Source organism: Rhamphochromis sp. 'chilingali', assembly GCF_963969265.1.
Source record: "Rhamphochromis sp. 'chilingali' genome assembly, chromosome: 20".
Classification (NCBI taxonomy): domain Eukaryota; kingdom Metazoa; phylum Chordata; class Actinopteri; order Cichliformes; family Cichlidae; genus Rhamphochromis; species Rhamphochromis sp. 'chilingali'.
The window spans coordinates 14479833-14531759 of NC_137947.1; the positions used below are offsets into that span (position 1 = coordinate 14479833).

The 51927-nt window shown below is 41.9% G+C and overlaps 3 protein-coding genes across 8 annotated transcripts; 1 reads left to right on the forward strand and 2 right to left on the reverse strand.

Annotated features, from left to right (window-relative positions):
* Positions 1-13835: 13835 nt before the first annotated feature.
* Positions 13836-22877, reverse strand: fam83b (family with sequence similarity 83 member B). Of its 6 annotated transcripts, none has more exons than XM_080868857.1 (6): positions 22738-22861; positions 19634-19735; positions 18590-19063; positions 17271-17435; positions 16662-16786; positions 13836-16254 (listed from the first exon to the last, which is right to left on the reverse strand). In XM_080868857.1, the coding sequence occupies exons 3-6, from the start codon at positions 19055-19057 to the stop codon at positions 14358-14360; spliced, it is 2655 nt and encodes an 884-aa protein (XP_080724983.1). In that variant the 5' UTR covers positions 19058-19063; positions 19634-19735; positions 22738-22861; the 3' UTR covers positions 13836-14357. The 6 variants fall into 6 exon arrangements, with proteins under 6 accessions (XP_080724983.1, XP_080724980.1, XP_080724982.1 ...); XM_080868854.1 differs by lacking the exon at positions 19634-19735 and adding an exon at positions 20896-21004 and having other exon boundaries at positions 22738-22854; XM_080868856.1 differs by lacking the exon at positions 22738-22861 and adding an exon at positions 20896-22713.
* Positions 22878-27773: 4896 nt separating this feature from the next.
* LOC308388589 (uncharacterized protein) lies at positions 27774-30331 on the forward strand. The gene is made up of 3 exons (XM_080869395.1): positions 27774-28475; positions 28792-28927; positions 29210-30331. Exons 1-3 carry the CDS (start codon positions 27880-27882, stop codon positions 29633-29635), a joined length of 1158 nt encoding a protein of 385 aa, XP_080725521.1. The 5' UTR covers positions 27774-27879; the 3' UTR covers positions 29636-30331.
* A 180-nt stretch (positions 30332-30511) lies between these two features.
* LOC308388590 (uncharacterized protein) lies at positions 30512-33155 on the reverse strand. The gene is made up of 4 exons (XM_080869396.1): positions 32968-33155; positions 31969-32163; positions 31804-31880; positions 30512-31543 (listed from the first exon to the last, which is right to left on the reverse strand). Exons 1-4 carry the CDS (start codon positions 32995-32997, stop codon positions 30811-30813), a joined length of 1035 nt encoding a protein of 344 aa, XP_080725522.1. The 5' UTR covers positions 32998-33155; the 3' UTR covers positions 30512-30810.
* Between the last annotated feature and the right edge of the window lie 18772 nt (positions 33156-51927).

Consider the following 51927-nt stretch of genomic DNA (forward strand, 5'->3'; position numbering starts at 1 on the left):
AGGAGCAGGGAACCAATGAAGGGTGTGAACACTGCTTCAAGTGTGGCCAGCCAGGACACCTCTCCAGAGGCTGTAGAGGGCGAAGGGGGGCAACAGAAAGATCGGAGAGCACTCAAGTGGGAATCCAGACCATTGCCCCTCCCAAATCATTAATTCCCATCCATGCTGAAGCAGATGACAAGTTGCATGGACTGCTTTGGAATCGGAAAAGACGGCTGGAGGCAGAATTAGAGCAGAGTGGCAAGGCTAAAGAGACTGTGGGTGCCACGTATGCCAGTCATCTCTCACTACGCTGTCAGGCTAAGCTGAGAGCCCTGATCGGGAAGAAGTGTATGGTGGATTGTTTCTTTGAAGGTGTAGAAACACAAGCATTGTGGGATACAGGCTCACAGGTGACTATCATTAATGAGAACTGGAGGAAGTCCTGCTTTCCACATATCCAACTGAGAAGCACAAGTGAACTCCTAGGTGAGGATGAGGCTCTGGTGGGCAAAGCAGCGAACCAAACACCCATACCCTTCGCAGGTTGGGTTGAGCTAAAATTTAGACTGGGGTCAACTAGAGATCCACAGCCAGAGCTAGTTGTCCCCGTGCTTGTCTCAAAAGAACCAGGAGTAGCAGAGCCACCTATCATTGGCTATAATGTGATTGAGCATTTTGTAAAGGATGGAATGGAGCAGCATCCACCTGCGGTGGTAAGGGAAGCCTTCTCGATTGATTGTAAGAAAGCGGAAGTGCTAATTAACATCGTGCAGCGCTGCCACAAAAGCGACGAGGAGGGTGTGGTGAAAGTTGGGAGGCAAAAGATAGTGATTCCAGCGGGACAAAGCAGGGAGGTTAAGTGCAGTGTGAGGACAGGTCCCCTTCCCCTGAAACAGGAGGTTCTTTTCGAACCAAAGGACATTTCAAAACTACCAGAGGGGGTTAACCTGAATGAAACTGTCATTGGACTGCAGAGGAGAACCCGGTCCAGGGTGGTTATTCCAGTCACGAATGGCAGCAGCCATGACATCACCCTCCTCCCTCATGCAGTGTTGGGACGGCTACAGCAAGTGAAGGCTATTTACCCAGTAGACGTAAGACCAGTAAGTGCTGAAAACATGGGCAAGTTGACGTGTGCTAGTGAAAACACAGGGAGCACCATCAGCGCCCCAGAACAGCACAAAGGGGAGTATGAAGAGGTGGGCAGATGCAGCCAAGATTTATGGGACCCACCGGTGTCAGTTGATCACCTGACCCCAGACCAGCAGGAGCAAGTGAGAAAAGTCCTGCGTGATGAGTGTGCTGCATTTTCAAAAGATGAGAGCGATGTGGGATGCATCCCCTCCCTGCAGTTAAAGATCAGATTGAATGACACAACCCCAGTAAGACGCACATACACCTCAGTCCCCAAGCCACTCCACAAGGAGGTGAAGGAGTATTTGGAGGACCTGTTGAATAGAGGATGGATTCAGAAATCCCGTTCCCCCTACTCATCGCCCATCGTCTGTGTGCGCAAGAAGGATGGAAGTCTGCGTCTCTGCGTGGATTACCGTGAGTTAAACCGGAAATCCATTCCTGACCGTCACCCCATCCCTCGTGTTCAAGACATGCTAAACAGCCTGACTGGGAGTGCATGGTTCTCAGTGTTGGACCAGGGCAAGGCGTACCACCAGGGTTTCCTGGAGGAGAGTAGCAGACCCCTCACAGCCTTCATCACACCTTGGGGCTTATATGAGTGGGTAAGGATTCCCTTTGGTTTGTCCTCGGCTCCAGCAGAGTTCCAGCGCAGTATGGAAGAGTGCCTTGCAGGCTTGAGGGATGAAATATCTCAGCCATATTTGGATGACAATTTGGTCCACAGCAGATCATTTGAGGACCACCTGCGTGATCTGAGGGAGGTCCTGCGCCGCTACCAAGAGCACGGGGTGAAGCTAACCCCCAAAAAGTGTGAAGTGTTCAAGGACAAGGTGAAATTCTTGGGAAAAATTGTATCCAAAGATGGCTACTGCATGGACCCTGCTGAATTGGCACCAGTGCAAGCACTAAAAAACCGCAAACCTGAGACTGTGGGAGACCTAAGGAAAATGCTAGGTTTCCTGTCATACTACCGCCCCTACATTCCAAACTTCTCACGCACTGCCAAGCCACTATACCAGCTGCTATCGATCGGAAAGAGTCAAGTGATTACTGACAGAAGATCAACGGTAACAAAGCACAAAGGACAGCGGAAAAAAGCAGACCAACGCCACTCAAGCCAGCCAATCACATGGACAGAACAACACCAGGCAGTGCTATGCCAACTGATAGAACACCTGCTGAGTCCACCACTCCTGGCATACCCTGACTTCGAAAGGCCATTTGTGCTGCACTGTGATGCCTCTCAAGAAGGGCTTGGTGCAGTCCTGTACCAGAGACAGCAGGGCCAACTGGTTGTCATTGGGTATGGGTCGAGAACTCTAACAGCTCCAGAAACCAACTACCACCTCCACTCTGGAAAGCTAGAGTTTCTAGCAATGAAGTGGGCAATCTGTGAGAGGTTTCGGGAGTATCTGTACTACGCACCTTCGTTCACAGTGTATACAGATAACAATCCGTTGACCTATGTCCTGACTACAGCGAAGCTAAATGCTACAACACACCGGTGGGTTGCTGAGCTAGCCGATTTTAACTTCTCAATCAAGTATCGGCCGGGAAGGGCTAATGGCGATGCTGATGGTTTATCACGGATGCCACTAGACATGGAGGAGTACATGCGCACATGCTCGCAGGAAATGAAACCAGAGGTAATCACCCCTGCGACACAGGTGCTTCAGTTGAAAGCCCATGAAGATGAGCCATGGTTGTGTCCAGCTACCATAACCACAGCATGTGCTGATGTAGAGCTTGAACGAGTAATGGCCCCAGTGACACAGATCTCCAAAGAGACACTAAAGAAAGCACAGGAGGATGATCCAGTCATTGGCAGGGTGCGAGACTGGGTTATGACAGGACAATGGCCCCCTTGGAGAGGAAGAGACAGGGGGGAAGACTCTTCCGTTCTAAGCCGGGAAAAGAGTAAGCTGTACCTCGACAAAGATGACATCCTGTACAGGAAATCAGCTGCTCGAGCTCAGCTAGTGTTACCCACAAAATTCCATCAGCTGGTGTACAAGGAGCTCCATGAGGAAATGGGACATCTCGGAGTGGAGCGGACACTCGCCTTGGTCCGTGATCGATTCTATTGGCCACATATGCAAAGACATGTGGAACATTATGTGACTAAGGTGTGCAGTTGCTTGAAACGGAAACGTCCCGGCAAACCAGACAGAGCACCGCTGGTCAACATTGTCACCACATACCCTTTTGAGATGGTCTCAATAGACTTCCTGCATCTGGAGAGTTGTAAAGGAGGATATGAGTACATCCTAGTCGTGATGGATCATTTCACCCGGTTTGCACAGGCATATGCATGCACCAACAAGTCAGCAAGAACAGCGGCAGAAAAGATCTTTGGAGATTTTGTGCTCAAATTTGGATTCCCTGCCCAGTTACACCATGATCAGGGAAGGGAGTTTGAGAACCAGCTGTTTGCCACCCTGGAAAAGTACTGTGGAATCCAGGGGTCACGCACAACACCTTACCATGCAGCGGGGAACGGCCAGGTGGAGAGATTTAATCGAACACTCCTTTCCATGTTGAGGAGCCTGACAGAGGAAGCCAAGGCGGACTGGAAAAACTCCTTGAGCAAAGTGGTGCATGCGTATAACTGCACACGCAGTGAAGCAACAGGATATGCCCCATATTATCTTCTCTATGGCAGAAACCCCCGCCTACCAGTGGACATCATGTTTGGCATGGTTCCAGGTGACCAGAGTACTTCTCACAGTGATTACGTCCGTAAGTGGAGGATGCAAGAGGCATACAGATTGGCATCAGAAACAGCCCAGAAAGAGAGGAACAGAGCGAAAAAGCAGTACGATCGGAAGGCTCATGGAGTGGAACTGCAACCGGGATGTCGGGTGCTAGTACGGAACTTCAGAGATCGGGGTGGGCCCTTACTGGGAGGAGCGAGTACATGTCGTGTTAGAAAGAAAGCACAAAGATAGCCCTGTCTATGCCGTACAGCCAGAGAGAGGACCAGGGAAAGTGAGAGTTCTGCACAGGAACCTCCTACTGCCCTGTGACTTTCTCCCCGTCCAGGAGGAGAAGCTGGAGAAAAACAAGAATGGGAAGGAGGATGCCAAACAACAAAGAAAAGGAAAGACCCAAGAAAAGCAGCAGGAGAGTGACCACGACAGCGGTTCAGAGGATGAGGGTGACTGGGGAATTATCACCACACAAGCTGCGGAATCACCCACCCAGATCAGGAGTCAGCTGAGGGCAGAGGCAGAGGAGTTCCAGCCAGAAGAAGCTGACGGAGAACTGTCAAGTGGTGGTGTCAGCAGCGAGTGCCTAGACGAGGGTGGAAAAAGTGGACTGGAGTCAAGTGCAGAGGAGGAGGAGGCAGGGCGAAGTGAGCTGTCTGGGGAGGAGAACAGAAGAAGTCAAGGACAGGTGTCGTCATCTGATGAAGAAGACGAGGGAGAGCCCAACTCACAGCCAGTTCCCACAAGAAAGTATCCTTTCCGATGCAGAAATCCACCCAAGACACTCACGTATGACACCTTAGGTCAGCCATCAGTCATAAACAGACACAAGTGATGTCCACAGCTAAGAGGAAAAAACTAAGTTCATTGTCACATGTTGAGTTTACTGTGGTGACAGTTTAAACAGAAAGGGAAGTGTTCACAGTAGCAAATGTTAAAAAGAGCAAATTTGACAGAGCAACAACTGCATGTATTTGTTTAATAGTTCACATGAGTTAAACAGGGAATACCAGAACCAGACTAGCTACACATAGAGAGATACTGGCTTGTATGTGAGATATACAGCAGTAAATGTGTGTCTGTGTAAAAGGTTACATGGTAGAGTGATAGGTCTACACCTTCAGCCTGATACAGAGCACGCCTGTGTGGCGGAGAGACTTTACAGACATTGCCTGGCCAGTAGTGTCTGTTGCTGGTACATGACATGAAGGGGGAGATGTATGTCATGCCAAAGACTGTTACCGGACAGAACGTATCTTGAGAGGCTGACTCCCAGTGAAGCTACTGCTGTAACCTTCTGTTGAAGACATGCATTCTGGAAAAAATCTCTAATGTCGGGATGACATTCATTTTTGGAGGGGAGAGTGTGGGACTCATGTAATGGGTGGGCACAGATGGAAGTATTGTAATAGATATTGCCCCCCCTCCATAATCTCATGCATTCTTATCATTGTTATGTTATGCGTTCAGTTCTGTATTACTATTTCTGACACATACTGTGATAACTGGCAATATAGCTAGGATACTCTGATCAATGATGATTCCCACGGGTGGTGCCCACGCAGGCACTGAATCGGGCAGCTTTGGGCTCACGCAGGCACTGAATCGGGCAGCCTTGGGGTCCTGTGTGTTCTACTGCACAGATAGCCTGCAGAGCGCAGCTACGCTGAACTGAAGTGCTTGTGTTTTGTATTTGCAGGTGAGCACAAGTTATGTGTTGATAAACGGAATGATGTTGACGTATGAGAAATGTATTAGAGTAAGGTACTGTCATTAATGGAACACAACGCTAATGTCGGAGTTTGTGATTTACATGATGTACCTGAACTGGTGTTAAACGGGATGTCACATCGCAAATGATGTAATGAGGGGATCGAGAGGGTAGTCTCCATGCGCAACAATACTAGTTGGAGGAGCATATGAGTGTGCAGAATATTGTAATATGAACATTGGTGGGAAAATACTGAGTAAATGAGTACTTTGTTAACACGTGTTCAGTAGTTATATGTAAAATGGTCCTGTGTGTTCTACTGCACAGATAGCCTGCAGAGCGCAGTTACGCTGAACTGAAGTGCTTGTGTTTTGTATTTGCAGTTGCAAATGAGCAAGTAAAGAGAACGATTCTGAACTCATGCATGCCTGGAAGTGTCATTTGTCCAAGTGTGCAACACTTGAACACATTTTGCAAAACTTCGCTCATTGTGCCAAAACTCCAAACACAAGTAAACATGACACAACACTGGGAAATATACCATTCACATCTGTGCCAAATTGAAAACCTAACATTCCTTTGTCAAAATGTAACTCTGTTGACAAAGTGACACATACTTGCATCATATGCAAACACTTACAGATCAGGGGGAACACACTAGTCTACTTTATATAAAACACTGCAGTCTTTGATGTTCATTGTTTATTCAGAAGGCATATTTTCAGGAGACACATTTTCAAACAACCAAAAAAGCCAATAGGACTCAATATTGTACATTGCAGCACTGTACATTGCAGTACCATGAATTCAGATAAAGCAAAAAAACAAAACAAAACACAATACAGTAATAGAAAAAACACCATACTGTAAACACAAAAAATCATGACAATTGTGCATACGTGGGCTCATGGATCCCGCCGTCTTTTGGGGTCTGGCCACAGGACCTCATCGACATCGCAAGCAATGTCTTCTCCTGCTAGGCACCGGGGAAAATATCCTCTTGCATGTCGAAACCATCCATGGATTGCTGTCACCTGAATGTCGCCGCAGGCCTGTTCCATTGCCTGCAGAAGAGGCATGCGGGCATGTGGTTGGCGGTCATATACACGCCATCTCCAAGCCAAAAAAAATTCCTCTATAGGGTTTAAAAATGGTGAGTAAGGGGGCAAGTATACCACTTCAAGTTGGTTGTGGTTGGAGAACCAGGCCTGGACCAGAGCAGCCCGATGGAAACTGACATTATCCCATATCACTACAAACATGGGCTGATCTGCTCTGTTCTGTACAACTATATCATGGAGAGCATTTAGAAATGTGAGTATATGTTGGCTATTGTATGGACCTAGTTTTGTATGATGATGCAGAAGCCCTCGAAGGCTTATGGCGGCACACAATGTGATATTTCCCCCGCGCTACCCCAATTGCCCTTTGGCCAATTACATTACGACCCCGTCATCTTGTTTTGCACAGGTCAAATCCAGCTTCATCAATGAAAATGAATTCATGAGGCTGTGCAGCTCCATCCATGGCCAAGATTCTCTGTAAAAAAAAGAGAACATATTACTGTACTACAGTGCTACACATACAGAACCCTCACCCCATCACACAGGTACCTGTGTAGCTCTCAGAGTGGATCCATGTGGTACTGATATGGTACATATTCAGCTGCTACTGGATTTCAACAATACTGTATTGTACATTGAGAGGATTGAGAGAGTTTTTGTTCTTCTGGTGGCCGTGGAACTGTTACTTTTATCAAGGAACGGGACCGCGGCACATCTCCTACACGCACGGACTGTTTACTCCAGAGATCAGCTGATCGCCCTGATGCCGGCCGGCTCGCTGGCCAGGCCCGCAGAAGTACCAGCTGAAATTTGGAGGAAAACACATCGGGGATGCAGAGGTCAAGGACAGAAGAGAAGAAAAAAGGTGACGGTGAGACAGCGGAGGCTCGAAGCGAGGAGGAGGTTTAAACCGTGTCTGCCGTCTATCGTGATGGGAAATGTGCGATCGTTGGCAATTAAAATCGACGAGCTCTCAGCACTGGTACGGAGTCAGAGGGAATACCGAGAGTGTAGCCTGATGTGTTTCACCGAATCATGGCTGCACCAGGACATTCCCGATGAGAATGCTTCCGTGGAAGGCTTCCACACTGTTCGGGCGGACAGGGACAGCATCGCTAGCGGTAAGCGTAAAGGAGGTGGGCTTGCTGTTTTAGTTAACAACCGGTGGTGTAACCCTGCCAACATAACAATCAAAGAAAGGATTTGTTGCCCGGACACTGAACTGTGTGCTGTTGGACTCAGGCCGTATTATTTACCCAGGGAATTCTCTCACGTCATCTTGGTGGCTGTCTATGTTCCCCCCTCTGCTAACCCCACAGCTGCATGTGACACTATCCACTCTGCCATAGCTCGGCTACAGACTCAGCACCCGAGTGCCTTTATTGTGATCTCGGGTGACTTCAACCATGTATCACTGGACAATACACTACCAACATTCAAACAATATGTGGACTGTCCCACCAGGGGAGAGAAAACTTTAGACTTACTGCATGCTAACGTCAAGGATGCATACAGCTCCTCCTCCCTCCCCCCACTTGGTAGGTCAGATCATAACCTGATTCACCTCACCCCCCGCTATGTGCCAATTGTGAGGAGGGAACCTGTGACCACCAGGACTGTTAGGAGGTGGTCAGAGGAGGCAATAGCGGAACTACAGGGCTGTTTCGAGGTGACCGACTGGGAAACATTCTGTGAGCCTCACGCCGAGGACATCAATGGGCTTACTGAGTGTATCACAGGCTACATAACTTTCTGCACCGACTCCATTGTTCCAGCTCAGACTGTTCATTGTTACCCAAATAACAAGCTGTGGGTGACTAAGGACATCAAAGCCCTCCTCAACAACAAGAAGAGGGCTTTCAGAGGGGGCAACAAAGAGGAGGTGAGGAAGATCCAGGTGTTACTAAAGGACAAGATCAGAGAGGCTAAGGACAATTACAGGAGGAAGCTGGAGTGGAAACTCCAGCAGAACAGCATGAGAGAGGTGTGGAGGGGCATGAAGACCATCACTGGATTCAGGCCAACCAACAGCAAGGGAGCTGAGGGAGGTGAGAATAGAGCCGACGAGTTGAATCTGTTTTTCAATAGATTCGACACCACAGTGTCTGCTCCCACCCCCACAACCTCACCTGCAGTCAGCCTGGAATCCAGAGCCACACCACTGTGCCAGCCTCTCTCTTCACATGTTGCCTCCTGTGAGATTCCTGACACCCCTCCCCCACCCATCACCTTCACTCAATACCAGGTTGAGATGCAAATGAGGAGACTTCACTCAGGCAAGTCTGCTGGACCAGACGGAGTGAGTCCCCTTGTCCTCAAGACCTGTGCCCCCCAGCTGTGTGGAGTCTTTCATAAACTGTTTATGCTGAGTCTGAGTCTGCAGAGGGTCCCGGTGATGTGGAAGACATCATGCCTCGTCCCTGTACCAAAGACGCCTCGTCCCAGTGGCCCCCAGGATTACAGGCCCGTGGCACTGACCTCCCACATCATGAAGACCCTGGAAAGGCTCATCCTGGACCAGCTGCGACCCATAGTAAGACCACATCTGGATCCCCTTCAGTTCGCTTATCAGCCTCGTCTCGGAACAGAGGACGCCATCATCTACCTGCTCAATCGTGTCTACACCCATCTGGACCAGCCGGCGAGCACTGTGAGGGTCATGTTTTTTGACTTTTCCAGTGCTTTCAACACCATCAGGCCGACCCTCCTGGGTGATAAGTTAGCAGCGATGCAGGTGGATGCTTCTCTGGTGTCCTGGATTGTTGATTATCTGACAGGAAGACCACAATATGTACGTCTCCCACAGTGTGTGTCTGACAAGGTGATTAGCAACACAGGGGCACCACAGGGGACTGTCCTCTCCCCCTTCCTCTTCACCCTCTACACCACAGACTTCAGCCACTGCACAGAGACCTGCCATCTTCAGAAGTTTTCTGATGACTCTGCGGTGGTTGGATGCATCAGCAGGGATGATGAGACAGAGTACCGGGCTGTGGTCGACTCCTTTGTCACGTGGTGTGAGCAGAATCATCTGCAGCTCAACGTGGCAAAGACCAAGGAACTGATCGTGGACTTCAGGAAGACCAGGAAACACTTGACCCCTGTTTCAATCCAGGGGGTCAGTGTTGACATTGTGGAGGACTATAAATACCTTGGAGTACACATTGACAATAAACTGGACTGGGCTAAAAACACCACAGCACTTTACAGGAAGGGCCAGAGTCGTCTCTATTTTTTGAGGCGACTGAAATAGAGAAAATGCTGAGGATTTTCTATGAGTCTGTTGTGGCCAGTGCGATCCTCTATGCTGTTGCATGCTGGGGGAGCAGGCTGAGGGTCGCAGATGCCAACAGACTTAATAAACTGATCCGTAAGGCCAGCAATGTTGTGGGGATGGAGCTGGACTCCCTCAAGGTGGTGTCGGAGAGGCGGATGCTGTCCAAGATAAAGACAATGTTGGATAACACCTCCCACCCACTCCATGACATGTTGGTCAGTCACAGGAGCTCGTTCAGTGAGAGACTGAGATTACCGAAAAGCACCACTGAACGACACAGGAAATCATTCCTGCCTGTGGCCATCTCCCTGTACAACGCATCCACTTAACACACTGTTTGCTGCTACAGCTACACATGTTTCTTTTCCAACTATTTATTTATAAGTGACTTATGTATGTATGTATGTATATATATATGTATATATTGTACTATTCTTAGTTAGCGTATTGTCTGTCTTGTCTTAATGTTGGTTTAAAATGGAGCACTGTAACAAAAAATAATTTCCCCCAGGGATCAATAAAGTATTCTGATTCTGATTCTGATTCTGATACATGTAAAGGACAGTTACACTTACCCGTACATATTCAGCTCGAAGTCCTTTGACCCTGTCACTGTTCCTCTCAAATGGGACTCTGTAGAGCTGCTTCATGGTGATGCTGTGTTTTCTCAAGATGCGTGTGATAGAATAGAATAGAATTCAACTTTACTGTCATTGCACATGCACAGGTACAGGGCAACGAAATGCAGTGGTGGTGGTGATGCTCACATGGTTTATGTTGTTGAACACTTGCCTGTCTGCAAGTATTTGCTTTCGTAGCTGGTGGAGACGGATGGCATTGTCTGCCCTCACTAGGTCCTCAACAGCAAGTTCCTGCTGTTGTGTGAACATGCGTTGGCGTCCTCCCCCAGAAGGTCTTCGAGTCATTCTAGAGGAATACAACCACATATTGTCATCGCTTTGCTTATTTTTCTTACAGTACTTTACTGTATATACTGTATCATCCACTGTACAACACTGTACTTCAATATAAGTAATCATGGTATGTTTCACAGAAACTACCACTTTGGCTGCAAAAGGAGCATTAGCACCTTGCAATACCCTGTACACTTGATATGGTAATGTGATATACTGTAGAGTAGAGTAGAAGGTAGAGAGGTGAAGACAGACCTGTTTTCTAGTCGGAATGTTCTTATTACAGATGCCACTGTGAAGCGGCTTAGATGTGGGTGGACTCTCTGCCCAGCTTCCCTCATAGTCAGGCCCTGGTTGATGACACCAAAGTTGCTCTTATATCATCAGCAATATGGGTCTGTGCATGGCCTCTTCGACCTCCTCCTCCTCCTCTTCCTCTTGCTCTTCCTCCATCCATGCTTGCAAAGTTCTTGAATTGGCTAAACTGAGGGCTTTTTGTAGTTGGCTAATTGGTGTTCAGTTTTGCAAGTAAGGTCCTTCAGGTGTGTATTTGAGTGGTTGCAATTACCCGATGTGTTTTGTATTTTGGATACATGTGTTTTCCAAATGGCACCCTGAAATTTAATTTTGTGAACAAAGTGTCTTATGTATGAAATGGAGTGTAGTATGCAGGACCATGTGTGTTGCATAAAGGAGTAAGTGTGTTGCATAATTGCAACTAGGGTGCAAAGGAGCGCTTTTGTTTAAGGTATGGGTACATGTGTTTGAGGTATGGTAACAAAAGCTTCAAGTTGTGTTACTTTAGTCTAAGCATGGGTTTATAGTGTTCAAGCAACGGGCAAAAACTGTAAGTACTCATTGTCTTACTTTATTATTATCTGTTTTTTTCTTTACCTAATCTAAATTATCCATCTTTAAATGTTGACTTTAATGAGGCTGACCAACTGTCTTTAATGACATGTGATAACATAAAAAAAACACGTCAAATACTGTAATTTTCTTTCTTTTTACAATAAGAATTTCTAGCTTTTTCCATATATTTAACAAAAATAATTTCAGGAATACTGCAAATAAACAAAGCTTCACAGCTGGCAAGTTCAGCATATTGAATTCTTTTTTAAATACTCCTGTGCAGTGAGCTTGTCACTGTATATTAACTGTATAGAAATAATACTTGAATAATGAAAACGAGAGATGAATTGCTGCAGTTTACATGCATTTACACTCAAGGCAAAGTGTAAATGCATGTGCACTGGATGCTTTACCATTATTTCCTGGGTGCTTGTTTTGAATAACATATCTATTAAGATCTCTGAATCTATGCTATGCATGAAGTTAATTATTATACCTGACAGGTCACAAAAATGCTGTTGTTGTTGTTGTCATATCATTAAAAATATTTACTGCTTTTCCTAAAGAGAATAAAATAAGAGCAAATATTTTGCCACTTGGTTAAAAGATTGTGGTCTGATTGAATACACAATAACTCATGTGGTGTGCTCCCCACCAGCCCGAGGCACTCATAGCATAGAGTACAGCCAGTGTTTGTGTGTCAACACAATCAAATTAGGAAATCAATGTAGTAATATACGAACATACGAACAACGGTCTGGATGACCAGCATTACCATACCCATATGGAAGAACAAAGGGGATGTAGCCGAATGCTCAAATTACTGTCCTATCCGCCTACTATGTCACACGACGAAAATATTCGAAAGAGTCATCGATGCACGTCTTCGGGAAATTGTCAACGTCACCCCCAACCAATGCGGTTTTGTAAAGGGATGTGGAACAACTGACGCCATACACGCTGCCCGACTCCTGCTGGAGAAGCACAGGGGAAAAGAACAAGACGGTACATATTGCCTTCCTAGACCTTGAAAAGGCTTTCGACAGGGCCTCATATGGCACTCCCTAAGATCGCATGGTGTCCCTGAGGCGTACATCAAATGGATACAGCTCCTCTACGACAACGCCACCAGTTCAGTCCGATGCACCGCTGGACTATCACCTCCCTTCCCAGTTAGAGTTGGGGTCCACCAAGGGTCAGCTCTGTCACCCCTCCTCTTCATTCTATGTATGGATACCATCACGGCCGAGCTCCAGTTACCTCGTCCATGGTCTCTCCTCTTTGCCGATGACGTATTCCTCGCCAGCAAAGACAGAGAAGAGACCCAAACGACGACACAACTCTGGAAGACCCGGCTCGATGAATACGGTATGCGGCTCAATACGAAAAAGACCGAATACCTGGAAGGAGGCCCCCAAACTGATGGCACCATCATAACTGACAGCGAAGAGTTGAAGAAGACCGCTACTTGGGCTCAGTCATCAGCTACGATGGAAATATAACCTCCGATGTCCGAGCACGAATAAATGCAGCCTGGTTAAAATGGCGACAGGTCACTGGTGTCCTTTGCAACAGAAGAATGCCAGATCGACTCAAGGGAAAAATCTACAAAGCGGTGGCCCGCCCAGTAGCCCTGTATGGTTCCGCATGTTGGCCCGCATTGACCACACATGAACAGGCCCTAAACACCATGGAGATGCGCATGCTCCGATGGAGCTTCGGAATTACAAGACGGGACCATGTTACGAACAAAGACATACGGAAGCGACTAGGTGTAGCCCCAATTAAGGAAAAGATGTTTGAGTCCCGCCTGAGGTGGTATGGACACGTGATTCGAAGCGATGAGAACTCTGTAGCAAAAACGGCAATGATGATCGACCCAGAAAGATGCCGGCCTCGAGGCAGACCAAAGAAACGGTGGATGGACAAAATTAAGGAGGACGCCTTGGACAGAACCAAATGGAGAAACCTTTGCCGAAGAGCGGACCCTGCACCAGCGGGAACAACGCCAGGATGAAGAATATACGAACATATTGCCTAGAGACAGGCTTGCACCTTGAGTCAAGTGTGGGACATTGACTTTTGACTTAAGGCACAAAACCCATGAATTAAAACAAACTCTTATGATGAATCTCTTAAAAGCAATGAGTTAATAAAGAAAGTGTTCTTCATTTTCCTGAATACAATATATTAAAAGTGATGCAAATTTTTATTAAGAAAATACAGCACATGTTTTACAGAAGTATTGCACCCTCCCAGCATTCGGCAAAACCTGTCTGACACAGGATGTGCTCCATCATATCTTATCTTGGACACCTGTAGCATTTGCAATGTTTTTTTTTTTTTTTGTTTTTTTTTTGGACATTTGCAATGTTTATTCTGTAACTTACCCGTCAACATTCATGTGGCTTGGTATGTGTATGCACTTGCAGCAATACATTTTATACTTTTGTGACATTTTGAAACAACAAAAAGGTACGCATCCCCAAACACATTCTGACAGTGAATTTGTTAGGAAGTTCAAGTAGAAGAAAGACACAAAAGCAGCTTGACAATTGTATTTCCAGATTGCCAATATATGGCATCCATCAGTGCACCTATAAACCAGTAAAGACGTAAACTCTGTTTGCCAAAACATTTTCTTAACGCAGCAAAGTGCAAAGCTACATCTATAAACATTACCAATCACATGTGCATTAGTAGTTATTGACGCTACTTGTTCTTGTGTATAAAATTTCCCACTCTTTGAAAGAATTTCTCCAGCTTGTTTTCATGATGTCCACTGGCAGCCTGAGTGCTGTTGAGTTCAATAGCTGCCTCGCCTTTTGGAAGGCTTTTGGACTTCTCCTGGGACGGTTTGATTCTGAAGCTGTGTGGAGTGCGTAGAGAGGTTTTCTTTTCCGATGAGCCGAAAGGCTCAAATCTGCTCGACAGGCGATTCTCACCTCCTCGGTCTTTGCTCCAGCTGCTTGAGTGAAATCCAGGCCTTGTGTTTTTGTCAAAAATGCTGGGTTTCTTCTGTGTGGTGGTTTTGGAGAGAGCGCTCTGCGGAGGTTGTTGTTCTTTCTCAGCTTGGAATCGCGATTTTAAAGATTTTATGCCCTCCACGTTGTTCCTCTGGCGCTCTGAGGAGTAACTGAGAGAAATGCTTCTGCTTGGGAGATGTTTTTGTTCTATAACTGATGTTTTCTCCTCATCCTCAGCAGTCAGAGTGTCTGAGCTGTCCGCTGACGTGAGACTTGGTGTTTTTGAGTTCCTAATTGAATTCTCTTTTTTCTCTTGTATGTTCAGCAAAGATGTGATTTTCTTAGCACCTGTGCGGTTTGATTTATCAGTCAAATCCTTGCTTTTCACATCCAGGGCTGCTGCTGACAAAGCCCGGGCCGGTGGCTCCTGCCAAATGGGGCCACTGGGACTCTTTGTGCTTGTCATGCTCTTGACATCATAATGGGAGACAGATCTCTGATCTTCATTTAGATTTGACCCATGTCCTCCATTCAGTGCAGTCATTGCTGCTTCACTTTGGCCTTCTTGCATCCTTACAAAAGCATTGTACATGTGATTTGATGATTCGTGTGTGCTTGATCTCGGATCTGCCACACTGTGCCTTTTGACCCAGTTGTCACTGAAAATGTTAGGGTTTGTGATTATTTGCCTGTCTTTAGCTCGGCTCAGGTTGGCATATGAATGATAAGGGTTTCTACCTGTATCATAGCCTGCTCCTGTTGGAGTCCATTGCATGGATGAGTAGTGTAAATGACTGTTTTTTGTGGGGCTAAGACTACTAGAAGTATGTAGATATCTGTTTGCCTCCATTTGTTCTTGTACGGTTGGCCTGAGAGCAAGAGAGGACCTCATCCCTCCCTGCATGAACGGGCTAGCTTTGTCCAGTTGTTCAAACTGGTCTAAATAGTCACAAGAGTCCCCAAATGGGACATCAGGATTATTAAGATATGACTCGATCCTCAATGTACGCATATAGGACTTGGACATATTCTCCAATGTTGGCATGTTCTGCTGCTTGGATAGAACTTGTTTGTCATTTCCGTTGTAAGACTGCAAATTGTGACTTCTGTGTATCTGTGGCACTTGTAAATAATTATTCATAGCATAGTTGTTTGCTCCATCTCTAGAGATATTCCAGTTGCTCCCTCTAGGCTTGATGTTCTGTGGGATGGATTCGTGTCCATCTTGCCTCTCTCCAGCATAGCTGTGCCTTTTGAAGAAGTTCATCTCCTCCACCGATTGAAATTCCTGAACACCAATGCCATTTTCCATCAAGGGTCTAAGTTTGTAATCTTCCTCTTCAAACAGCCTCTCTTCATAATCTCTTTGACCAAGGTTCCTCTCACGAGTCTTCCGATAGACTGTGTCCAGACTTTGCCTCAACATGTCCCTCCGCTGAAGATTTGGAGCAGAATGACAGTTTGGTAAAATCTGTTGCCCAAGTGACCCGTTTCGTTGGAGCAAACCCTCTGGAGGACACAGTTCAGGTGGCACGATCGATCGGGCATAGAGGGTTCGAAACTCCTCATCGTAGGACTTCACCAGATGTCCTGTGATGATCTGAACCATGCTCAGATTGATCTTCTCAAATGACCAGGTGAAACTGTAAACAAACAGGAAAATACTTGTATAAAAAACTGTATTTTGATTTGTTTCCCTTGGTTTACAGCTTAGATTTGTTATCCTCAAATAGTTGTTAGTCTCAAACTGAAAGGCTTTCACTTTAAATGAAAACCTTTCACTTAAAGGTTTGCACTTACAGACTCTAAGTACACTAGTAAAATACATTTACAACACCTGGAATACTGAAACTTTTTTTTCCACTATAAGTGCAGTCACATTTTCTACAAGCTTTTCACATTAATAAACAGCAAAAAGCTGAAACAAATAATAAATACTAACTGTGACAGAAATTTTGTAAAGAGCCAGAACAAATATAGTGCTGAAAGCTTTTTGTGTGCACCTCAGTGGTCTCAACCACAGCTCCGGTTGTATTGCAGTTTTGTTTACCTGTATGAGCCGTAAATTGCTGTGTGACAGTCAGCTAAAAGAAACTTCTGCTCCATTGCACCATGAAATTTAGCTCCTAATCGACAGCGGTAATCCTGACCTTTCACGGTGCGCACCCTCATGTTCTGCAATCAGAGCAATGAAAGGAGAGTGTCAGAACATATGTATGACTGTCACATTTTACAAGTGGTAATAATATGTCAAAGAGGAAATTAATATGTGATACAGGCATGCATATTGTACAGAATCATTCCGATTATTTGTTGAATCGTCGAGTTGTTGTTGTTGCTGTTGGCATGTAATTTCTATTTAAAAGGAACTTTGTAGGTGTGTTTGAGTCGTTGTAATCTCTCTCCAGTAATTACAACTCCACCCAAAAACAGGATTAACCAGATTTGATAATAATTTAACGCTTTAAAGTTAAGGTTTATTTTTTTTTAAAAAGGTCATTTGTTACTTTGCATATGGCAATAAACACAATTTTTTGAAAACTATCTTCTTAATTATTGTGAACTTTAAAAACATTTTAAGCCTGGGAAGATAATATTTACATGTAAGAATGCATGCACAGCCAAAACATCAAATAAATCCATTCCATCCTAAACTTACTCTCAGTTGTTGGAGTTTCACATCTTGGTTTTCAGCCATTGTCAGGAAACTTTTCAAATGGTAATCATCCAAAAGCACATAAACCGGGACTCCCCGTATTGAAGCGTCGACGGCTTCTTTGAATATATCCACATCAGTAAACACGTCCATTACAATGGCAATGACCTGCAAGGACAAATCAACAGTGAATAGTAAATCAATCTGACATCTGCAAGCTCATAAATGGTAAATTGCCTTAAATGAGACTCTGAAAAATCACTTATGAACAAAGTCTCCAACATGATTCCATGCTGAAGAAAAAGGGACACGATAAACGGCTACATGTGCTTATCTATAATCAATACATTTAAATGTTTGGAGCACTCAAAGCACTTTTTACCACAAGTCTTGTTTACCCAATCACATGCACATTCACACAGGCACTTTTTCTATACCTAAGCACTTTGTCTAACAGGCATGCACACACTCACACTCCAATGGATGCATCAGGGGCAACTTGAGATTCAGTATCTCCTGAGCCACAGCCATCCATTGATCTCAAATCCATTTCAGTCACTCCTGGAACATTTTTGTGAGTGGGACCAAACTAGAGCCCTTTTGCTTCGTTCTTTGATTTCACTTCAGGTTCAGTAAGTGTACATAAAAGGTTCCTAATGATAATGCAGACGGTGAAATTCCTGGACACTTTGAAAATAGCACTATCACACTGTGTTACTGCAGGATGTAATGAACCTATGTGTGACTTTACTGAGTGTTACTTTAATACATATTGTGCCTGGACTGTGTGTGATCTCCAATGCACTTTCATATATGCACTATTTAAAAATTAAAAGTTGCTGTCTGGACAGGCTTGAGACAGTGCAGCTGCTCTGTTTCATTAAAGATTTATTCCAGTTCCGTTTTCTTTACACTTCACTAGCATGAGAACTGAGGGGGTGGGTTCTTTAGCGCTTTGTGAGCTTTAGGACTGAGATATGCGGGCACGCATTGATCACTTATGTTGATACTTTCCTGCCATTTTCTGGTGAACATGCTGCTTTAATTAACAGTCAGCTCAGACTTTTAAAAAAGCAATCGTCCACTACGCAAAACTGACACAGGCTGTTTACTGAGGTGTAAACTGCTTCTTATAATGCAGTAATCGAAATTACTATAAAAATAGTTCACACACTCATTTCTCATGATGGTGAGTTGCAGAACCAGATTTTGGCCCAGGCAGACACTCCTTTTCCCTGAAGGAGAAAGGTGCTTCTGACATGCTTTTGTGATCAATGCGTGCCCGCATATCTCAGTCCATTGTTGCTGGTAGCTCTGATTACCTGTCTTGCATCCTGAATGTGCTTCCGGATGACTTCTTTAATTGTTGGGCTGTTTAGTCTCGGTGGATGAAAGAGCAGATCTATATTAGTCTGTAACATTTCATGCAAAACCTCCGGCCACCCTAAGTCCAGATTTGGCATTTCCACATCTGAGTGCATGGGCCAATATGTCCCAGAGGATGATTTGGTATCCGAGGGATCTTTGATTTCCTCGGTCTGGGTTTGAGGTGGGAGCTGTTCTGCATTTCCAGTGATGAAGAGGATCTCATCTTCGGAGAGAAAGCTCCCGAGCCGTTCTCCTTTTAAGAACTCCTGGTAACTGTCTCTGCCGCCATTCACCAAGCGATCAATTGCCAGCCGATACGACTCCTTATAGTGAGGCTGAATGAAATCCTCTGATTTAAATTCACCTCGCAAGGAGGACAACAGGGAAAACTCTGGAGACTCCATGGCTCCAGACTTTTTCATTAGGACCTGTAATAGAAAATGAAAATCAATGACATAATGTTAGAGGATCAGAGAGCAAACAGTGCAACAGGGTGGAACATGTTGACTCATGGCAACCCTAACGAGGAAAGGTAAGCTGTAATGCAGTATGCGGAAAGTTGTTAATGTTAAACTATACTACAGTTTGCATGGAAAGGTCAAAGAGTACATTAAAGGCAGTGTTCTTATATAAAGCAGTAAATTATTTAATGTTCTAGATCGTTTATGAGGTGATGAAGATATTAAAAGGCATGTTTAAAGATGTATTTTAGGCATTTTCCAGGCCTTATAACATATTACAGACAGGAAAGCAAACTCTAACCCGAGCCTCTGATGGAGGCCTCAGCATGTGGATCGCCTTCTCAACCAGGTGAGCTATAGTCCTGGTCAACACATGGTTTGTTTTAATGGCGTGTACAGGCCTAATCGGCGAAAGTATTTCAGTTTGCCTCAACAACATATAATCAGTTTTTTACGACGCTGTTTCGAAACCTGAAAGACTTAAAAATTCACATCAAGGAATTTCCACTGTACAGTTGAAATGTAAATAAAACCAACCTGTTTTCACTTCTGTCACTTTTATCAACGTGAAGACCCAGCATGGTTGGATGGTTAGAAAGGTGTAGTTGTTTTTCACCTGACGTTAAGGTGAGCTCACCACTAGAAAAAGAAATCAGGGGCTGTACAAAGAGCTGTTTACTGATTAGCTAACCAGCATTTCCTCAGTAACACTCAATAATAAGATATGATAAATTACTTGAGAAGAGGGTGGTAAATATCTCATGCTTCAGCATGCCCATGTTATATAAATAACACAAAATAAAATTGCTAAACCAGGAACTACATGATAATTTGCTGTCAGTAGATTTATATTTTAAGTGGTTTTTAATGTACTCTGGTAAATCTGGTCTGTGTTTTACACTTATTTTGGTTTTGAAAGCTGTTTTGAAATACTGAACACCATATCTGCTCCTTCCATGTTTAAATGTGAATCGCTTCAAACTGGGGTGCCCTTTTGCCCCTTTAGAGTTTAGATTGACAGATTGACAGCTTAAAGCTATTGCCCCTGTTAATATTAGTACTGGACAACAGGAAATAAAAAAAAACACTGTAACCTTTAAAGCCCACGGTTTTCATAAATTCGGTGATCCAGGTGCTTCCCTGTTATATTTGACATTATATGTCCAATCAGGTCTCACCAGATTAATGCAAACACATGTCGGCTGAACAAACGAGTGTTACAATTTAAACATTCAAGCTTTTCACTCTAGTTTCACATTAATGTTGGCTAAGTGTAGAGAGCGTAGAGTCAAATTTGCACTCGCCCTTTTCGCTTTTACTTTCCTCTATGGGAAAGTGTGAGTGGAAATTATACTTTCACTGCCGACTTTGCTGCAGAGCATGAACCATTGCCAACATACAGATCACCTTATGTACAGCTGTTTCTTATACCTGTTTTCAGGTACCTTTTCAGCTTTCTTGTACATTCTGATTTTATACATGCGCAGTTATTTACATTTTGAGTTAGATCTCAGTTATCAAAGCTCCTTCAAGTGTGCGGCTTGGTTGTGCTGCTTTTCTGGTAAACAGAAATGTCAAAAGGCTGAGCAGCTGTTATCGCAACGCGTTTAATCATAGGACACACACCTCATAACAACGGCTTCTGTTTACATTTATTCATAAATCTCCCAGTGTTCATTCATTTGAAAGCGAGGCATTTGATATTCTTACAGCCGCTCGCTGAATGTCTCTCAGCGGCTTCAAAAGCTTAGTGAGCTAGTCACAACAATGTTATCTTATACTCAATAACAGTGACTTACATTTAGATTCCTGACTCTGTGAAAATCCTCTTGACTGCTCCCAGAATATCCCGCTTACATTTACATACTTTCAACTTATGTTCAATGTTTAGAGACTCATGTGTGCCTACTGAAAAAGACAAAGAAGCAGAGGTGTCTCAACATGATAAGCAGTCTGCAGGTTGAGGGTGTGGATTCCAGTTCTAACATGCAAATTATCAGACTCGAAACTCGCTCACAGGGAGTCATAAACCTGTTTCAGACCTAAAGCCACTCCCCTTCTGTATTTGGGTACAAAGTTCAGAATGACGAAAATCTAGCATATTGACGGACACAAAGAGGTTTTGTTAATACATCAGGAATAGCGGCACAGCACTCCTCAAAGACAATACATTTTAATTTTAGAGTGTGACTCTATTTATTGTTATGTATGGCAAGGAATGTTGGTTTAAAATCAAATAAAACATTTGCAGTGTCTTCACATAGATGACTCCTATAAACCCATGTGAACTCAAACCAGAAAGATTACTCATTATCTTAACCCCTGTGGCTGAAATGTCAGGGTGGAGCTACTCAAACTTATTTTGCTGACACAAGTCACATCCCTTGTCCTTTTTGGTCAGCACTCAATTGGTAATGAAAAAGGGGCTATTGGGTAACAAAGCCGCAATCACTAAAGCATTTTACCTGATGCGAACGAGTCTAAAGGACAACAACTCAAACAGCCAGTTTAACTTTGTTCAAGGGCTGGGTGACTGCGAAATAATGTGTCTAACATAAACAAGACATCCATAAAAGATGTTTGTTACACAAACATTTACATTTACAGAACCCAAGTGTGTGTCAGACTGAGACAAATGTATTCTCTGTTGCACGTCCGTTTACAGTATACAGTGTGTTATCATGGATTAGGGACGACCTGAATTTCAGTTTAATTACTTTATTTGCTGACTATTAAACTGAAATGACCAAGTGTGACAAGAACAGTGTTCTAACCTCCCTGTCTCGGTGTATCCAAATGCCATTAGCCTCAAAGCACTCAAAGCATTTTTCAGGCCAGTTCAGGTTTATATATCATGCTGAGGACTTTAACAACAATTGATTAACTAACACCACAGGACACCCGCTGAAATAACCATTAAGCCTGTGCCTAGAGAAACAGACTCCCCTCCAGTCCACTCCCTGCAGCCTCAGTTTGAAAATATGTCTGTTTAATCTCTGGGAAAGTTAAAAAAAAACAACAACAGTCTGACATTTTAGGAGGTATCCATTTAACCGATAGTCAAAAGATAGCTTGAATTATCCTTGCAACAGCACGAAGACTGGAAATGGGAGAAAATGGCTCATCCAAAGATGACCTGCCTACCAGCACTCCTAAAACCTATCAGCATCCTAAATGGATTTTTTTTTCTCTTAGATGCAAAATAATTATTAAGCACAAACACTATTACAGGTCCAGCAGAGTGAAACGATTTAAGCGACTGCTTATTCTGTTTTCAATTAACTATCAATTAACTTTCACAGTGTGCTAAAGCACATTCAGTCCCAACTAGTTAAGACTACCATGGCTTATCAGTTTGCCTAGTTCTTTTTCTTCTGTGCATCACATTCTTTTAATCAGTAAATAAATTCTGTCTTAAGTAACCTGTTCCTAATAATATGACCAAGATATGAAAATCAAGTTCTTTTACATATATGTGTCTCACTGAGCTAATGCTGAGAAATTAAAGCAATAATATGATGATTATTTAAGAGGGACTTGATCAAAAAAGCGCCTGTCTCATTACATTATTCCAAATTACTTGTCTCTGGTCAAAGATTCATGGGAATGTTTGCTCATGAAAAAATGGCATTGTTACATACAGTGTCGACACTCTGCTCCTGGGTCAGGGCTCACACACCTCGGGTAGTTCTCCAGGATTTCGCTTGAAAAGTAAAACCACAACGAACAAAATCTCTGCACCATTGTTCTGTCTTGAGTCTGGGTGTGTGTGGATTAAGTAACGTATGCAGGGAGTTTCTTTTCCTTAATCGGCCTCCTTGTGAGTCACCTTTTGTGACACCCAATCCCTGTAGTCATGGTCAGTTCCTCAGGCTGTTCTCAGCTCCTGCCGGCAAGTCTGAGCAAGTGGTGTGTTGTTATGTCGCTGTGCAGCGCCTGTAATCAGTTAACTACAGCTCTGACGTCTTGATAAACATCAGTGCTGAAGCAAGAAACTTGTCACTGAGTACGCTCAAAATAAAGAAGGAACTTATTAGTCTTAGAAGCATTTAAAACTCATGCTGCATTCCTATAGCTTTTTGCTCTTTTTGTATTTGAGAGTAAAAAAAAATGTTTTGACTAGTTTTCCATATTGAGAAATCTCTAGAGACTAAGCAGCAGGCTTAGTAGACAACTGCTTAAATCTTAAATCATTCCTCTTGCAACATTTAAATGAATGGTTTACAGTGTAATCAGTATAGAAGTATGCTCACATACAAGGTGAAATCAAAGGTTTCGGCTGTTGTAAATTACAGGTGTAATTATGCATGCTGGATTTGTATCTGTTAAACACGGGAGGAAGTGTTATATCACTGCTTCGGTGCAGAAGCTTGATCACACCTTGTTTAGTGGTTTGGATTTTTAGTTAATAGCCCACACAAATCAAACATTGCTGCCAGGCTAACCACAACTTTAAGTAACAAATGGAAAAACACAGATGCCGGAAATGCATCCAGACAAACAGTAGTCAGGTTCTTTATGGTCACTCATTATCTGCTGTGGTGGGTAAATACATACTTTCCTGTCCTGACTTGATGGTTCAGCAGTCAGCCAAGGATGTGGATAGGTGGTTCACCCTCCAGCTTTTCATCAAGCCAGCTCAACACAACATATTAGAAATTCAGTTTTGAAGTTACGCTGATACTCATTTCTGGTGCCCTAGCAGAAGCTAACCGACCGTCCACTTCATCCATGAACCAAGCTCTCAAACAGTAAGACAGTCTACTAAAGTGGACTGTATATGAAAAATGGGAATTCAAGATTCAGAGACTGAAAAGTGGAGCCATTGTAACCTAACATTTTTTTTCTGTTGGCCAGTAGGGGAAGATATATTTGATTTTTTTAAAAGCGCCCAGGGGTGGGATTCTATTGGTGCTGTGAGGCTGTAACTCAGGATGTGGGTCAGGTCCTCTACTAATCAGAAGATAGGTGGTTCAGTCGCTGCCAAAGTATCCCTGGGGCAAGATACTGAACCCCAAGTTCTTCTCCAATGCGTTTATCACAGTGTGAATGCTAGATAGAAAACACTTAGGTAAAGCAAAAGTGTGTGTGTGGTTGGGTAAATGAGGCATGTTATATAATGTACACTGAGAGATTCTCAAGGCAGCCGAGAGATGCAATCTCTCCAGGGAGTCCTGGGTGTGCCCTGGGGCCTCCTCCTAGTAGAACATACCCAAAATGCCTTATCTAAAAGGCATCCTACACAGATGCCCAAATCCTATCAACTGGCTTCTTTTGAAGTGTGAGATCATCTTGTGAGACAATGGAACAAAGTGCAGCCAGCGTCCAAAGAAGAGCTTTGAATGTCCTTTAAAAAGACTGGTGAACTATTCCTAAAATAGTTCTGTTGGTTATACAGACTTTCAAGTTCATTAGACTTGTACAAACTCTGTCTTTGCCTGTGCTGTATTTCCATTTCTGTTTGCATGTCTTAATAAATGGTTTCACTTAATTCTAATTTACCTAGTGAAATATAAAGAAATGAGGGGTTGCTCAAGACTTGCACAGTACAGCACCTTACAGATATTGTATCTATACACTTTCTAGTCATATATGGCAAAACATAGATTTATAAAATTATGATATTTTCTTAATTTAAAAAAAAAACCTTTGCTTTTATATCCCGCCCATCAATGAATGGGAGGGCAAAGGGGTCGATATGCTGAAGCTTTTACTGACAACAGAAACTGAGAGAAACTAATGGGGAGAGATGTGGGAAGACTTACATATGTGCATTTTTCTGTAGTCTAAAAAAGAAAAACACATTCAAACAGTGTAGTTAAATTTGATGCAAATTGAAGACTATTTTTTAATTTAAAGGCACTCTACAGCACACAAATCAGTGCCAATTAGTTTCATAAAATGAGAATCCAACATGTTTTCCACTCAAGTACATTTTAAAGTAAATGGTAAATGGTAAATGGCCTGTATTTATATAGCGCTTTTCTAGTTAAAGTTAAAGACGATGTCAGCTGATGGCACTTATTTTAAACCTTTTTTCTTGTGTTTTTTTGTTTATTGTTTCTGAATCACTGAATCACATACCCTTCCCCATCCCGAACCCACCTAGCCCTAACCTCCCACAGTAATGAAGGAAAAACTTCTCATTTGTGGTTTTCCCTTCTTCAAAACAATGTCTTCACACTGTGTCTAACTCAAACAGAATGCATTGTTCTTCAGCTTGTTAGATAGCACTGAATCAAAGCCCCACACTGGCATTCAGATGTCAGTTAGAAGGTCCATTTTCATGAGGCCGTGCTAACACCCGCAGTTCCCAATTTTTTCCCCCGTTGTGTTCACATTCAGTGCATGGTCATGTCTGCACTGCAGCTTTCTCTTTTCACTTTCAGTGAGTTTATTGTTAAAAAGTAAAAGTAAAATTAAGTACATGACTCCGTGTCAGTACCCAGCCTTTAACATGGGCTGAAAAACTGCCCCTGGTGGTGTCGTTACAGTGAATCATAGAAAAGCAATATGGCTGCATTCTTACTAGAAATAGCAGTGCTTGAAAAACAAAGCATTCCCTTTTTTGAACATTAAAGTACTCATTAGCATTCGTGCATAAAGTCTAACAAAAGATTTTCCACTGTCATCTCAAAATGGTCTGACATCTGTGCCAAATACTTAAAATATAAACTGTTTCCTGGAAACAAGTACAAACACAGAGCCGCCCTCAGCGCTATTTCAGAGGAATTAAGTAAAGCTAAGGTGCTGAAGGAACTATAGAAACTTTTGTACCTTAGAAGTGCACAGTGTGCCATTTGACCATGCTGTATATGACAGCTGTTTTGGTTTGAGGTTGAAAACGATCATCACCTTCTCTATTTTCTGCTACCCACAAAAGTATGAAGAGGACAGAATCTCAGTGAACTTAAATTTTAGTATCCATTTATTAGCTAACAACAAATAGCTAACAACACAGCTATTTTTGTTAGCTATTTCATGGATCGTGGGACATTTAATATTGCTGACTTTTATAAGACTGTAGCAAACCACATCTTCATTTCTGATGGTCCAATGTCAAATATTTTTGTCAAGCATTTTTGAACGGAGTTTTGTGATTACTGAAGAAACTCCAGAGAAATTGTTGCTGCTGGTGCAACTGGTCGGTCGCAATGACTGGTGGGGGGTGGAGTTGAAAATGTGCAATTTTTAAAAAAGATACTTGTCCCATGTATACAGAATGAAAAGCACAGACAGTGGCTTCAGTGTGGCTCTGTTTTGATTTTGCTCTTCTTAATGTTTAAACTTCACTCTTCTTTACAAGTGACTGCCACACTAACAACAGCAGAACAAGAGTAGCCCACAGACCAGTTGCCTTTATCTGGCAACAGACAGATTCTCTCTGCAGGTAGACAGTCCCTACTGTCATCACGCTGTCAATGGAAACCCATTTTCAGCCCATCACTGTCAAGGGTCTTTGTTCTGTCTGCTGGAATTTATCTTATGCTGGTTTCTCAACACTTGTAACTCAAAAGGCTGACTAAACTCGCCGAAGTGACAAAACATTTGACAGGTTTAAAAAAGATTCAAAAAGCTAAATAGAATGTTTTCATCTTGAAAATCTGACAGCTTAAAGCATGCAAGTAAATTTCCATAAGTGAAGACTTTAATTCAAAATTCAGTGATCTTTTTTAATGAACACACAGTTTTTATTTTTAAAAACATTAAAACATCTTGAAAATGTGAAATATGTAACTGGAGGATTTATTTAAGTTCCCATAACTATCCTGGGGCTTTTATTTTGAAAATCACACTACAAAATAACTGTAGCTGTATGTGCAAACTGAGAAGTTGTACTTTGAGAAGTCCATACATTTTAAATCACACTGGTCTCCCGATCAACCAATGGCTTTTATTTTGAAAATACAACACACCTGGTTCTTCCTGTTAGCTACTAACAGGGTCTGGGACTGTTGTCTGTTGTACATCAGTATGTGTCATGAGAAAGCAGAAGACAGCTTTAAAATTGTGTGCGCGTCTGTGTTTTACTTTACTACTGCCAGCAGGGCGATGTAGGCTGAAGTCAAACACAAGGTGATCATTTAATGCTGATAAGACCAGAGATTAACAAAGTTCAAAATCCAAAGATTAACAAAGACCAAAGCTAGGTATACAAATCTATGAAGCACAGGAAACTACTTCAAGAGAACAAGCAGCTTCATGGAAAATGTGACAAAGGTGAGACAAACAAATCTCTACCGAAATAAAACAGGAAATAAAAATAAAAAACTGAACAGGGGATAACAAGTCGACACAGGGAGAACAAACAGGCAGGGAAACACAAATGAAACTGAAGGAAAAGAATGAAAACAACTCTTATGAATAACAAGCTAAGGACTAACCAAAACTTACAGAACCCCAAACAAAGAAAATCTAAAATAAAAGACTTGAACAATAAGCTCAATATATACAGGAGCCGCTCGTAAATATAATACATAAAACATATATATACATAAAAGTATAAACAACACTGGTAGTCTAATTTTTCAAAAGAAACAAAGGGCAAACCCAAACATGAATCATACACAAAAAGAACAAAGAACTCTCAAAAACTTTTAAAAAGACCCAGGACCATGACAGAACGGCAGCTTACATACTGTACTTACCTACATACATACATGCTGTTACAATAGACTACTTGCACTAGGGCATGTGACGTATTTCCGTTTCCAAATAGTACCGCTTGTGCGTTTCCGGTACGTTTGCTTATCTATCGGTAGCTATGCTAATGTCGCTTCAGAATGAGTATAAAAAGGAAAGTATTTAAAACAGAACATTTTCAAAAACAGGAGAAGAAATACTCCGAGCATTGCTGTGTCCCACTTTGTTCAGCTTCAGCCAAATTTAACGGCATACTAAGTTTTCATGCCTTTCCGACCCATTCCGACTTGAGAAGACAATGGCTGGTAAATATACGCCGGGATCATTTCACGATTACCTCTCACACCAGGGTCTGCTGCAGACACTTTGCCAGTGATCAACTCATAGAGCCAACAACCCTCGATGGTCGAAGGCGGCTTATTAAAGGTGCTGTACCAACACTTTTTGAGTGGAATGGCTATAAAGTTGAACCACCGCGGCGTAGTGTTTGGGAGAGAACGGAGCGACGCCCTGAACTAGTTCCTCCTGACGATCAAGAAGAGCACAGTCTTACAAGAGATCATGACTACTGCTCAGTCCCTGAGCCATCTGCATTGGACATATCTGCATCAGCTGCAGAAGACCTGTCCGAAGACGTGGAGACTCTGAGGAAGGAAATACAGGAGTTACGTGTCCAGCGAGAATTTGGGTTACAGCGTTTTGCTGGCTCCGACACTGACATCCGATTCTATACCAGGTACACCTAAGTTCTATTCAAGCTAACTGTTTAAAATATACCAAGGTCACCATCAGTTAAATTTAGAAAGTTTTTCCAGTCTTAATGAAAACAAAATAGAAATGTACTTTTTCTCTGCTGATTGTATGTTTTATGTAGATGCTTTAGTATTTAAACAATATCCTAATGCTACAGGTAAAATACAACACCAAATACTCTTAATCAGACTATTTTATACAGCATTCCATTAGCATATTTGTCACAGTTCACATTATTTTTATGTCAGTGTGTAATGTTAATTAATGATTGACACGATGTATGGCTCTCTCGTGAATAGATTTCCAAGCTATGATCATTTGATGGCATTCTGGGTTTTGATTGAGCCTTGCATCTATAAAATGATCCGGGTTTCAAGAGCCAAGTCAGCTGCCAATCGGAACGAAGAAGTGTTGACACCTGCACGCACATCAACAGTAGGTTATGGGTTTGTTGGTAGTTAGAACTAGAGGTGTAATGTTATTGTATTTATGTACAATAACATTACTTTATGTACAGTAGCATACATACACAGGTGTATGTATGCTAGACTCAGTATCCTTTACATACATACACCTGTGCACTACAGCACCTCATTGTTTACCCCATGGTACAGTATGGTATGCCTAACCATTACAAAACATTTAGCCAAGAAAAGAATAATTTTACTAGTTCATAGCTTAAGGAGTAACATTTTCCCTTTTGTTTTCACCTTCCAGAGGCAGCTGCTACAGCCAATTGATGAGTTTTTTCTTTTCCTGGTTTTCCTGTCAGTTGGTTTGAAGGAGAGGGACCTGGCACACCGATTTAACATACACCAGTCCACAGTGAGCCGCATTATTGCAACATGGACAAATTTTCTTGCCACTGCACTGGGGTCTCAGTGCATCTGGCTTACACGTGAAGAAGTGCAAGCTTACCTCCCTGAGGAATTCAAAGATTTCTCAGACACCCAGATGATCCTTGACTGTACAGAGCTGAGGTGTCAGACACCATCCTCACCACTTCTCCAAAGTGAAATGTACTCTTCGTACAAATCCCACTGTACGATGAAAGCCCTGGTTGGCATAGCTCCACATGGTCCAGTGACATTCATCTCTAATCTGTATGCTGGTTCGGTTAGTGACAAGGAACTATTCAAATAATCAGGCATTGCTGAGAAGTTGACTGAAGACATGGCAGTGATGGTAGATAAGGGCTTCCTAATCACTGATTGTTGTAAATGCAAAGTGTACTGCCCACCTTTTCTATCTAAGCAGAAGCAGATGCCAGCATACCAGGTTAAGGAGACGCAGGCCATAGCCAGACTCAGGGTGCATGTGGAGCGAGTCATTAGGAGGATCAAACAGAACAAACTTTTTGATAGCATCATTACCATGTCACATGTTTATAATATCAACCAACTGTTTGCAGTGGCATGTATGCTGTCAAATTACCAGAACACAGCATTAGTTAAAAAATGGGTTAAGTGAGACAAGATGGATTTTTCCCAAGACACCAGTGCCAGTAACTTATGGAAAATGACCTGCAGCTGAGGCCACTACAGTTGCATTTCTTCCTTCTCAGCTGACAATACTTGATTACAGAACTGGTACTTGAGTGCCGATAGTTGAGTTTCAGTTATTGATAATTCAAATTCATTGCAAATGTTTAATGTTAATAATACTGTTTAATTATACTACTATTATTACTATTCAGATTCAACAAAACTATTTATCAAAATTATAAAGTAAATCACTAAATCGTTTTAAAACCATAAGTGACATTGAACTTTTGTAACATCAAAAATACCATTTGTCATTTTCTACAGTTCAGTTATTGTCTAAATGTATATCAGTATGCTAGGCATGGAGTTTTAAATACTTACCATGTAAATAAGTTCTGCACAAATTCAATGTTTTAATGTGTGTTTTTAAAAATTAAATTGATGCCATTGCTTAAATAACAGTTTATTGATGTCACATAAAAGTAACATGTAACAACAAAAGAATTCATGAAATATATTGAAAATAAAACATCAGTTATTTTGTTCCAGCCAGCCTGAAGGATCTGTTTTTCTTTTTGCTGTTTTCACTGTTCATTTTTTCAAACACAGGTATCTTGGCATATATATGTAAAAAAAGAAATAGTCTGCCTTTTCTCTGATTGCATTGTGCACATCTATATCCATGTATATTCTTTGCACTAGGTAGTCCTCTTGTGCCCACACAACAAAGTCACACCACTGCATCCCACTGATGAGCAGTTGTCCTTGCACTTGCCAGTAATATGCGTGGCTCTTTTTTAGTTTAGGGGTACCACATTCCATCTGCACATATTTTCAGTCAATAAAGTTTTGTACATTGGGACATTTGAATTCGACGAAGCCAAACTGGGGGTATTCATTGGGGTCAAAAACAACACCATCAGGAGATGCAGCAAGCCAGGGGGCAATGGGGTGAATGACCAGACCACAGGGTGAGTAGTTAACATTCATTAGCCTACTATACTCTGCTGCTATTGCAGGCTCCATCTCAGTTCCTCTCCTCATGTCTGCTGTCTGCCTTGTTCCCTTCAATATAGGCTCTGCTAGTGACTCGGCCGAGCTCTGGCCTCTGACGTGACACACCTCCCGAAACCTAGAGGCAGTCACTCTGGGCCTGCGGAGCTGATGCCACTCAGACGAAGAGCTTTGCTCACGTGTAGCTTCCTCTATTTTGTGAGCCATTTCCAGAGTTACAGACAAGCTTTTCAGATGCAGAAGCTCTTCTTCTGAGCACACAAACACACAATCTGATGGCAAGATGTCATACCCCTCCAGAGGCAAGTGCGGTGTTGGTGGTGCATCGCGGTGTAGTGTGATGTACCGGGTTGTCAAAACCGGCTGCTGATATGACAGAACACTGCCCTCCTGCACCAGCCCAAAGGCACTTTCCACAAGGGGCTTGTCAGGTCTCATGTTCATTGTGGTCACAAGTGGCCTGTCCTCAATATTAAATTTTGCATATGCCTCCGTTATTCTGAACAAGCAGGGATCTGGTAACGGACCCACCATGCCTCTGTAGAAGCCACTCCTAAAGAAAACATCAATGACAATAATGTAAGGGAGAAGGTTATTATACTGAACAACAACTAAACTAAAAACTAAAAGGTGTAAAACAGTGGTGCATAAGTTAGAGACTGGGATGTATATGTACATGACTGAGTTAGCCGTCTTCAGAAAGTGTAATGTTGTATGTAAATTAATACCTATTCTGACACATGTATGTATGTATGAAAAAAATAGCAACATACATTTGTAACACATGAAACCAAATTTTACAAATGTAATTACCGTACTCCAGTCTGGGCCATCCTATTTGGTACTGGCTTAGTGAAGATCATGGAGTTGATGGGTCCTGGCCTCACACCCTAACAGAAGACACATTTACTATGGATGGTGTTGCTGTTCATATGTAAACATGGACTAATTCAAAAACTTTAACCTCATTTAAATTACCACTGTCCGTGGCTTGTGCCATTGCTGTTCAGATTCCGTGCAGCTATGCACAGGGGGGACAACCGGCACTCTGAGTTGTGAGTAGTGTGCTGTTTGGAAGAGCAGTGCCACTGTGTGATTGCACATAACAGCGCCTGCCACACAGGAGCACTGGCTATGTGTCAGTATCACCAGCGATGAATCCAGAAGCTTAATCTAAGAAGAAAGAACGAAAATTAAAAATGTAACATCTTCATGGAAGAGCTGAACAGGAACATAGTTCAGTGTTATGGTTACGTACCCTCCTGAATGCTTAGTGTTTCCTTCTCTCCCTATTAAAACAACTTAACCATGCTTGATAACTGTAATAACTTAGATTGTGTATATTTGCAGTATTAACTTGTTGTCAAATGTTTCTGATCACCCAAACACACGTTGATTTAACTATCTGACTAGTCAAATTAGGAGTGATAAAGCAGGGAGACAAGGAAAACATTCAAGTTGATGGGCCTTTAGGAATGAACTTAACTAATGCTTAAATGAACTGAACCCCACAGAACGGGGATTAACAACTTTACACAGCTTCCTGCCTACACTTAGTCTGTGTGGTGCCTCACTCTTCCTCATCGACCTGTAGCACAGGGCTCTCACACCGACCTCCCCTGACAACCTGTCTTTATTGGACACTGAATAAAGATACAAGTACCATTAGCATTATTTCTGTATTACTCATTTCAGCATGTCTTAAACATATATATTTTACACTTAGCAAGAGTAGCATTAGGTAGTTAACTACCTCCATAGTTAGCCAACTACCTAACGCTAATATAACAGTGTCTAACAACAAAAGTGACATTAGTTAAGAAAACCTCAACTATAGTTTAGGACGACATAAAACACCGTTTAAGAAAACATGTAATGTAGAGAACTGACATCAAATGAAGGACATAGCGGAGTAACGTAGTGTTTGCATTTGACGTTAGCTAGCGTTTCTTTGTCGGTTAATTTACGTTTTCTTACCTTCGTAGTTGTGTATATAAGATGCAGCATATAACTTAAATCCTTTATCTAATTTGCTGGCGGGGGTAGTCGTCACTCTGCAAATCCGATGAACATCGGTGATGTTCAATTTTGGGAGCTCTTGTAGGCATCGAGTGTAGAACGTCGCCATGGTTTAACCGCACCGGAAGCACTGGAGCAGGACTACATAGAACGCGGAAGTGTTAGTGCAAGTAGTCCATTTGTCTTAAAACAGAGTTTAAATTATATCCTTGACTCAAAACATGTTTTTGTATTTTCTGTACTTTCATTGCCAAAGGAGACGGTCACAGACTGTCAGCGACACCACAGATATAACAGATAGATGGCTAGATAGCTTTAAATACACTGAAATGTGTATAATTTCAAACATGGCCTTATAATCAGACTCAAGCATTTGCCTGGGAGACAGACAGGTATTTGGTGTGATTGCACAAGACAAATATCAGCCAATCACAGGGTTGATAGTTGGGCGAGAAAGGATATTGAAATTAACCATTTAGATGGAAATATTCAACTGAATCAATTTTTCAGCCGCCCATTGCTTATATCTGGAATGCAGCCCAGGGCTAAGGGTACAAATCATCTAGAATTAAATGGAGTTTCCAAAACATTTTATTTGAAATTACAATGTAATTATATTTACTTGAAAATGTGTAGATACATATTTGTATCCTTTTGGGGGGGGATAACAGCCTGTAGTTGTTTGCTATAGTTTTCAACAAGTCTCACTCATGTCTCCTGAGCAATCCTGGCCCATTTTTCTCCTCCAGATTTGATGGTTTTCTGACATGGACCTTGGTCTTCAGTTCACCCTACAGATTTTCAGTGGGATCAATCGAGTCAGGACTGTGTGCAGGCCAGTCAGTAAGGTTCACTTTGGTCTTATTCTCTTCTTCCTGAGAAAACGTTGACAAAACAAATTTCATACACTAATGGAGTAATAATTCATTTTATCACAGGAAAGTAGAAATACCTAAACTGTAAGTCATCTTATACGCAGAGCCTCTGTGTTATTTAGTTATTTCCCCATTTTACAATGTAAATATGTTGTAATTGTATTATGTGGCTTAAACCTTGCCTTTTAAACATTTTGATTATGAGTTATATTGCCATGAAACATTGCTGTTTCACTATTCAGTTGTGCTGCTATTTTTAGCACTTTGCACTAAAAAAAACTTTTCCACGTTAAAAATTATGTGTGATTCTGTTCTCTAGGCATATGAGCAGTCAGTCTGTGTATGGTGGACAGATAAAGAGATACCGGTGATTCTAAATTGCCCATAGGTGTGAATGTGAGCGTAAATGATTCTCTGCCTCTCTGTGTTAGCCCTGCGTGGCACACCCCAAGGTGCACCCTGCCTCCGGCCCTGTGATGGCTGGGATAGGCTCCAACATATCCCAGGGACCTGAAATTATGGTCTTACTAATAGATTTTTTTTCTGCTTTTCCCACTCTGTTGGTTAATTCATCCACTCTGACCCCGCCTTTCACTTGAATGAGTATTGATGGAGATTATTCAGATTTTTGCAACAAATTATGAAATGATTTGTAAAAAGTAATTAAACCAAAGTGCTAGCAGTCATAACACTGCCAAGCCATGTGTAGGAGGCTCCAAGGAAGAAAAATAATAAAAAAAAAAAAGGAGTTCAGTTGATCATAATATTGTCATAGCTTCTGCTAAGGCCATGCTAAAGATTCATTGGCAGGACACGCTGGAAGAAAGTTCAAGGATTTTAATGATTTTAATGAACACTTCAAATTTATAACGAGTAAGTATTTATCCTTATTCAGAAATCTCTGTTCCTTTGCAAGATTAAGTCTTGTTACCATCAAGTGGTTTGACAGATGAGTGTGTTTCTATTTCCAAGCTGGTTGCTGGTTCAAGTAGTTATTGCTTTTACAGTGGAGGTTACAGGCGAGTCTTTGGGTGGCACAAGCACAGAAACAGGTAAGAATACTGTTTCTGATGAGTTTGAGCTCAGAGAAGTATTTTCTTGTGGGTGGGAGTGGAACACAAGTTTCTCCAGAAGCAGGTGGCTACAGCAGGACAAGATCTGTGACAAAAGAAGACAGGTCTGGTAAGTGCATTGAACGGATTAGCAGGTAAGCAAACAAAGCATGAGAGCTGTGGGTTCTGTGGTAGTGAGTTACAATAACACAATGTATACCAGCAGTCCAACAAGGAACACAGAGGACAAAGATAGAGAACGCAGGTTAACCTAGGAGGACACGAGCATGGCAAACATATACAGGGTGGGCCACTTATATGGATACACCATAATAACATGGGAATGGTTGGTGATATTAAAGTCCTGTTTGTGGCACATTAGTATATGTGAGGGAGCAAACTCCTCAAGATGGGTGGTGACCATGGTGGCCATTTAGAAGTCGGCCATCTTGGATACAACTTTTGTTTTTTCAATAGGAAGAGGGCCATGTGACACATCAAACTTATTGGTAATGTCACAAGAAAAACAATGGTGTGCTTGGTTTCAACGTAACTTTATTCTTTCATTGTTTCATTGCTTTCACTTCCATTGTTTGCAACAATCTGACCAGGGGTTTTTAAATTTCATTCATCTATTAATTTTATATCCATATATTGCTTTTCTGTAGCCAACTCTGAGCATTAAAGGTGATTGATCTAAATATCCATAGTATCCATCCTAACACTGGTATTGATATCCAACCAATACTAGCTTTATAGCACTGATATCTTAATTCTCGCCTATAAGTTCAGAGTGTAGACCAATGAATTGTGTTACTTTTACATACACTATGGAAGTGTCTGTAGAATGTGTTCAGAAATGTCATTGAGGGTTAGCAGGAGGGACTATGCGCTTACCTGCTGCTCCTTGGCAGGTAGCTCCATGCCCTCCTGGGTTTTAATTGCACCTTAGAACACATATGCATCAACACTACAATGAGCGGGTGGAGGGAGGTTTGGAGTCTTCTCCCACCCCCATTCTCTGCGGCCTGCTGGAGCGGGAGGGCTAGTAGGAGGAGTTGGCCGTCCGGCTGCGGTCTGGAGTGTGGGGCCTCCCTGCTGCTGCGGAGTCGGGGTGGTCTGCCTCTCCCCACCGCAGGGAAAAGGGTAACACCACCTGGGTCTGGGTGCAATTCCCCCCTCCAGGGGCAAGGGTACCTAGACCCGGATTGTAGAGTACGCTTGGGGAGTGTGATTGTGTGTACAGCGTCTCTTTATGTCTGTCTCCACGTTGGTTGAGTGTGGAGTGAGTGCATATGAGAGCATGAGGGTGGGAATGGATGTTTGTGTCTGTGTGTGCCTGTATGTCTGTGTCTATATGTCAGGTTGGGTATCAGACGCCACCTCTCTGGGGACACCTCAGGCCCTCCAAGGTTTGGAGGCCTATCTCCACCCACCACCACTTCCCCTGCCGGTGGCGGACTCCCTCAGGTGTCGGTGTGTTGGTGGTTCTTTGTGTCTGGGGGTGGGCGTCCGGGTACACACCGGCTCACTCCCTGGCGGCCGCTTGTCGGGGCCTGGGGCCTGGGGCCCGCTCGGGCCCCCTTTGGAGGTGGGGTGCCCCCGGCCTCTCGGCCTAGGGCTCGGTCACTCAGGCGCAGCTGGGGGCCGGCGGAGCTCACGGGCGCGTCACTGCAACCCCCCCTGGCTTCTGCTCCGCGGCTGCTGAGTGAGCCCTCATCTGGGACTCTCCTCAGCTCTTACTGGAACAGTGGCGCGGCTGCCCCTCTGTTGGTCTTCCATGGTCTTTTGTGTTCTGGGGGCCTCTGGATGTCTGGAGTTTTGATCTCCTCCATACCCGCTTCACACCCTGGAGGATGGGGCTGAGGCCCCCCCACACTCCCTAGCAGATCATTACATGGAGAAACCTTTGGAATGCAAGCATGCTGATCCACACAGGTATGCACACATGGGTATTCACAGACGCGGACTAAAGCTTTCTTGGCTGCTGCCTCAAAGCACACTGTGCGCTGTCTATCTTGCGTGCTGCACAATATTGTTTATTACTTAGTAAATACTGATATCTAAAAAAAAAAAAAAAAAAAAAAAAAAAAAAAAAAAAAAAAAAAAAAAAAGAATGTGTTCAGAAATGATTGATCTCATAAATTATGACACACTGCTCTCCCCTACTTAGGCTGCTTTTATAGGTTAAAAGTATCAGTATTGGTATGGATACAGGTATTGGTGTGAAAATTTGCAGTACTGCACGACACTGCTGAGCATCAGTGTTATGGGAAGTATCATGCTGTCAGCAGATCTCTTTATCTCACAGCCTTGTTTTTTTCTGTCAAAACTATTTTTTAATCTAGTCACATTTTACCACGTGTTTAAAAAAACCTATGCTTCTGAAATAGAGAAAAGACACTGGTGCTTATGTGTGCTTATCATATTGATAAGACAACTTTAGATCTCATAATGTTTGCTATTTGAGCACACAAAAGAGTTTTGTTTTGTTTTTTTGTCACAGAGGAAGCATCAATAGATGCTCTTTTTGTAACTTGCAGCTTCATTGCCTGTTCATCTTGTGGTAATTTGCTTTTGGCAAGAACAGTCACATCCCTTTTTACTCACTTAATTAAGTTTAGAGAATAACGTCCACTTGCTGTGACATTTGTGTTCACCCTCACATCATCTATCTCTAGTGAATGAAAAAGGAGAAAATATAGGATGACGCTGATGTATTTGCAGGACTATAGCACACAATATAGCCATAGTTTATATTCATGGGAGAAAATGAAGATTTAATGATGTATCAAAAGAATAAAAGGTGACAGATGTCTCAGCCTCTGGCTGATGACTCTAGTGATATTTCAGGGACACCTCAAGATTCCTCATGCTCTGCTGTTATCGTTTGGGTTTTTTAAAGAATTGCCCTCAAGTAACTGCTAGCAGATGAATTTGTATTGAATTTTTGTGCACCTGAAATGCATTGACCTGGTGGTGACACCCCAAAAGAAAACAAATAAACATTTTATTCTTCAGCATTAATATTTTATAAGTTGTCCTGTTTGATCGGTATATTAAACCCATTAAATGGTATTTTTTTTGTTCTATTAACAAGTTCTCCTCTCAGGAAAAGCAACTTATAGTCTGACCTGAGAGATTTGCTTTGACATTTACAGAGGCTACTGTGTCCAGGCCACCATACTTTCTGCTGCAGTTTTCTTCGCTCTGTTCTTCATGGATGCTGGAGATAAATTTAATCTTCCTAGTCACGAGTTCATTATTTGCTCACAGTGATATTATTTTTGTTTTTACAGTATAATAACATTTGTGTAAACATTGTGAATACCAACACAAGGGAGGATATGTAGTTTTACTGCTGGAATAAAACCAGCAGGAAGTAAACAAGCTTTCTGGGGGGCACGCAAAAAGGCAAACAGTAATGTTTTATAGATATTCTTGGCTATCCCTTTGACAGCACATCAAAACATACAGCTCTCCACACATGACGCATATCGAGGCTCTCTGAAATAATTTATGAGACCTTCTTCACGGATGCTACCCACACTTGCACAACAGCAACCGAGATCTACAAACCAAATCGAACTTTTGTTGAGTTTTGGCTGCACCCTGCATTTCTGGATCAGCAAACAATACATGAGATGGATAAACTTCCAAGCCCTCATGTGAAGGTGATATGTTAAAAGTAGCTCTTTATATTTTGAATCCATAAGGCAATTTATAATTCCACAGAATTGTGAGAATATAATAATGTAATAGACACATTTTTATATATCATCTTGGACTCTATACTTTGGTTTTATATTTTAATTGCACATGTATGTAGTTTTGTGTCAATGGACTTTGCAGTATGTTTTCACATTGTTAAAGCAGGTAAAAAAAAGCTCAATATAAAGTGTTTTTTTAAGGTTTGGGGCCACCAAGGGTGGTCAGACTCAACTAAAGTTCAGCTGTCATTGATTCTGAACTGTGTGGAGCACCATTCTTGCCAAAGATACCCCCTCATTTAATTTTATCATAATTATTCATATCATTTTAATTCTCATTAAGTTGTTCAGTGACCAATCATAATTGCTGGATGGGGGCACTATTATCCAGCAGGACAGAAGCACTCAGAAGAACTTTTGTATTGATTTTCTTTGACATTGTCTCTGTAATGGGAGAAGTGAACCAAAACCATGTCAGAAAAAGGCTTTCACATCATAAAGCAGCTACTGGATTCATTCTCGCTGTAGGGGTCAAGGTTTTCCTCCCTAAATATGCAATGCACTGAGCCTGTATTCTCACAGTCTATTGTTTCTGTTACTGTTACTCAGCTGGTAGGAGGCCCTTTTTCTAGCTGATGATCACCAGTGTGTTTCTGCAGTCAGGTTAACCACAGAGGGTGCATTTGATTTTTGTTTTGGATACATTAACAACTTGTGTTTCTCTTTTATTTAGAAGCAGAAGGCCTAAAGTGGAGGTGACTGGGTGCCTTGGTGGTGGGGCCTTCTGTATGATGTGCTTATTTATGCACCATTGGTTCAAGCTGCACCATAGTGTGAGTAGATGAGTTGCACGTAACATAAGTTGGTGATTTTCTGGACCTGACCTCATCTGGCATCCCATTCACCCAGTGGTAAGCAACTGCTTTACAGTACATGTAGAATCGATTCCTGAGCTCTTTTATGTGATACATTTGAGATAAATAGATGTCAATAAATAGTTTTTACACTGAACCACATCTCTCTCTCTCAAGTATAACTGACCTAATGGACCGATGGTTAAAAGGCTGGTTCTGTCCTGGGTGTCAGACTGGAGAACTTGGTGGAGGGGTCTGAGAGGAGAATGCTAAAAAGCTTCTCAATATCATGAACAACCCTTCTGATCCCATCTGAGCACACACAGCAAAAGACTGATCGCCGCTAAATGCAGAACTGACCGCCACAGGAAATCCTTCTTTTCTGTGACAATAAGACTGTATAACTCTTCCTCCCTCTGTAGATGACTTTTTTAGAATTAATATTAATGCAATTTTTGTCTTTTTACTCAGATTGTGCAATATTATTATTCATCTGTATCTTACTGAATGTTTGTTATTGAATGTTTGTCTCATTCCCCCATTATATACTGCTACTCTATTTTTATTCCTTGCACCGACATTATGTCACTTGTATTGATATTATGTTATTTTATTTTATTCTATTCTTGTGTACTTTTTTTCCTCTTGCCGCATTGAGCATGTTTAAGACAAAAGAATTTCCCTCGGGATAAATAAGATAAGATGAGATAAGAACTTTATCTTATCTTATCTAAGAACCTTCTTGATAATTAGCATATGTTCAAACTAATTATTCTCTGGGTGACAGTCCCAGTTGTTGGGTTTTGAAAATAATTGTAAAGGCTTTTGAGCTGCCAATTGCTGCAGTCCTAGTGTGTTTGTGACATCACTGGTTACTTGCTCTTCTACTCATTACCCTCCACCACCTTGTGATGCCACACATGATTTCACCATTATGAAAATTGGTAAAAAAAAAAAAAAAAAATGGGTAAAATTTTTCTTTTTAAAAGCCCATAACATTTTTTTCATTATGTACATATACACGGACATGGTTGCTCTTCAAGACGTGCATGAATTCAACTGCAAAACACCTTCCAAGAAATAGTCCCCGTTGCTGCTCTCCACAGAAGGATTAAGACTGGGCTTTGAGATTATATTTCCAGATGTTTCATGATCAGCTCCAGATCTCAAACAAGTCAAACATTTAAGCAGGTTTTGGGTCCTCTGTGTATTATTGATGCAGCAGCAAGAGTGAGTGGGAGGTTATATTGGCATCTTGTGTTAACTTGACTATAGATATAAACAGTCTTTATAAATATTTAGATACAGACAAATGGGTTCAGATGTGTGGAGGGTAAGTTTTGGACCCAAACCCAGGACTCCAAAAGCACAAAGTAACACTCAAAAACAACTTTATTGTTGACTCTCTCAGAACACAAGGAAGACAGGTTAGGAGAAAATAGTCCAAGGACGCAGCCATGAGGGACGACGCAACAAAGCACAAAAGGAGACTCAGACAATATATACACACCAGGTAATTAGGGACATGAAAAACTCTACATGGAACACAGCTGAATGAAATCAGACTAAGGAGACAAGCTTTAGCTAGCTGGCTAGTCTAGCTAGTTTTCAAACTACAGTTTATTTCTCCAAAGCATGTATACAAATTGTAATGTATAAAACACGTTTTCTCCTCAGATGGGTAGCCACAGCGACAAGGAAGCTACACAGAGAAAAGTGTTTAAGTAAAGCACAGTTTCTCACATCTAATATTCAGTTCACTTTGAATTCATTTGAAATTTGGCCAGTTATCTGAAGATTTCTCTGCTGAACTCAGTCCCTTATGCCCAATTATTAGTTATTAAAGGACTACATTAAAAAAAACTGTTATTATCCATTTTAATAGACGTGGGATTCGCTTTCATTGTATTTCTGTTTAACAGTTTAAATAGCAGCGAGATCTGTGTGGACTCATAATAAGTAAAGAATAATACTTTGTACAGTATGGGCCTCGGTGCCTGGAGTAAGGCCCTACTCACGAGCTGGATCACAGGCAAGATTTAGTTTGGGATTTTTTTTTAGCTCATCTCTGACTATCTTTGAAATTGTAATTGCCACTTTTAATGATCACATGTCAGTTATTTTTATGGTTGCTGAAATAATGATCAAAACCAGTGCCCCTATTTGAAGAGCACATCCTTTCACATCAATTACCACTGACCAGTTTGCTATGGCTTTCAAAGACCATGCGCTGAACTGTCACACAGATGAGATCATAATTATTTTAATGTCACATGGCTATTGTTGCCACATTAAGGTCATACATCTCTGAAGTAAAACTCCAACCACCGCTGAACAAGCCTATTTGTTCACTCAGATATGCAATACAGGAGAGCAGAGCTGCAGTTCACTTAAATGACCAGATACCAGATTGTCTGCCTAATGCTGCCGTGCTCAGCTATAGCACTTTACCACATAATACCAACCACTGTGTTTCATCAGTTTGAGCCCGTCTCACTTTTAGACTAAAACTGACAAGTTTAATAAACGCTTTCTTTCCACCCAGGTTCTTCAAAGGTATAGAGAGCAAAAGGACCACTGATTTCAGATTCAAACTCGAACCAGCCAGAACACATCAAGATGCAATATGTTAAAATAAATACTTCAAAGTCAAACCACATACAATCAATATAAACAAGCTATGGCAAGTGAAACTAGCCAAGGTGTCACAGGGCCATCAAGTTAGATGGCCACAGGTGAGAAATTTCTGTGGGGCATTGTTTGTTGAATGAGTCTTTTGCTGTCCTGTCCAGCACATCGTGGAGATGATGTGAAGGATTGTCCAATATTTTCTGTAACTTGTCCTCTCTGACTCTTCAGTCACAGAGTCAAGCTCCACACCCACAGTGTTGCTGGCCTTGCAGGTCAGTTTATTCAGTCTGTTGGTGTCCACTGTCCTCATTGTGCTGCCCCAGCACAGTACAACATAGCAGTGTCCACTGTTCACTGGCTACCAGAGATTCAGCAATTACAAATTTGTGTCCGGTCACAGGTTCAGTCTCTCCACATTTTGAGCATGCAGCTGTGCTCTTCTTGTAAAGATAAAGAAAACCACTCTTGATCCAAATGATCCATCAAACTCTAGACTAATCTCTAGCTTGCCATTTCTGTCTAAACTTCTGGAGAAAGCTGTCTTTTAAAGCTGCAATCATTTTGAAGTTTGATTGACACTGATTGGATTTTTCAGTCTAGTTTTAAATTACAGCAAAAAGCACTGAATGTGCACTTTTAGGAGCTTCTAATAATCTTTTATGTATTGCAGATGCTGGTGACTGTGCTCTGCTTATATTCCTTAATCTCATTACTGCATTCACACATGAAAAATTGATTTCCTGTCTAGAGAAATAGATTGGTATTAGCGGCACAATGCTAAATTGATTCAAGTCATATCTGACTACAAAATCTGCTGAATGAATGTAATTTTATTCCCACCATGTCTCTTTAAAGGACTCAGGCACCTGTCTGTCTCAAAGTTAGCCCAAAAAGTTGACTATGTTCATCTGGACTTGATCAATGACCACTGATTAATGGCCATTCACAGAGAGTTGGGGAATAGCTGCAATCACAGCATTGTAAGATGGTGAAAGGTATGCCCGGAGGACCATAGGGACAAGACATAGTGGGGAGACAAAGGGAGGAGACAGAAAGAGGGAAGCATGTAAACTGTTAAGGGAGATACAAGGACATGACTACCACCTGGAGAGTGAGGGAGTGAGGGTCACATAGATGAAGACAAAGACACAAAGAGAACCTAATAGACAAGAGAACAAACCAGAAATGACCAACAAATTCAGGGGCATGAAAAGTACTAAACTCAATATTAAATTGCAGAAAACTAAATCATTACAACTCAAAGAATCACAAAAACACAATAAACTCAAAGTACTGGGTCAAATGACCCAGATCCATGACACATTCCCCAGCTCTCTGTCGATGGTACTCATGGCCATTGATCAGTGGCCGCTGTTCAATGGTCATGACAATTTGCATATTAATGATCAAAAAACTGACCTCACACCCCCATTGTTCGTCAGTGGTGCTTTTTTAAGTTAAGCGTCATTCAAATACTTGAGTAAAACAAACTTGTTGCCGTGTTGTAAGATGTACTGAACTGTATAACTTGTGCCAGTCTTTAAATTATAGTTAATTTAATCCAGCTCTTCTGAATTTACAGGGGGGAAATGTGGACATCGTGCTTGTGGCAGTAATTGGATGAGAATGTGAGACACTGCAAGTTAATTACTATAAGTTGTCAATATGAATATTACAATTAAATGACACTAATATAGTACATTTTGTTTTAATTTGGGAAAAAGTTCACCAATTTCTTCCAGAAAGCCATGTCTAAGTCTAGGAATAGGATATGTTGTGGAGTAGAGGAGTAGTAGGATACATAGTAGTGGGAGATATAGAATACTTGATAAACTTAAATGTTCAATACTCAGATAATGTCACGGCTGGGGCAGCAGTCGTGTTGTAGATGAATGAGGACCCAAAATGCAAGCAAGCGACTGATGAAGAGTGTGACGTTTATTTACAAGTGGCAGTGGCAGAAACAGACAATGAAGCATGAGAAATACTAACGGGAACCTAAACTGGGAAAAACTAAATAACAAACCTGAGAACATACGAAAAGGGCTGCGGGGCAGAGACACAGAGACGGGAACAAAGCACCATGAAACACAGCGATACACGGATGAACTCAGACAAGCCGACAACGAACACAGACCGACACCCACTAAATACACACACACAAGGTAATCGGGTAATCACACACAGGAGGGGAGAACAGCTGATCCTAATACACACGCTGACTGGAGGACACAAGCTGAACACAATGACAACAGACACAGACCTTCAGAATAGAACAGGAAATCCAGAACACGAGCCTTCAAAGTAAAGCAGGAAACACACAGACTGATTTACAACACAACACGGGGACACGAACAGAGCACCGAGGACAGACACAGGTAGGGCTGATAAAACACTAAACTTCAGGTTCAACCCTAAACTAATACAAAATCAGAACAAACACAAGGCACAAAAATGAACTTCAAGGAAACGCAAAACGCTGGGTCAAAATGACCCAGGACCATGACAGATAACTGTGTTTGTCAATATAACCAACTGACCCCCCGCTTTTCTTGAACTCTCCATCAATCCACATTAAGTTCATTAAGTTTTGCTCTGCTGCATTCAAATACTGGTGTTATTGAAGCAAAAAATGATGTGGCTCGGCTTTAAACATTCAGAATGAAGACTCGGGGAAGAGCTACAGGACAGAGCCGAAGCTCCTAAAAAGTTTTCCCTCCCACGGGTGCCATTCCCTCTGACAAATCTTTCATTCCTAGTGGCAACTCTTGCATCACTTTCTGATGAAAATACGATTTTTTCAGCACTAAATGAGGTAAAAAAAAGGCATTTATTACAGCACATGCAGCAAAAGAATCTTACAGTGGTTTAAAAATTCCTGTAAAATGTTTTACCAAGGAGCCGTACACTGCAGTAGCTCAATTCTTTAATTGTGCTTATGTTTTTTGCAGAGATACAGCATAATATTAGAGATTGGAGCTTTAACTTTGTGTTGCCAGTGCTGGATGGGAAAACTTCTGTCTGTCTGAATGCTGAACATTTTTCTTTATATGAATTTATAAGCAACCATGGATAGTGCTTTCATACATTCACATAGAGCAAAAAAAGCACACTCAGAATGAAAGCAATAAAAACTTTCTCCACCCACACAAAGGCAAACAAAGGCTAGTGTGTGAGGCTGGACAGACAGCTGCATCACAGTCAGTGATTTCTCCCTGTCTTTGGGAAATAAATGTTTTAATGTTTTCTAAAACAAAATGATTTATTCTTTAAAAAATGTTCTCTTCTAAACAACAAAGCATTTTTTAGGGATTTAAAAAGAAGTGTTGCTTCCTCAAAAGGTTTCTGACTCAAGGGCATCCGAGAGACCGGAATATGTCTGCTTCTTCCCTCACACCGTTTTCCAAATTCATCATCTTCTCTCAAAACGAATCAGAGGTTTCTCAGTGATAGCCTGTCGTTTCATTCATTACAAATAGCTACACCCAGAGGTGCCATTACATGTGCTTCAAGTACTTGAAACTCACGCATACAGAACTTTGGCTCTCAAATCTGTAAGAGGTTGTTGCTTCACCTTTCCTTTTGCTAGTAACTTTCTTTGAAGCACCTCCAAGTGGTACTCCATTCCTTGTTTCTCTCACAGGGTGGAACTGAAGCCAGACAAAAGTTCACCTCCTCACTCTTGAGGCCCGACCTTATTCGATTTCACCATGATTTATCCTCTGGAGCTTCTTCATCGTCTCTGTTTCACCCTTCTCCTCAAAATGTTGATAGATTAGACCAGTAATGACACCTTCTGCAAAGCAAAACCTCTTCAAATGTCACGCATATTAAACTTTAAAATGTAATCTAATTTCATTCATATGAATCTCAGGGCACACTCATGTCAGTGCAGGTGAAATTACAATTTTCAGTTCACACTCACATGTAATTTAAAAATAAGTAAGTGTGGTATTGAATGATGGTTGTAAGAGTATGAAATGGGGAAAAAAGTAATCTGACATCAAGCCATCATATTAAATGCACTGTTGTGCAACCTGTTTGACTGCTTTGACTAAAACATTCCTTGCCCTGAAAATGCTGTGCAAAAACTTTAACTTTCTTTTTCAATATAAGTACTCCTAATTTTTTTGTATGCAAGCTCTTTTATGTATGACAAAAAGTGTCTCTTGCTCAGGGGTTCTGATATCAGAGGATGGCAGCAGTGACAGATCCAGGTCTGGCATAAACTAACAGCGCAACATCAACCTTGAATTTGCAAACAAAAAGTGTTTCTGCATTTTTATGAGGCGCAACGTTGAGTTTACTGAAAATGTATTAACATTTCCTCCAGGGCAGCTAAATGTATTAGTATTAGTCTCTAGCTGCTGGTACTGGTGAGCACTACATCTATTACATTGCTCTATTTTGTGAAATAAACTGTTGGATCAATAAATCAGATTGTATTTTAAACCCTGTCCACAGGGTGTTGTGGATTATACCACAGCTAATCTGGGATGAAAGAGAATTTAAACAATTATTAAAATAATGGTTGTTAAGCAGAAGACAAGTCGTACTCTTAAATTCCGAAGCCTGAGCGTCGCCACAGACGGCAACTCAAAGTTGTTGTCTGTGCACAAAATCCCAGGTTTTGAATTATTCATTCTCCCATTTTAAAATAATTTGTGGCCACAATATGCAATTGCTTGAAACAGATTAGGCTTTCTCCCTAAAGCATTAATTGTAGTGCATCTGCTACTTTGTTGAAAAGATGTTTACAGATTTAGACTTTTCAAGGCATTAACGGATTTTTTTCCCTTCATAAAACTGTTGCCTAGCTGAAAGCATCCCCAAAGGGCTGTTTGATGGAGGAGCCCTGAAAAACTCGGAAGCAAAACAGTCTTAAAACACAAATAATAACTTTTTCAAATACAGCATGGTAACCAATGAGCCACAACCCATTTTGCCTAAAAATATGACAACCTTTCAAGCTGGATAAATTGCATATGAATACACGTTTTGAACTTACAAACAGAAGTTATTCATTTTGCAGAGACAATCATTCTATCCTTATTTATACCCATTAGTGTATTAATTTGCATTGTAAAGTTAGTCTCAAAGTCAGTGCAGTGTTGCTACCTGATCAAGATGGAGGGTCTGCATATCAAGAGGCTCAGCGTCTGCCACATGTTCCAAATCTTGTGATTACTTTGCTGCTAACATTCATTCTATTTCAAATCAGCACAGGCCTTCTCCTCGACTGCATCCTATTTTTGAAAAATGTCACGCACAAACTTTAAACGTATATAATGATTGCTGTAAAGTTTTAACTTCATATATCAAACACTTTTTAAGGCTTTCAGGCCTTTTTTTTTTTCTTTCCACATTGAAAACTGAGGCAGTGTTTGAAGCTAAAAGCCTGAATTTTTCTCTAGCCATTCTTACATATAAAAAAGATGTCACCCTGGACAGGTCACCAGTCTGTCACATATAGACAGGCAACCATTTGGGCAATTTAGAGTTACCAATTAACTTAACCCCACTAGCTGCATGTCTATGGACTGTGGGAGGAAGTTGGAGTACCCAAAGAGAACAGAAAGACCTCAGCCTGATGGTGGAACTGAACTCAAGGCCTTGTTACTCTGAGGTAACAGTGCTAACCACCTTACCACCATGTTGCCTTAGATAAAATATGAAGAAGAAAAAAAAGTCCAGGGGCCCGTTCTTCGTACCTCGCTAAGTAAGTTAGCTGGATTTGATTGTTGACGATTTCGCGTGATCTTGGATCGTTCGGTTCCCCGAAGCTCATCCGGGACTTGCTGTCATAGCAACAGAGCCGTAAGCGTAAACCTGCTCGGGAGCAGGTTTACTTTATGTAAACAGGATTAGATCGCGGCCACGCAGGTATGTCCGCTTCATTTATACGAAAGCAACAGCGATATTCCACCACTGTTTCACCATAAATAAATAACATCAATGTAACTAAAGATAATGCAGCACTTGATCCTTTTATTGATTTCACACAGATACATACAGGTCATTTCCTAAAAAAGGGAAATGTACTATTAACATTCTATTACATGTATGTGATTATTACAGATGTAATTCACAGTTCAGAGTAGTAATAGTAAATTACTTCATGTAATCAAGATGAGAGACCACGGCTATAAAAGCGAAGGTGGATTTGGGAAGCCTGTCGCAGCCATGTCCTGTCCGTATACGCGAGCCACCCATTGCGGAAGGTGCAAGATTGATAAGGAGAGTCCTCAGAATCCAGCGTATATTGCGGGATAGACAGGATCCTTTAGCCCAGTGCGACAGTGTGCTCATAGAGAGATATCGATTTTCCCGTGAGGGTATTATTTACTTAACCAACTTGTTGACGAGGGGGTGCAGGACCACCACATGTCTTTTTTTGCTCTGCCCTTTTCTTGGTTGCTGTTATAAACAAACAGAGTATTCCAGGGTCTCTTTCCAAGAGACAAAAAGCAATATAAGTGATAAATATTACCATTCTGTAGAATATTCTATTTCACTTTTACTTGTTCCCATGTTGTAGTGGGTCCTGCCGTGGCTCTAATCTGAAAGAGGATATAATGTAATATAATATAATATATTTACCCTACCGCCTACTGGTGTTGGCCAGAGGGGCCGATGGCGCGATATGGCAGCCTGGCTTCTGTCAGTCTGCCCCAGGGCAGCTGTGGCTACAACCGTAGCTTGCCTCCACCAGTGTGTGAATGTGAGAGTGAATGAATAGTGGCATTGTAAAGCGCTTTAGGTGCCTTGAAAAGTGCTATATAAATCCAATCTATTATTATTATTATTATTAAATTACTTACGAGTTTGATTTGTCAGCAACTTTCTGCCAGCCCTCTCTCCTTGCTTTTGCAGTGTTCCCTTGCGTTTTAATTAAACTCTGAAACTCCTGAAATCCCTCACTCAAGAGTTCTTGCTCTGCTGCCGAAAAATACCGAGCGCGCTCCTTCGACATTTTCGCCGACCAATCAAAGGGTTGCCGATCAATGTTTCTACTATCGATGCGTAGCCCCTGTTAAGCCACCCAGTGATCTCACATTACTTCATCCAGCTATACTAATCGTCAACAACAGGGGTGTTCGGAGAACCGGAATAGCGAGCTCAAAGTTAGCGCGATGATTTGATCTTGGATGTGTCATTTGATCTTGGATGTAGTAAGCGAGGTACGAAGAACGGACCCCAGCACTGTAAAAAGTCTATTTTTTCTAGTAAAAAAAAAACATTGCAAAGGACAAAAACTGAAAATTTCTGAATGGTTTATGAGCATGAATCAAACACCAGTTCGCAGATGACCACATGGTGCCAGGTTTTATCAGCAGGAACAACAAGGAGTCTTACAGGAAGGAGGTGGAACAGCTGGCTGCTTGGTGTGGAGATATGAATGACCCTTAGCACCAAGAAGACCAAGGAGCTTACTGTAGACTAACACTGGGGCAGCTCACACACTCAATTTAACCATTTTCAGAGGCAGTGAGGTGGAGTGTGTCCTTAAGCTGATTGTCTTGGGCGTCCTCAGTTGGCGCACCAACACAATCAGAAATGGTTGTACTTTCTGCAGACTTTATAGAAAAATGAGCTTTCTACCTGAAATGTCACGAACTCCTACAGAGACGTCATCCTAAGCGTCTTGACCAGTTGCAAACACGAAGCTACACTGCATGTTTGCATGTCAAATTGAATGCCAAACATTATTTTATTGTTTGACTAATCTACTTTTCAATGACAATAAATCTAATCAAACCTGGCTCTTGGTTACTCATATTTAACCAAATTTCTCAAAATCTTTATATTCCTTTTCTGCTTTTCCTGCACTGACGCACACACTTTAATTTTGTTCTTTTTGATATTCAGCAACCTCCTGCCTTACTCCGCATCTCCTCCATGCCCTTCGAGTGGCCTCAAGTCCCTACTGCGAACTCATATTTCTCTTCTTTTGCTTTCAGCAGCCCTTCACATTTCTTAAACCTCTTATACTGACTTTGAAGACCTTTCACCGCCACCCCCTGGCCTCAAGCTTCACCCTGAGTTTTTCATCTTCTTTGGCCACGATTCTTCCCCTGTCTCACACTAAATTCAATCTCTGCAGTCTTTCCTCATAATAATTTGATTTCACATGTATGTTAAAGGGGAAGTCAAGCGTTTGTTCTGGGCATTTGGCAGACTCTTGACTTTTCCTTATCCTCTTGACCTTAAAATGTGCATTTTAAGTGCCCTGAGATATCTACTCCACACGGACCTTCTCTTGCATATATTTGTTCAGGTTTTATCGTCTGAGCTTAAATGCCTTTTTATTTTTTGAACCTACTCTTGTATTAAACTAGGTAGCATACTTGTGCAGTGGTTAGCACTGTTGACTATTGCCACACAACAAGGTCTGGGACGACAGCAAGGTCCTGGGTTTGATTTAAGACTAGGACCTTTCTTTGTGGAGCTTCCAGGTTTTTTCTGTGCATGCATGGGTTCTCTCTGGACTATCTGGAGCTTTTTCTTCTGCTTTTTTCAAAGACATGCAAGTTAGGGTAATTAGCAGTGTTGGGCAAGTTACTTTAAAATAGTAACTTAGTTACATTACTAGTTACTTCTCTCAAAAGTAACTCAGTTAGTTCAAGTTACTCGTTACTTTCAAAGTAACTAGTTACTAGGGAAAGTAACTTTGGTTTTACTCAGAATTCTCTTGTTAATGTGTTGCTTCCATAACTTTGCCAGTCTTCTAGCTTGCTTACTTGCCACAAGTGCACTGTGCCACCTACCAATAGCAAGGAAAAGATAATGTGCATATTTCCACGAGAGAAATCCCACGCCTGGACCGTCATTGACTGCTGCCATGATTCTAGCCTACGTCACAGCGTCATGTGCGCCTTTTACATCCAACACAAAAACTGCAGTCGTGGTGCTTTCGATTGTACTCAGAACTCTGAAATTCTGCCTTCTGAATAGGAAGATGTAGGTAACACCAGACTGCAGATGAGCTGCATACAGGGCTGGACTGGGACAGAAAATTGGCCCGGGCATTTTGACTAGAGACTGGTCCACCATTATAGGAAAAATGTTAACCAGAGTTTCACATCATTAGCCATTAGTCATTTTCATAGAAAGTCTCACATGACCAAAGCATAGAGAAATCAAACACACATCAAAATAGAGAGCTTCTTTATTAAATGTAACAATTTTTCATAAACGAATTAGAAATTATAAAATATTTTCTTCCGGTGAGTTACATAATTTGCATTAATTTAATGCAGGCCGTTGGTAAATTGAACAGCTGCAAAACAGCAATTGACTATTCGCTAATCTAGGCACTGCTGATCAGTCAAGCTCTTGATTATTTGACGGATTCAGGTGACGTTTCGATAAACTTCATTCTCTACAGTTAAAGAGTTTAACGGATGATGTAAGTAACAAAAAAACCTGCAACTGTCACATATTTCACAACTGTAATCCAGGATGCTACAAGATCCAACTTTAGGGTAAATCTTAGCAGCTCTGTGAGCTTTTAACTAGATTTAAGGATGTCTCCTGTAGTCAGTACGTTATGACATAGCACTGCACTCCTATCAACATGCTGAATAAAATATGAGCAATAGGATGTTTGCATGTTATTTACCGAGTCAACCATGACACACCACCCTTCCCTATCATACTTACAAGATTGGTTATACTGTAGCTCAGTGGTGCAATACAACAACAAAGTGTCTGCATTATTTGCATGATTTATTTTTTTTTTATATTTAAGTTTAGCTTTCTATTAAAATTTGGTTAAAATACTTTGGTTAGAGCT

Coding starts and splice junctions, on each gene's coding strand:
- fam83b (XM_080868855.1), bottom strand. CDS start 19,057: ATGAAAAAGTCTGGAGCCATGGAGTCTCCAGAGTTTTCCCTGTTGTCC. Junction 17,436..18,589: donor ACATTCAGGATGCAAGACAG/GTAATCAGAGCT, acceptor TTGTCCTTGCAG/GTCATTGCCATTGTAATGGA. Junction 16,255..16,661: donor GCAATTTACGGCTCATACAG/GTAAACAAAACT, acceptor GTTTGTTTACAG/TTTCACCTGGTCATTTGAGA.
- LOC308388590 (XM_080869396.1), bottom strand. CDS start 32,997: ATGCTGCATCTTATATACACAACTACGAAG. Junction 32,164..32,967: donor TTATATACACAACTACGAAG/GTAAGAAAACGT, acceptor CTTTCTTCTTAG/ATTAAGCTTCTGGATTCATC. Junction 31,881..31,968: donor GGCACAAGCCACGGACAGTG/GTAATTTAAATG, acceptor GTCTTCTGTTAG/GGTGTGAGGCCAGGACCCAT.
- LOC308388589 (XM_080869395.1), top strand. CDS start 27,880: ATGAGTATAAAAAGGAAAGTATTTAAAACAGAACATTTTCAAAAACAG. Junction 28,476..28,791: donor GACATCCGATTCTATACCAG/GTACACCTAAGT, acceptor TCTCGTGAATAG/ATTTCCAAGCTATGATCATT. Junction 28,928..29,209: donor CACCTGCACGCACATCAACA/GTAGGTTATGGG, acceptor TTCACCTTCCAG/AGGCAGCTGCTACAGCCAAT.